The following is a 72,089-nucleotide window of genomic DNA, read 5'->3' as shown; positions in this document are numbered from 1 at the left end:
TTTTCAAACACACAGATGGATAGATCTTTTAGGTGTCCTGGTATACTGTGTGGAGGTGTTTTATTTTGTTTTGTTTTTGATATGGATGCCCTATTAGTTGTAAATTAATTGAAGGGTAGAGAAAAAATAAACCACTCATGCTTCCAAAGAACATTTTCTTAAATCTCATAAGATTTTTTTTGCATTGCAAAAGAGTTTGGTCAAATTTCTGGAGGGTGGGAGAGATAAGTGCATTTGTCAAGAGTTGAATGTTCTTGCTTTCTGTTGATATTGCTTATTTGTATTATGGAATAGGCTTTGAGAGTTTTTACACACCATTAAGCATTAGTGTACATGGCTAGTTTTGCTTTTTCTTTCTCTAATTGTTATAATTTTGAAATATATCAAGTATGGCAATGTTTCTAGTAAGGCAAAACGAATGGTAAAAAGAAAATTATAAACATGTGATGGTAAATGGTAAAGATAATCTATAAGTTTTTTTAAGTGTATTTGATATAAAATGCATCCCAAAACATGTACTTTGTAAGTTTTTGTAAATAGCAGCTTAGAAACCCTCTACTTCAACAAATTCAATAAAAATTGTAATATGCTGACAATTTTTTAGCATTTGTTTCATTTTTGATATGATACTCCAAGAAATTTTTCAGTCTATTTAGAGACTCTTATGTAATCCAAATCTTTAAAATGTTGTAAATAATTTTGAATTTTTTCAACAAAATGTATTGTTCTTATGTAATTTAAGATAAACTGGGTTTATCACTTGTTAAATGGAAAATAAACCATTTTTTAACCTCTTGTGCATCAGAATTGTTTTTGACTGCAGCTAACAGAACACACAACTTACTCTGATATTTGTTTCACATTTCAAGAAGGCTAGCAGCAGGGACTACTCTGAGTATCTCTTGGCTTTTTCTTGGCCTCCATATAGTGTAGCATATTGTAGAAGCTAAAGCATTACAATCTTACAGGATGCCATCCACGCACAGAAAAATGGCAGAGTTCTTAATCCCCTCTCTTTTATCGGGAAGGAAATGATGCCCATAAGACTTAAACAGATATCCCATGTGTCTCATTAACCAGAACTGTGTCATATGCCTGTCTCTAGAACAATCATTGGAAAAGGAAAATAAAGGCTAATTTTTGTTGCTTTTACCCTCCAAATTTGTATATTGCTATGGCCTGCTTGTTGGAATTATAAAAGTATGCTCCTCCTACAGTAATTTTTAAAGTAATTTTGTTAGCATATTGTCAAATTGTCAAACTTTCTTAATGCAAATTTTTAACATTTAGATAAAATAGTAGTCATATTTGGGGATAAACTTGTTAAAAAGCTAAAAGTAAAAATAAAGGTTTTTTTTTAGTTTTTTAACATTCTTCCTATAAAATTGGTTTATTGACCATATCCAAGCAAGCACATACATACATCATTTTATGTGAACGAAATACAATATTAATGTCTCAAACATAGTTGATACTCAGTAACTGATGGGCAAATGAACTTCTGAAAAACGTGGATTTTCATATCAATTAATTTCAATATACATTACCATATATAACTGAATACAATTCAATTGGATAAATGTATCATCATTAATTTCCCTAGTATTATGACTTGACAGATTACTTGTAATTTTACGAGTATGACTAAGGCTGTAATGAGTACCCTTGAGTTTATATACATGTTTGAACCCACTCTATTATATCCTATAGGTAAATTTCTAAAAATAAAATTGTTACTCAAAATATGTTAATTTCCATCTAATACATATTTTCCACTGTCTATTGGAAAGATTGTAACAAACAAGGAGTCGCAAATTCTCCACACTTTGGTAACAAATGTGCCTATTAATCTAACAGATGATAAAAGTAACTGTCGATTTATTTTATTATGTCTCTTTGTATCTGTATGTGTAAACACACACACATATATTTATTTCATTATATATTTATAACGATTGATAATTATTTAACATGTATTTATTTCATTATAAAGATTGATATGGTTGAGTATATTTTTATGTGTTTTTGGCCATTCACAATACTTTCCTTTTATGAATTGATCATTTATGTGTTTTCCCACTTTTGTACTGGAATGCTTGTCTTTTTCTAATTGATTTCTGCTAGTTTAAATTAAATTTGGGCTATTGCTTACTCTCAATCAATTGAAAATGTATCTGTATATTTACTTGAAACTCATATGACCAGTTTAGTGTTAATATTCTTTTTTTTATACATTTATTTATTTATTTATTTATTTATTTTTGGCTGCATTGGGTCTTTGTTGCTGCGCGCGGGCTTTCTCTACTTGCGGCAAGCGGGGGCTACTCTTCATCGCAGTGCATGGGCTTCTCATTGTGGTGGCTTCTCTTGTTGCAGAGCACAGGCTCTAGGTGCGTGGGCCTCAGTAGTTGTGGTTCACGGGCTCTAGAGCACAGGCTCAGTAGTTGTGGCACACGGGCTGAGTTGCTCCATGGCATGTGGGATGTTCCCGGACCAGGGCTCGAACCCGTGTCCCTTGCATTGGCAGGTGGATTCGTAACCACTGTGCCACCAGGGAAGTCCTAGTGTTAATATTCTATGAAAGGCTCACCCAAAAATAAGCCTTTAGAAAATGTAATTAGAACATGGTTTTTCAGAAGCAAATCTTCGTCATAAAAGGCACAGATCTGCAAAACACTAAATGTCAATTTATTGAATTCCTTCCAACAGTAGTTGCACCAATACTGGCTCATGAATTAATGTATTGCTGTGTGTATTATATATGGTAACACATATTGGATTTCCATCAACTTGTTTCTAAATGTTTTCCAAATATTTAATAATATTTGTATAAATAAATAAAGAAAATTTAACAAATAAATTCCTTAAAGACAACTGTTAATAATACAAAAATAATAGGACTCAGGAGACCCCAACACAGAGCTTTTCATATTTTAACCTATATACATTCAGGTATAGGTGCAAGATTCTGATTTATGTTGCATTTACCAGCTGGTACTTTCCCTCTTCAGTATGAAATTAAGCAATTTTCTCAACCTTGAGACTATAATAATAATTGCCTCCATCAGTCCCATTTTGTCAAAACTTCATTTGTAATTCAAATGATAAAAATAATTTGCTTTCAAAAAAAGTACTTTTCAAGGCCACTCAATATTTTGAAGAAAATTCTCCATTTTCACAGTCATCTCTCAGATTTTTTTTCTCTTATAACTTTAAAGTTTATTAATGATTTCTTCTTTAGTTTTGGCTCACTATTTCTGTTGTTTAGAGTATCATAATCATGATTTCAATCCACAGTGGGGCTTGTTGTTTTTACCTAGTAAAACAAATATTGTGATTGTCCTTCCCAAAATCATGTGCCTTGGTTAATGTGATGTTGCTATCAGTGTATACAAAGTCAGAGCTCCAAGGACCACGGACCTGAAGTTCAAGGGTATTTCCACTAGAAATCATCTTTGTATTTTTGCTAGCATAGCCTAATGACTTAAAAAGTTTGAAGGATTTGCAATGAAAAAAAGTTTTAGAAAATGACACCTTTGCTCAAATTTCTCCCAGACAATAATCACATAGATTCCAATAAGATCATGAGGTAGAGATTCTCTTTGAAGTAGGAATATAAGATCTACAAACTGTAGAAACCCAGCCCAACTTATGTTTTCTATATTTCTTAAATCGGTGTTTTTCAATCAAATACTGGAGTTGTAGTGTGAAAGTCCATTTCTCCCACATATATTAATGAAAGAAAACTATCACTATTGTTTGGTTATTTTCAGAACCACTAAGTTATTTGTCAGTTAACTTGCCACTAGGTCATGGGTTCTCACACTTGACTATTCATTAGTATCACCTGGGTTGCATTTAAAAATTCCCAAGCCTTGTTTACACTCTGAGATTCTGATTTAACTGATTTGATTGGAGACCTAGAAATCATGTTTTTAAAAGCTCCCCCAAGTGATTCTAATGTACATCCAGGGCTGAGAACCATCACCAAAGAGCTTAATGATTATTGATGAAAGATGCAACCCATGGAAAGAAATGTGAACCTCAGGTATCCTAACCTTTAATTTCAATATTGATAAAACTTAATACTGATCTCTCTAATTAATGGCTATTTATACCATTGCACAGCAAAATTTTCTATTGACTGTTTTGTTTTCTTTCTCAGAGTTCACTCAATCGGATCCTCAAGAGGGGCAAAGATATTATCCCAGTTTATTTTCTGCCTGGTCAAAATAATTCTTAACTTCTATTATGTGGATAGTAGGCCACTGTTATTGAAATTTGAGAATACTAGTATAACCTCTACAATTACAAGTTATTGAATAGGGCCCCTAATTAATATTTTATCCTCTGATCTGTCAGTTATATAGTTATACTGATCTAGTTTTCTGTATTGACTTTCTTTTTTTTTTAAGACAGAATAAGTTTGGGGAGTTTTTAGGGAATTCCTTTTTAAAGTAATGGCTGTACCATTACACAGTTTTAAACAAGAAGAACTCAAATTTATTGTAAATTTATTGTATTCCATTCAGATAATGGAGAATGTGATATGGATAATTATAATAATAGTCATGCCAGACATGTTTCAGCCTTGTTCTTTTTTTATATCATCTCTAATCCCTAAAACAATCCTGCAAGGAAGGTCTTATACTGTCTGCTTCATAGGTGAAGTAACAAAAAGTTGTCTAGGTTAGGTCCATAGAGTCAGAAAGTACCAGATTCATATAGCTTTTAGAAAGCAGTAGGGACAGACTTCTATTCATCCAAAACCTGTAATTCATTCATTATACCATGATCAACCAATATTCCTGGAAAATAAAAGGGGTCTGCTGTGTTATTAAAAGTGGTTAGTAGCATCAACTGGTACAACGTAGAAAAATAATAATAATATCTCTTCTAGTAAGAAAATATAGGTAATCAATGCAAATTTCTAACACCAGGTAATTCTCATACTTATTGAAACCTTAAAAATTTCTTAGAAGCTCTCGCTACCTTTTTCTTCCCATTTTCCCAGTCTCCAAAGTCCCCACACACAAAGCCCAGTGAAGGAAGCAGCTGGTTTAAAATCCAAATTCCCTCCCCTGGGAAGAGAAGGTAAAGAAAATAAGGTCAAATCTCCTCCTGATAATAATTACTAACAGAAAGATAAAAGGAAATCCTTACCTATGGAATATTTTTAGCATGATATACCTGGTGTCTAGGTTGTTTATAGTAAACAAACTTGGAATTTATGTATATATGAAGCATGGAACTCTGGAAAATGTTCATAATGTATATAATCATTGGAGTATAAAATTGATCTTTTATGACCTAAATAGCTTCCATTGGCTAAGTGATGCCCTGTATGATCCACCTAGGTACTCATACATAAAATATGGACCAGAGTACTGCTTAAATGAAGGAAGAAAGCACCCATAAAGATGTGTTGATATTAATTCTCCAAGTTTTACCTGTGTCTTTCAGTTTTCTGTATCCTACTTTTGGTGTCATTTGAATTAGTCAGTTATAATATTGTAAAAGATCAGATTATGAGACTGATTTGACAAGCACCCATTAAATGAAATAATAAAGAATAAATTTAACAATATATGCACATGGTCTTTATGAAGAAAACTATACAACTATGAAGAAATAAATCAAAGAAGATATAAGTAAATAATGTTCCACGTTTAATATTAAGAAGACAATATTGGTAAGATGTCAATTCTTTCTCACATGATCTACAGATTCAATATAATTCCAATGAACTCCCAGCAACTTATTCTGACAACATCAACAAACTGATTCTAATGATTATGTGCAAAAGCAAAAGACTCATTATAGCCAACATGTCACTGAAACAGAAGAACAAATTTGGAGGACCAACACTACAAAATTTCAAGACTTACTGTAAAGGGTACAGTAATCAAGTCACCATGATATTAATAAGAGACAAATAGATCAATGAAACAGAACAGAGAACATAGAAATAAGATCTACACAATATAGTCACCTGATATTTGAAAAAGGAGCAAAAGCAATTCAATGGAGAAAGTATAGATTTTGGAACAGATGGTACTGGAACAACTAACTGGACATCAAAACGCAAAAGCAACAAAAAAATAATGAATCTAGACACAGGTCTTACACCTTTCACAATAATTAACTCAAAGTGGATCGTAGACATAAATGTAAAACAAAAACCTATAGAATTTATAAAAGATAATATAGAAGAAAATCTAGGTGACAATGGGCTTGACAATGAGTTTTTAAAAACAGCACCAAAAGCATGATCCATGAAAGGAAAAAATTAGTAAGTTGCACTTCATTAATAGTAAAAACTTCTGCTAAGCAAAAGACACTATTAAGAGAATTTTTTTTTTTTTTTAGGCCACACTGTGCAGCATGCGGGATCTTGGTTCCCAACCAGGGATCAAACCCGTGCCCCCTGCATTTGGAGCACGGAGTCTTAATCACTGGACCACCAGGGAAGTCTCTATTAAGAGAATTTTTTAAAAACATAGAATGAAAGAAAATATTTGTAAATCACATATCTGATAAAGGACTTGTATCAAAGATATGCAAAGAACTCACATACGAAAAGATGCTAAAAAACAGATACCAATAAGGAATTATAAATTACAACAAAGAAATACCACTAAGCAACTTTTGCTTCAAGGGATCTAATCTAGCTCACTAGTTCAGGCTGAACATTCTCTGAAGTATTTCTTCAGGCATGCAAAAAACAGGGTTAACAGGTTTAATCTGTTCTCCCAAAAGTGACAATCCAGCAATTCCAAATAGAGTATGAAAAGGATCTAATTGGAGTATAATTGCTTTACAATGGTGTGTTAGTTTCTGCTTTATAACAAAGTGAATCAGTTATACATATACATATGTCTCCATATCTCTTCTCTCTTGCGTCTCCCTCCCTCCCACCCTCCCTATCCCACCCCTCTAGGTGGTCACAAAGCACCGAGCTGATCTTCCTGTGCTATGCGGCTGCTTCCCACTAGCTATCTATTTTACGTTTGGTAGTGTATATATGTCCTTGCCACTCTCTCACTTTGTCCCAGCTTACACTTCCCCCTCCCTGTATGCTCAAGTCCATTCCCTAATAAATTGGTCTTTGTCAATGAGAATGTTAACTGATAAAGAATTGATGAACCCCGCAGGAATTAAAAGTTGAAAAAAAATAAATGGCTGAAATTTGGGAAAAGAAAAAAGAAATACCACTGTATACATATTAGAATGGCTAAAATTCAATAATAGACAATAGCAAATTATGGTAAGGATGTGGAACAACAGGACCTCTCATTCAATGTTTATGGGAATGAAAAATGGTACAGTCATTTTGGAAGATAATCTGGAAGTTTCTTATAAAACTAAACAGTCTTAGCATAAAATCCACCAATTACACTACTAGGTAACTGAACTGAAAACTTATGGCCTCAAAACACCTATACATAAATGTTTATAGCAACTTTATTCATAAGTGCCAACACTGGAAGCTGACACTATGTCCTTCAATAAATAGGTGAATGTACCAACAAACAGTGGTAAGTCCATGCAATGGAATATTATTCAGCAATAAAAAGAAATGAGCTATGAAGGCATAAAAAGACACAAAGGAAACTTACAAGCATACTTCTAAGTGAAAGAAGCCATCCTGAAAAGAGTAGCTACTATAAAATTCCAACTATATGACTTCCTGGAAAAGGCAAAACTATAGAGAAAGTAAAGAGACAAGTGCTTAGCAGGGTTTAGCAATAACGGGTTGGCTTGAATAGGTGAAGAAGTGAAATTATTTTGTATGATACTACAATGGTGGATACATTACATTATGCATTTGTCAAAACCCGTAGAAATGTACAACAAGAGTAAACTTTAATGTAACTACAGATTTTGTTAATAATAATGTATTAATATTAGTTCATTAATTATAACAAATGTACCACACTAATGCAAAATGTTAACATTAGGGGAAATTGTGGGGATGGAAGGGAATATATTGGAACCCTGTACTATCTGCTCAATTTTTCTGTAGATCTAAAATCGTTCTAAAGATAAGATCTATTATTTAAAATAAATAAATTATAAAATTGGATGTAATATAGCCCTGGCAGAATGCCATTATTCTTTGCATACAACAGAGTCAAAGTAGGTCACCCAAACTAAAAAAGAAGACCTCATCATTATAAACATTTCCATGCCCTGGTTCCATGCCCTTTGTGTCATCCAGCTCCTTTCACTGCTGTCTAATCTTACCATTGCCATCTATCATCAGGAAAGTAAAGTGCTGCTTTCTGTGACAATGACAGGATAGTATGCGTTCCTCGAGAGGTACTGACATGTCTGCCTAGGTGGTGAAAGAATTGTATGCTGATGGCCACATGCACATATAAACAATAAAGTCTGTTTGTACAGGTCTTACCTTCTCTCATTGTTCCTTGAATTCAGTGTCCTGGGGACTCCATTCAGTTCCCATCTGACTTGGACTTCCTAGGAAGTGATTTAGCCACCATGTCTCCTGTTGCCTCTATAAAAATAATTACTTATATCACTAATATAGTGGATGCTATTGTTATGTTAATATATAATTAATTTCATGATTTATTATTATTATTATGGCATTCAGAAACATTAATGAGCACCTATCATATGGCAAGTAGTGTTGCATGTGCTTTTTACCAGTAACAACTTTTATCCTTACAGGAATTAAATGATAAACTTATAATGACTATTCCTTTTTTACAAGGGAATAAACCAAGGATTTGAAAGGCAAATAATCTGCCCAAGATCACACCTAATAAGTGGTGTAGCCAGGCTTTAAACTAAGGAAGTGTGACTTCAGAGCCTATGCTCTTATTGCCTCTGTTCTGCTGTATGCAGAGAGCTGCTCTCCGATATTCCAGATTGTGGAAATGAACCTGAAGTGCACTGTGGTGTAGTGAAGACTGTAATGGACAAGAAGCAAGGCATCCTGTATAATTTTACCGTCAGGTCACGTGAGTTTTTAGAAAATTCGGGGCGTTTTAATTTATAAAATATAACTAAGTCTATCTTCAAACCTGTGTGAATATCCCTTGAGAGGCTGTATATTAAAGAGTATATAAAATAGTCCTTAGGCTGGAAACCACTAAATGCATAAATTTTTTCTTGTGATATAATAAAGTAGAAACACAAATCTTAAGGGTACAGTGCAAAGTATTTTGATGAATATATACACCCTTGTAACCAAAACCCCAATGAAAATATAGAGTATAACCATTATCCTAGAAAGTCCCCTCATGCCTTTCCTCTCCATCCTCTTCCAGTGGTCTCCACATAGAAGTTCTTGAACTTCATTAAAATAGGATCATATTGTTTGTACTTTTAGGTCCGGCTTCTTTGCTGACTATAATGTTTCTGAGATTCACCTCAGTTTTGGCATATATTACTAGTTATTACCAGTTCGTTCCATCTAATTTCTAATTAGAATTCCATTGTATAAATTGACAAATTTGTTTACCTATTCTTCTAATGATGGATATTTTTGTTGCTTCCAATACTTTGCTATATTGAATAAAGCTAAAATGAACAATTGTGAAAATGCATCCTGTGGACATATGTTTTTTCTGTGTCTTTTTTGCAAATACCTAGGATTGGAACTCCTGAATCAAAAGGTAGGTGTATATTTAACATTATAAGAAATTGACAAATAGCTTTGCACAATGATTTGACGATTAGACACTTGTATGTCTAATCTTGTATGAAAGTTCCATGTGTCTTCTCATCCCCTCCAACATTTGGTGTTGGTAGTGACTTTATTTTAGCTGTTCTACTGGGTGTATCATGATATATCATTATGGCTTTAATTTACATTTTTCTGATGAAAACAATGTTGAGCATGTTTCCATGTTTACAAGTGCTAGTATAACCTCTTTTTGGAAATATTACAATCATAATCAAGACTTGGTAGCACTAGTATAAAGCTAAACAAACAAAGCAATAACACTGATATAAAGTCCAGAAAGAGACCCAAACATATATGGACACACAATTTTCAACTGTTACAAATGAAACATATATGTATATATATTTTCCCTTATATAAATGGTATAATGTAATCTATATTTTTCTTCCACTTGATTTCATACCTAGGGAGGATATTTTTCAAATAAATAGATAATTTTAATGACTATGTATTACTTGATTGTATGAATGTAACAATTACTATTCTATTCTCTTATTCACATACATTTAGATTTCTTTCTGATTTTGTATCATAAAATTGATCTAATGACTATTTTTGTAAAAATAGATTCATCAAATTATACCATAATTTTTAAAATTATGGTAGAAACATTAAACAAGATTTACTCTCTTAACAAAACTTTAAGGGTATAATACAGTATCGTTAGCTATAAGCACAATGTTATACTTCAGATATCTAGAAATTATCTTGTATAACTGAAAATTTATACCTGTTTAATAGCAAACCCCCATTTTCCCCTCCCCCAGGCTCCTGGAAAAAACCATTCTACTGTTTGTATGAGTTTGACTATTTTAGATACCTTGAGGAAGTGGAATCATGCAGCATTTGTCTGTCTGTGATGGGCTTATTTCACTTAGCATTCCATTATTCCATTGTATGTATATACCACATTTTCTTTATCCATTCTTCTGTTGATGAACATTTACATTGTTTCCACAACTTGCCTATTGTGAATAATGCTGCAATGACTGTAGAGGCAAATATCTCTTCAAGATCCAGATTTCAGTTTCTTACAGCTTTCTGCATACAGGTCTTTTGTCTCCTTAGGTAGGTTTATTCCTAGGTATTTCATTCTTTTCATTGCAATGGTAAATGGGAGTGTTTCCTTAATTTCTCTTTCAGACTTTTCATCATTAGTGTATAGGAATGCAAGAGATTTCTGGGCATTAATTTTGTATCCTGCTACTTTCCCAAATTCATTGATTTGCTCTAGTAGTTTTCTGGTAGCATCTTTAGGATTCTCTATGTATAGTATCATGTCATCTGCAAACAGTGACAGCTTTTTTCTTCTTTTCAGATTTGGATTTCTTTTCTTTCTTTTTCTTCTCTGATTGCTGCGGCTAAAACTTCCAAAAATGTGTTTAATAATAATGGTTAGAGTGGGCAACCTTGTCTTGATCCTGATCTTAGTGGAAATGGTTTCAGTTTCTCACAACTGAGAACGATGTTGGCTGTGGGTTTGTCATATATGGCCTTTACTATGTTGAGGTAAGTTCCCTCTGTGCCCATTTTCTAGAGGGTTTTTATTATAAATGGGTGTTGAATTTGTCGAAAGCTTTTCTGCATGTATTGAGATGATCATATGGTTTTTCTCCTTCAATTTGTTAATATGGTTTATTACATTGACTAATTTGCATATATTGAAGAATCCTTGCATTCCTGGGATAAACCCCACTTGATCATGGTGTATGATCCTTTTAATGTGCTGTTGGATTCTGTTTGCTAGTATTTTGTTGAGGATTTTTGCATCTATGTTCATCAGTGATATTGGCCTGTAGTTTTCTTTTTTGTGACAACTTTGTCTTGTTTTGGTATCAGGGTGATGGTGGCCTCGTAGAATGAGTTTGGGAATAGTTTGAGAAGGATAGATATTAGCTCTTCTCTAAATGTTTGATAGGTTTCGCGTGTGTAGCTATCTGGTTCTGGGCTTTCGTTTGTTGGAAGATTTTTAATCACAGTTTCAATTTCAGTGCTTGTGATTGGTCTGTTTCTATTTTCTATTTCTTCCTGGTTCAGTCTCGGAAGGTTGTGCTCTTCTGAGAATTTGTCCATTTCTTCCAGGTTGTCCATTTTATTGGCATATAGTTGCTTGTAGTAATCTCTCATGATCCTTTGTACTTCTGCAGCGTCAGTTGTTACTTCTCCTTTTTCATTTCTAATTCTGTTGATTTGAGTCTTCTCCCTTTTTTTCTTGATGAGTCTGGCTAATGGTTTATCAATTTTGTTTATCTTCTCAAAGAACCAGCTTTTAGTTTTATTGATCTTTGCTATCATTTCCTTCATTTCTTTTTCATTTATTTCTGATCTGAGTTTTATGATTTATTGCCTTCCACTAACTTTGGGGTTTTTTTGTTCTTTCTCCAACTGCTTTAGGGATAGGGTTAGGTTGTTTATTTGAGATGTTTCTTGCTTCTTGAGGTAGGATTGTATTGTTATAAACTTCCCTCTTAGAACTGCTATTGCTGCATCCCATAGGTTTTGGGTCATCGTGTTTTCATTGTCATTTGCTTCTAGGTATGTTTTGATGTCCTCTTTGATTTCTTCAGTGATCTCTTGGTTATATACTAGTGTATTGTTCAGCCTCCATGTATTTGTATTTTTTACAGATTTTTTCCTGTAATTGATATCTAGTCTCATAGCGTTGTGGTCGGAAAAGATACTTGATACGATTTCAAATTTCTTAAATTTACCAAGGCTTGATTTGTGACCCAAGATATAATCTATCCTAGAGAATGTTCCATGAGCACTTGAGAAGAAAGTGTATTCTGTTGTTTTTGGATGGAATGTCCTATAAATATCAATTAAGTCCATCTTGTTTAATGTATCATTTAAAGCTTGTGTTTCCTTATTTATTTTCATTTTGGATGATCTGTCCATTGGTGAAAGTGGAATGTTAAAGTCCCATACGATGATTGTGTTACATTTATTGTTGTTAACATTTGCCTTATGTATTGAGGTGCTCTTATGTTGAGTGCATAAATATTTACAATTGTTGTATCTTCTTCTTGGATTGATCCCTTGATCATTATGTAGTGTCCTTCTTTGACTCCTGTAATAGACTTTATTTTAAAGTCTATTTTGTCTGATATGAGAATTGCTACTCCAGCTTTCTTTTTTGCCAGTTTTTTTTAAATTAATTAATTTATTTATTTATTTTTGGCGGTGTTGGGTCTTCATTTCTGTGAGAGGGCTTTCTCTAGTTGTGGCAAGCGGGGGCCACCCTTCATCGTGGTGTGCAGGCCTCTCACTATCGTGTCCAGCTTTCTTTTGACTTCTATTTGCATGGAATATCTTTTTCCATCCCCTCAATTTCAGTCTGTATGTGTCCCTAGGTCTGAAGTGGGTCTCTTGTAGACAGCATATATACGGGTCTTGTTTTTGTATCCATTCAGCCAGTCTATGTCTTTTGGTTGGAGCATTTAGTTCATTTACATTTAAGGTAATTATCGATATGTATGTTCCTATTACTATTTTCTTAATTTTAGGGGGTTTGTTATTATAGGTCTTTTCTTTCTCTTGTGATTTCTGCCTAGAGAAGTTCCTTTAGCATTTGTTGTAAAGCTGGCTTAAGAATGAAATTAGAACACTCCCTAACACCATACACAAAATAACTCAAAATGGATTAAAGACCTAAATGTAAGGCCACACACTATAAAACTGTTAGAGGAAAACATAGGCAGAACACTCTATGACATAAATCACAGCAAGATCCTTTTTGACCCACCTCCTAGAGAAATGGAAATAAAAACAAAAATAAACAAATGGGACCTAATGAATGTTAAAAGCTTTTGCACAGCAAAGGAAACCTTAAACAAGATGAAAAGACAGCCCTCAGAATGGGAGAAAATATTTGCAAATGAAGCAGCTGACAAAGGATTAAAGTCCAAAATTTACAACAGCTCATGCAGCTCAGTATCAAAAACAACAAACAACCCTTTCCAAAAATGGGCAGAAGACCTAAAAAGACATTTCTCCAAAGAAGATATACAGATTGCCAACAAACACACGAAAGGATGCTCAACATCATTAATCATTAGAGAAGTGCAAATCAAAACTGCAATGAGGTATCACCTCACACCAGTCAGAATGGCCATCATCAAAAAGTCTACAAACAATAAATGCTGGAGAGGATGTGAAGAAAAGGGAACCCTTTTGCACTGTTGGTGGGAATGTAAATTGATACAGCCACTATGGAGAACAGTATGGAGGTTCCTTAAAACTAGAACTACCATATAACCCAGCAATCCCACTACTGGGCATATACCCTGAGAAAACCATAATTCAAAAAGAGTCATGTACCACAATGTTCATTGCAGCTCTGTTTACAATAGCCAGGACATGGAAGCAACCTAGGTGTCCATCAACAGATGAATGGATAAGGAAGATGTGGCACATATATACAATGGAATATTACTCAGCCATAAAAAGAAACAAAATTGAGTTATTTGTAGTGAGGTGGATGGACCTAGAGTCTGTCATACAGAGTGAAGTAAAGAGAAAAACAAATACCGTATGCTAACACATATATATGGAATCTAAAAAAAAAAAAAAAAAAAAAAAGGTTCTGAAGAACCTAGGGGCAGGACAGGAATAAAGACACAGATGTAGAGAGCGTACTTGAGGACACAGGGAGGGGGAAGGGTAAGCTGGGATGAAGTGAGAGAGTGGCATGGACATATATACACTACCAAAGGTAAAATAGATAGTTAGTGGGAAGCACCCACATAGCACAGGGAGATCAGCTCGGTGCTTTGTGTCCACCCAGAGAGGTGGAATAGGGAGGGTAGGAGGGAGATGCAAGAGGGAGGTGATATGGTGATATATGTATACGTATAGCTGATTCACTTTGTTATAAAGCAGAAACTAACACACCATTGTAAAGCAATCATACTCCAATAAAGTTGTTAAAAAAATAAAAAATAAATAAATAAAATGTTTAAAAGAAAGAAAAAAAGAAAGATCCATATTTCAGATTTTTGGATAAATACACACAGAAGTGGGATTACTGGATCATATTGTATTTTTATTTTTAATATTTTGCGGAATGTACGTACTCTTTTCCAAAAGGAATGTACAATTTTACATTCCCACCAACCATGTACAAGGTTTCTAGTTTCTCACACATTCACCAACATATCCAAATATTCATTCTTATCTTTTCTTTTTTGGTTAATAACCATTCTAATAAGTATGAGGTGATACATCATTGTGGTCTAATTTGCATTTCACTGACCATAAAAGAAAAATGTATTAACTTGTCTTCACCATATTTTAAAATTGCTGCTTTTCAAAAGGCATTGATAAGAAAATAAATAGGCAAGCCTCAGACTGGGAATAATATTTCTAGCACATGTCTGATAAAGGACTCATATCTAAGTTACATAAAAAACTCCAAAAAATGATTTATATATGCAGTTCTAATAATCATAGGAACACTTAAGCACTACATAGAATGAGATATTAGCATAGTTCACATGAAACATTGAATCCCATGCATTTTATCATCTCTCAGAGGTCTTTGAGGCATCTGTGTAATACCTCTATGGTTGAAAGCAAATGCTCAGATGTTGACATTTAAAGTAGCATTATAAATAAGACAACAACGTTTTTACTTGATTTGTTTCTTTTTTTCTCCCTTAGGAAGTCTTTCTGAGGAATCTCACTGTCAAAAGGAAAGTTCTGCCTACATCTAAGGATGCTCTCCAGCTGCCACAACGATTTAAGTTGTCCAAAGTTTACCAAAAGCAACGGTTTACCCTTGTTGCTGGCTGATAGTTCGGCTAAGAAAAAGAGGTTTAGTGATTTGTTCAAGGCTCCATTTGAATTGTTATAGATGTAGGACTATTCCAGTTTTCTGAACAAGTTTAACAAACTTCTACTTGTTCCCCTGAACAGCAAGATGATAAAAACATAAATACTTCAGGATCTCAGATCTCAATGAATATATGTTCTCTTGACTCCCAATAAGTTGTTTTATCTGCCTGATAGGGCAATCTAGTGAAAAGGAAACATATACACACATGCACACGCACACACACACACAAAGGGGAGGTAACTCTAAATACAGTGGGAGAATAACATCATTTCTGATGAAAAGATAATGGCAACAGTCTTCTGCAATTTACATCATGCCTTATCTTACACAGAGTGGTTGATCCAATAAGCACTCTACAATGTTCTCCCTCTGAACACCCAGATTTCTAGCACGGAGGGGCCAGTTTATCTACCATCTCTTTTTGGGACCCTGGTTCTTAACCACTTTTGCATCATTCCTACAATGCCTTGCTCATTAAATATTACCTGAATTAATTTCATTGTCTTAATTTACCATTCTTCTCACAAGTAGTACATTTCAATTAAAAATCTCTGCTGCTTTGTCTTTTTGTTCCAATAATATAATTATATCCAAACTTGATTTAATTAGATTTTTGTGGGTTCATCTGGTAGCTTAGCACTATAGCATTGCTTTGCTATAAAAGTATATTCCTAAAATATGAAAACTCATTTATAAACAACTTTGAAGCATAAATAATTAATAAGTTGGAAGCTTATGAAAAATAAAATATGATGCTTATGGTTATTCTAAGTCAACTGATATCACCAGCATTTTGTACTCCTCTGTTAACTGTGGTATGAATGTTTGTGTGTGTGTGTGTTTGTGTGTTTGGTCCATCCTTCTATCCTCCCACATGCCTAAATAATAATGATAATATAACCATATAGACTTAGTCTATGGATGTGTTCCTTAACATTTAAAAAACATGCTACGCTTGTATACAGAAAAATATATAAAGATGGTATGCGGTCTCTGGGTTCTCTATTATTAATTGATGCATCACTTAATTCACTATTCCTTTTAGGGCATTTTAGTTACTCATTAAGTAATACATTTTGGGAAAATTCTAAGTACTGAATATTCTATTTAAAAAAAGAAGCATCACACTGAATTAATAGAAAGCAATGATTTGATTAGAAATGTTAAGTTCTATACTTTCCAAATTATGTAAATAATAAACTAAACGTGGCATTCTGTAGTGAACAAAAGAGGAAATTAATTTCTACTTTTAAATTAGCCTTTTTATTTATATCATTAAGATGCAAATATGAACAAAGAGGGAACAAAAAGGAGGAACAAAGTGTATTCACTGAGGGAACAAAGAGGGGGGATTAGAAATTTCAATTCTCTTCACATAGTTCCTGACTCTGCTAGTACTTTCAAATAATCAGAGCATCATGGAGCTTAAATGGGCTTTAGAGACCATCTTGTCTAGCACCCTCATTTTGTAAATTTTTGAATCTCAGAGGGGTGCCAATTCTCTAAACAAATATATTCTAGCAAAGGAGATATCTTGATTATATGTTTATATGATGGTTGTTTAAAATTCTAATTAGTGTATTAAAGTAATTATTAAAGAGAAGTCTGTAAAATATTCCTCTCACAGTTCGGAAGAAACACAATAGAGCATTTCTCCCTCATGTGAATTGTATTTAAGAAAAAAAATACAAATGGTATGGTTTTTCCCATGATCAGTTATAAAATCCATTAATTCATGCTGACATTTAAGTGGTTCGTTTGAAAAATGAAAATCAGTTACCCAAATAGAGTATATCAAAAATAACATTAAATGTTTTACAGTTTAAATTCTGTTAACTTGCAAACTCAGTAATTTCTGTCAAGTCTTATATGAGAAGAGTTAATTATAGAAGCTAATAGGGCAAATTTATTTCTCTTAAATGCAAAAGATGAATTTATAAAAATTTTAGAATCCTATAGCTCTTGGAGGGTATATTCAAGAACATCTCCATTCAGTAATGAAAACCCTAAATCCATCACTGAAACATGCAAATTATATATATTTTAAGAACTCAGTTGAAGAGGGATTGTATAACTTCCCTCTGTAATTCATTCCAAGGTTTGAAAATCCTATTGTCAGGATTTTCTTCTTCTTATCTAACCTACGTCACTCACGCTTCAGTTAAGTCCATTACTTCTTGTTTTTTTTCCTCAGTATAAATTGAGAACTGCTGAGATAGAGCTGATTTACAGATTGAAACAGGTTGAATTGTTTCCTGATTACTATCTCTTAGAAGAGAACATTCTAAAAACAGCAATTTGGGTAACTTAAATAGAGTTAAATATACTGAATTACCAAAAACAAATAAATTTCACTGAAATAATCTGTAAAATTCTTGAGAAGTAGTAGAAGTGGTGGTAAATTTACTTTTAGGTGGTTTCATACGGCCAATGTCTTAGGTAAACAGAGGTAAATGCTCTGATTACATTAAGAACAACAGAAACAGAAAAATGTGTTGGCATATATTCAGAAATTTCAGAATATGTAGAACTCTACTATATATAGAGTTCTATATATTTTGAATTTTTTTATTTTTAAAATGACATAATGTACAACATGGGGAATATAGTCAATATTTTATAATAACTATAAATGGAGTACAACCTTTAAAAACTGTGATTCACTGTACTGTACACCAGCAATGTATACAATATTGTAAATCAGCTATACTTCAATAAAAAAATGCATTTCAAATTTCTTTGATTTATCTGAGATTATTCTTAAATGAATATTACAGTTCCTGTTTTAGTTGATCACCAAGTGATTACAACGACTTAGAGAAGATGGCAGAAGCACGGCTTGAAATGGAAACTTGTGTACTGAATTCTTGGGTATTTTTCAAACCAAGTTCACATACTTGACATTATTAGCACTCTATGGTTTGATCAGTAGTTCTATGCCTATGATTTTCAATCCTTTCAAGGTTAGAGAAACTATGAGAAATCCTTCTCTTTGGAAGAAATCCCATAGATGGACCCAGAGATCTGTCTTTGAGAGAAATGATACTTTATACTCTGCATAAATCTAGAGATTCCTGTAGTACCTGCAGTTGACCTGAATCTATGTACAACCACAGAGAAAAATTAACCAGGTCACACCAAACTTGGAACATTTTATCCATAAAAAAGAAAGCAGAACTTCAACAGAAAGGAAAAGTAATTTAAGAGATTACAATTCAGACAACCTGGGTTAATCAGGGAGCCGACATTCCACATCCGTTGTACTTGACACGACTTTGCAGGTTCAGTGCTGAAAAAAAACAAAACAAAAATTTTTTGGCTTCTACCACTGCCCTACTTGAAATTGTAAAACTTAGAGATTTTTCTCTGTAAATTTTTTCTTACTTTCACACTTTTCCAGCTACCACATCAGTATATTTTATGTAATCAAAACAGTATATTTTCAACTTCTCTTTTAGACAATTTTGTTGAACTTTAAAATAAGCCATGTGAAGAGAGAGAGAGAGGGAGAAAACAAAATTTGTACAGAAATATCAAATACCCAGACAAGAAACTTCCACAAGATAGAAATGTTCCAAATCCTGTAAAGGGGAAAAACAAACAACTAAAAATGCTTAAACTCAGAAATAGTTTTTTTTAACATCTTTATTGGAGTAGAATTGCTTTACAATGGTGTGTTAGTTTCTGCTGTATAACAAAGTGAATCAGCTATACATATACATATATCTCCATATCTCTTCCCTCTTGCGACTCTCTCCCACCCTCGCTATCCCACCCCTCTAGGTGGTCACAAAGCACCAAGCTGATCTCCCTGTGCTATGCAGTTGCTTCCCACTAAGCTATCTATTTTACATTTGGTACTGTATATATGTCCCTGCCACTCTCTCACTTCATCGCAGCTTACCCTTCCCCCTCCCCGTGTCCTCAAGTCCATTCTCTACATCTGAGTCTTTATTCCTGTCCTACCTCTAGGTTCTTCAGAACCATTTATTTTATTTTATTTTTAGATTCCATATATATGTGTTAGCATACGGTATTTGTTTTTCTCTTTCTGACTTACTCCATTCTGTATGACAGACTCTAGGCCCATCCACCTCACTACAAATAACTCAATTTCGTTTCTTTTTATGGCTGAGTTATATTCCATTGTATATATGTGCCGCACCTTCCTTATCCATTCAACTGTCGATGGACACTTAGGTTGCTTCCATGTCCTGGCTATTGTAAACAGAGCTGCAATGAACATTGTAGTACATGACTCTTTTCAAATTATGGTTTTCCCGGGGTATATGCCCAGTAGTGGGATTGCTGGGTCATATGGTAGTTCTAGTTTTAGATTTTTAAGGAACCTCCATACTCTTCTCCATAGTGGCTGTATCAATTTACATTCCCACCAACAGTGCAAGAGGGTTCCCTTTTCTCCACACCCTCTCCAGCATTTATTGTTTGTAGATTTTTGATGATGGCCATTCTGACTGGTGTGAGGTGATACCTGATTGTAGTTTTGATTTGCATTTCTCTAATGATTAGTGATGTTGAGAATCCTTTCAAGTGTTTGTTGGCAATCTGTATATCTTCTTTGGAGAAATGTCTATTTAGGTCTTCTGCCCATTTTTGGATTGGGTTGTTTGTTGTTTTGATATTGAGCTGCATAAGCTGCTTGTAAATTTTGGAGTTTAATCCTTTGTCAGTTGCTTCATTTGCAAATATTTTCTCCCATTCTGAGGGCTGTCTTTTCGTCTTGTTTATGGTTTCCTTTGCTGTGCAAAAGCTTTTAACTTTCATTAGGTCCCATTTGTTTATTTTTTGTTTTTATTTCCATTTCTCTAGGAGGTGGTCAAAAAGGATCTTGCTGTGATTTATTTCATAAAGTGTTCTGCCTATGTTTTCCTCTAAGAGTTTTAGAGTGTCTGGTCTTACATTTAAGTCCTTAATCCATTTTGAGTTTATTTTTGTGTATGGTGTTAGGGAGTGTTCTAATTTCATTCTTTTGCATGTAGCTGTCCAGTTTTCCCAGCACCACTTACTGAAGAGGCTGTCTTTTCTCCATTGTATATTCTTGCCTCCTTTATCAAAAATAAGGTAACTATAGGTGCATGGGTTTATCTCTAGGTTTTCTCTCCTGTTCCATTGATCTATATTTCTGTGTTTGTGCCAGTACTGTACTGTCTTAATTACTGCATCTTTGTAGTACAGTCTGAAGTCTGGGAGCCTGATTCCTCCAGCTCTGTTAAACTCAAAAATATTTTTAAAACCTACACAAACTCCATAATCTGAAATTAAGATTTTTTTCTAAAATATGGATTATACCTGAGGTACTAGTTAGTTAAAGGTCCAGGTTTCTGAGCATCAGCCTTGACTTACTAAATCAAAATCTCCAAAGGTGAGTCTTGGATATTTGCGTTTTTAACGTTTCCTATGTGATTACCCAAGCCACTAAAATTTGTAAGTACCCCTGTGGAGTTTCACAGATATGAAAACAAACAAACAAAAAAAACCTCTTCCAACAAGAAAAGCTGACATGATGCCAAAGTCTAAGTCCCTTTAGACTGATTAGCTTGGTTGAAACAGAGGATCCCTTCATCTGGCCAGAAAGCCATCTCATTAATGCTATAGGAGCAAGATAAAGCAAGTAATAGTCAGTAAAAGCAATCACCCCAATGCAGAAATTTCCTTGAGGACAGAAACACTGTGGTTCACAGTTGTGTCCTCAGCACAGAGTAGGAACAAAAATATTTGTCAAATGAATGGGTGAACATAATCAGAAAGTTTGCCCTCACAGTCAAAGGGTGATCTAATGCCTTATTCAATGCACAGCAGTCTTGTTCAGAATGTATGACCAGCTACAATACCTTGAATAACCCAGCTCTTAAGTATGCTGAAGGCAATGGTGTGTAGGGGAGACTAATGGAAAATTACCAGCCAAGAGTAAAAGCAAGCTGTGTTCTTGACCTTCTCCGTGCTTTTCCTTTTTACTATGCAATTGGCACTATTATTGTTTTCATCACTGCTGCTTGTGGTATTCTTTGTGAGCAATTTATTGACATACTATTCTTCTTTCTGCATTTTTCTATTGTATTTCTTCCCTCTAAACTTTCAGTAATTTTTTTCAGGTGAAACTTTATTTTATCGCAAAAATGGTAAGGAGACACTTAAAATGCTGAGAAAGTTTAAATTTTACCTGCATATCTTAATGCATTGATTTCAAAGCATTAAATTTTTGGCATAAATTGAGTGCTAGTAAAGGGAAAAATCAGTACCTAGAGAACAAGTGAAACACTCTAGCAAAGGCTGGTAATATTTGGTGGACTAAAGCAAACAGTGTTGTGAATAAGAATTTCACAGTCTGAAGAATCCATACATATTGAATGATAAAATTTGCATAAAAATGTTTATGAAATAAAAATTTCACAATCCAACAGTCAGACACAATTAGGGTAAGTCATTTCACCTATTTATTACAATTCTGACCTTCTGAAAACTTGGTAAAATAAAGTTCATGATTACTTAGATACAATATTTTTATTTAAAAAATGAGAAGTCAAAACCTAATGGGTAGTTTTAAAGTGGGATAAATTTTGTAATACCAGAAATGGTACAAAGATTATCTATTGTCATTTCCAATTTAAATTTACATATAGCATGCATTTAAAATATTACATATTATTTATAAGTAAGACACCATGGAAATCTAGTGTCATAAGTACCATTGCAAATGCAATACCTACTGTTATGTAAATAAAATGTTGAAATAAAAACAAACAAACAAAAATAGACATTGACCAGACGGAAATATAAATGGAAGAAGAGTATTATAGACAATTTCAAAAGCCCTGAGTTTTTCCAGTCAATTGTTATCAACCCAAAATAGCTGGAGTATAGGGGAGAAGAATTGTGGAAAGCGAACATATAAAATAACTGCTTTGTTGATGACATGTGAAAGCTTGAACCCTTTTTACTATCCACTTTGTTTCAAACCTGAATTCTCCATTATCCCACCAGCATGAACCTTTCCAAATCCGGGCATACCTGCCAGCAAACTGTCCTACTCATTCCTTTCACGTGTGAAAGAAAATAATGTAACTCTTTTGCATTAATAACTCTTTTCTCATGAATATCTCTGCTGAGAAAGTACAAACCAAGATTATTTCTAATGCCTAGGGGTAAAACAACATCATCGATGAAACTTAACTCCAGTTAGTTATCGGACCTAAGAAGAACTGGATCTGTTTCCTAGGCTTGATGGTCCCCTTCAACTTGTGGTTATGGTAGCAGTTAAACACCATGATCCATGCGTACTTTTGCTTGTGTGTGAGAATTCAAAAATATATTACATTTATGTGGAATGAGGCAAATATTTGCAAAGTTGGTAAAAAATAAACAGATTTTAGGAGTTTTAAAATGTACTAATATTTATACTTGAATATTCCATTTTCATAGAATTTGATATATCTGAATTCAAAATATGTTTGAAATCTCCATTTCTAAGTCTCCATCTGACACCTACATTCATAACAATGAGTGAAACATTCCTTTTGCTGAAAGAGTTTAAATGGAAAACCTACAGGCATAAGATAAAATATATAGCTAATAATACAATTTATAGAGTGCTCGAGTATATATTATTTTATATAATCCTCATATCATTTATGTGAGATTTCATTGTCACCACATGCATTTACTTAGAAAGAAATTGAAATCTTCAGATTATTCTTTAAATTATACTGTTAGTAAATTTCAAAACTCAGTCTTGAAATAAATCTTATTACTAATCCAAGTGTCTTTCCCAAAAGTTGTGCTCCAGGTGACAGCACACATGGATGATGAAGCCAAAGTCAAGGGTGACATCACACCAAAAGGTAATTAGACTTATTTTCTGATCCAATAATGTATCATTTAATATTAATTAAAAGTCATCCCTCTTGTAAATACTTATCACAGATACCTAAGAGACATTAGAAAAGAAATTCTGGATAGTTTAGGGGAAATCATAACCAGTAGTGGATAAAACACATCAACCTTCATATAATTCTGATGATTCATCAAAATAATTCCAAATGCACACCTGACTGTATATCTATCTAAAAGTCTATCTCTAATTATAGATAGGTAAGTATAGAAATATGAAATATCGATGTGTGTGTAGAAACATAACTATTTTTACTTTTATAACATTTGAGCTATAGTATGCTTTCATTAGTAGAAATACATTTTTTAAATTTATTTTTGTAATACTTCAACAATATCAAAATGTTTCATGATATTTTTTTGCTTCCCCCCCCCTTTGGTTTTACTTTGAATTTTTATTCTGATTTAACCTCCCTCCATCAAAGATGAAAACTCTCTCCTCATACTTTAACTGATTAGTTCTCTGTGGTTCTCCAAATCCCATCAATCAGTAAAATGGCTTATTATCAACATAGTTTTTTCTCTAAACCAGTATGGGTTGAGATATAAAAAGAGATATTTGGGTTTTCTACAACTTCTGTCTAAAACATTGCCAGTGATCCATGACATAGCACAGTGATTATCATGTAGTAGATATTCAATAAATGTTCGTAGAATTATGGCAGAATGTGGGAGAAGGATTCAGTTCATGGAGGAAAAGTGATATTAAGTAGAGTAATGGCTCTATAAATTTATAGGTAGTTGAATTCTCCCAGCATATGTGATTCACAACCCCAGGTGAATTATCCATTGCTCAGACAAAGAAAACAAAACAACAAAAAACTACCTAATCTTTGGTATCATTTTTCTTCCTCCATTTATAATGAAAACTGAAATAGGGAAGAAAAAATCAGAAGTAATAATGAGAAAAGATTAATTAAACTTTTAAACTTCATGAAAGTTAAAAGTTTGAAGAAATGGAAGTTTCTACTTTAGATGACCCAGAGCATCCATTTCTAATAACTCTATAATGACCATTTTCCTTTTAAGTGCATCCCTTCTTATGCATGCTGTTTTAGATTGATCACAGAATCCCTTGAAAGGTTGATAATTATTCATGCCTGGCTTTAATGAACTTGTATATTAGGAGAGGATTTTAGGAATGATTTGGTTCCTTTTTCCATCCGCCTGGGAAGTACTGTATGGTCGCAGCCATAGAAAAGGGTCAGAGAGAACCTTATCCAGTCTGTGTGGCTGTCCTCATTGATATCATATTGAGGACATGATCACAGAATAGTCCCAGAATATATCATATTTTCATGTTGGTAAGCCTTTAGATTGTGTTTCATTACCATGCAGGTTTTTTTTTTTTTCTCCCCGAAAGTGCAGGCATTCAATTCAAACAGCCAATAGAGCAACAAACTGTTGGCTTCTGTGGTTGATTGCTTCTCATCCTTAATTCTTTAAAATAAACGAATTCTTTTTTAGCAAGTTACTTATTCTTTCTTATAATATTTCAAAACATTTTTTGAATGTCTGCTAAGTGCATTGCACTGTGAGAGCTGAAATCATCTTAGCTCTGCCTTCAATCTAGTAGAGGATTCAGACGGGTAAACAAATCATTACTCAATATACTGGGATGGGAGCTTTAAGAGAAGCAAACTCAAAGCACACTAGTGGTGAAAAGACAATAGTGTTTTCACAGAAGGTCATACTTGTGCAGGATTTTTTAGAAAAAAAAGGGGGGGGCTTAAGAAGGTGCAAAAATGAGAGGAGAAATTATTTCAGTCAGAGAGAATAAGGGGTAGAAAGGCAAAACAGTATGAACAAGATAAAGTATTTTGGGACCAAATGTGATTAGACGTATACTCCCTTAGAAGAATAAGCATAACGTACTTTGTTCCTCTAGAATTCTGGAGTGGGAAAAAGATAATAAAGCCAACATATGTCAGTCAGTCAGAATCAATAGTAGTTAAATTAGAAATGGACAGAAGAAAATATTTGCAAAATGAAATTTGAGATATTGAAAGTGACAATGAATAGACATTTTCGACCCATAAAAGCACCAAGTGTTAGATATAATTTCTCCTGAACAACATTATGAAATTAATTTTGGAGTTACTATAGGCCAAATAAAACTTTGAGGTCAGTTTTTGTGTATGTGGAGTGAGTTGGAGGGTATTATCGTCGTAAGGCTGGGGAACCACTTTCATGATTGCGATAAAAGGAAAAGCTTTATTATGAGAGCTTATCAAGCTCCAAGTCTCATAAGATTTAAAAAATCATCTTTTTCTTTCTTTTTGCAGCAAATTCTAAATAAGTACTACTCTCAAAGAATCTACATCTTACTTTTAAAAATTTCAGACCCATTCTATAAAAAACATTTAATAAAATTATTTTTGTATAGTATTAATACATATCGCTAAATTTCAAATGAATCCAGCTTCTAAAAGATCTGGGATACAATGGTACATATTTATATCATATCAGCAGAAATAATGATGTAATTAATGTACCAAGGGATATTGAATAGTTTTTTCAAACATAGTTTTTCAATACTCAAAGACTAAGAGGAATATACCCATCTTGAAGGTTCAGATCAAGAAATAGTTGGCATTCAAGGAAAGGAAGGCATGGATATGAGTGCCGAAGAACACACAGCTTTCCCTAAACTTAAAGCCTCAGTTCTTTTTGCCTTATACCATTGCACTGCTCCCTCCTACAGCTGCTATCTGCTTAAGCGGGACAGGAGCTGTGAGCTGAGGAGTAAGCAATCTGTCCTCGCCGAGAGTGAAGAAAGACTCAGTCAAAAGTACGAACCATTCACTAACCTCATGCATCCGTTCTTATCCCTAAATATCATTATGATATAAACTTTTTTTCAAATTTCTCCCCAACGTCCAAATGAAAGAGTTAGGGGAAAATAACTGTCAAATGCCTTCAATATGCTGCCTCAAAAAATCTGCCTTTGTGGAGATATAAAACATTACCTGGAACGAGTAAATTAGAATTTCTGTTACACAACTAAAATTCACACAAGCACAAAAAATGTTGTTGGAGTGAAATCAAACAAAGAGAAGACAGACACTGTAAATTGCATATGGTAGCCATCATTTCACCTATCAAATCAAGAGATAGTAAGCAAAAGCACAGTGAGAATATGGATGATTTCAAAATACTTCACTCTAGGGAGAATTTTCTAATTCAAACAACATCAATACGAGCCTCAAGCTAGAGATAATTTAGATTCATTAATCATCAATAACCATATTATACTGAAGTGAGAGGTCCATGAAAGGAAAGACAGCTGCTAAGTGTTCAATTAATTGGCCATAGTGCCTTCAAAGTGAAATGCATGGTAACAATTTCTCAGAAAGAGAGGAGAAAAATTATATATATATATATATATCGCTTGGACACATTCAGTAGAAAACAATGCAACCACTATGGAAGGGCTCACTACTTCTTACCCTTCCTTTCTCTCCTTGCCAACAGATTACAGCTCTTGGGCACAGACATAACATGCAATATAGAAAAATGTGAAAGTTGGAACAAAGAATAAAGATGGACCTTCTTGATTCCTTTTTTTATATAACCCCTCACACATGTTTTATTCATCATTATGCCCGGGCACTCACCCTCCAAAGAATATCCTATATCAGTTCATTTCTCTACTTTTCATGGATTACTACCAATCCAAGTCTTGAACATCTCTGTCGCCACTGCTTAAATAGCCTCCCAACTGGTCTCCTGCTCCTCAGTTCTGCCACCATGCCCACCATTTCTTCATTCTCCACTTAATTTCCAAATAATCATTCTGAAATAAAAAACAGATAGGTCACCCCCTCATGAAAACACTCCAAAGACCTTCCAGCGTACTTTTTAATGTATATATGTATGCATAACTTAAATACAGTAAAATATACTGCTTGATGTGCACAGTGTATGGGTTTTGCCAAATACGTAGAGTCATATATCCACAATTATAATCAATTAGGAAGGAGGGGATTTTACAAAATTAAAATAAATAATACTAATTGCTCAGCCCCTGCTCAGCCTCTGAGGACTACTTTAACTAGGGTTCCCATGCAAATTCTCTAAACAGTAGACACGTATGTCTCAGTGGACATGTGAATGAAAACAGAGAGCCATGTGAAGATTTGGAGGCACAGCATAAGAAATCAAAACCCAAGTGAGGATAAATTTTAGTATGTCTGAACTACAGAAAGGTCAGAGTGATCATAGTACTGTGAACAAAGAGAAGAGAAGTAGAAGATGCGCTTGGAGAGGTGGTGGGTCCAGCTCCTTAGAGACTTAGAGGCATGACGAAGAGTTTGAATTTTTTTCTAATTGTGAAAACAGAAATGGTATACTTTAATTTATGCTTTAAAAATACTATAGCTGGCTGCTGAGTAAAGAATAAATTGAAAAGAAGAGGAGTAGAATCAGATCATTCAGCAGAAATATTGTCATGGCTCAGGTCAGGATCATGGCATTTTGAGCAGATATCTTTCAAGATGATGGAAATGGTTGAGTTGGAGATATATTCTGGAGACTGAAGAGATAAGATTTTCTTTGGGATTTGATAGGATGGTGGAGCATGGTAGGAAAGGGAAAAATAGTACGTATGGTTGTATCAGTTGCCAAAGCAACTGTAGAGGGAATAAACACATTCTTAAAGAGAAATTAAGGTCTATTTTAGACTTGTTAAATTCAAAATTCATTTATGACACCTAAGTATTGTACAAATGATGATAGTGTTTAATTATATTACTTTAAAAACATATTTTTGCAATTCTCAGCTGAAGTGACAACTCTTGTGGAACTTCTTGATGTCTTAGGTATGTACCTCTTCTCTGTTCTCATATTACTCTGTGCTCACCTCTAATATCCCAAATGAAAGCAAATATAGAGTTTCTTTCATCAGCCTTAAGAGAGTTCCTAGCCTAGAATGTATTCAATTAATAGATTTTAAATACACAGTTATCTCTTTCTCATATTTTAATTTTTTGAATCATATTTCCCACAAAGAACTTTCTACAAGTAATATTTTGAAAATATCAAAGTATCAGACAACGACAGTAGGTTAAAAGGAGCACATACAGCAAGGAACAGAAGAGAAAGAGAAACACTGAGAGACAGAGAAGGGTATAAGGGACAATTTGCCTAAATGGGATGGTCCAAATGCTCACAGTGCAGATGTTCATGTAATGCCAAGAGGGCTGCTTTGCTTTCAACTACTTCATGATATTTAATTAAATATGCCTCAGAATCCTTTCCTTTACATAATAATTTATTCTCATTTTTTGCCTTACGCTTTACATTTTTGACAGTTTAAAAGATGATCCTTTATTCTTTCTATACACCCATGTCACAAAGATTCATTTTTTCATGGCCCTCTTCCTTTGTTCACACTAGAAATTTTTTTCACCTCCCTGATATGAAATCTTGCAAGATTCCATTTGAATTAAGCTTTGGATGAACAGTCTTTAATTACCAGTTGTTGTTGAACTGACATAAATGTTGTAGATAAAACTATCATTTTCTACTGAACATAGTTTTGATCTTTTCTCTATTATATGACCATAACCAAAGTTGAAACTATTTTTTTCTACTCTCAATGTATATCAATAAAAGAAAATCCCAGGATTTTCTAATACTGATCTTTTCAGCTTAATAACTTTTACTAATATAATTGATACATTTAACTTTTTTCACAAGCTGTGGGTATTTAGGCATCCATACACAGAATAATGTTTTACTAAAATGTTATGTTTTTATAAAGACACACGGAGTTAAGACAGGCAGTATAAATTCTAAAATATTATGAGCATGGTAAAATAATACCATGTTGAAACAATATTTATGATTTATTTTACCTTTAAATGTTTATTGTCTATACAAAATTATCAAGGAATACAGCTACCCACAACCCATCTGTCTACCCCTACACATTTACAAACAGCTTAGCCACAGGAAAAGCCAAGTAGCTCCAGAGAGAGAAAGTTTACAAAAGTAAGAAGGATAGTCATCTGAACAGGCTTCATGTGTTGGTGAATTCAGAAAACAAATACCTACTAATATCTGTTCTCTAATGATTTTTTTAACATATGGGAACTCATGATCTCCTTTATTTGTAAAGCAGTAACATTTAACTAAAATTAATTATAGGACATTTCAGTTGAAGGCAAGGAGTGAATGGGAAAAACATGCAGTCTGATAACCACAAAGGACTTAAGAAAGGCAACTTACAGTAAACAGAATATTTATGGTCAATCAAATTGCAATGACTCCAAATATATTTTTACCCAGGTAAGCAAATTGATGCAGCAGAGGAAGAGGGGTGGGGAATGGGGAGTGGAGATGAGATTGCTTGAACTATTTGCTATATATATTACACCACATAGCAAATACTATTTCAAACACAGATTATAAATTAAACCATAAATTAGATACTATGATATAGAAGAGGCATGGCCACTTTCTTCAGGAATTTACAAATTTATTTGGAATAGAGGAAACTACACAATTAAAAATAAACTGATAACATAAATCATCATTCTTACACATTTTGGTATCTTCATTGAGGCCTCAAATAATAGTACTTTCCTTACTATTTTTTGATTGATTTGATTAACCATACCACTTATTCTCCATAAAGTTTAAATCAAAGTGGCAAAAGTTTAATGATAATTTTGTTTATTTAATGTGATAGAATTTTTGCATAATTTAATATATTATTACATGATTTCACATATAAAACTCTTGCTTTATTATAAGATATAGATTATTTCCATCATTTAGTTGTTAGAGATATTACTGTTTAAGTGGGCTAAAATAGTTTTATTGCCTTTAATCTCATCATTAAAATGTAAATCACTATCTCTCTAGTATATCATACTTGATAATATTTTCATGAATGCTTCAAATTTTAACCTGTTTCACATTCCTATTTTTTAACTGATATATCACATAGCAAATCTGTAGTTCCTTGAGTGTTAAAATCTCCTTATTTTTGAAGTTGTTTATTGAATCAGAACTGAATCCACTATTTTTGTATTACTTCCAAAGAAATGATCGTGACGAGGATATTATGCATGTACTATAGTCTTTTAAGTGCACACAATAGTGTTAAGAAATTATAATGTTCTCCTGATAACCTCTAGTTCTTTAACTGAAAGGTCAGTTTTTTCACTGATTCATTTATTAAAATAAACACATTTAACGGCAATAATGAGTCAAGCATGAGCTCCTATTATGAAAAATAAACAACTGACTGTTCAATAATAAAGTCTATATTAATACACATTCTAAGAAAATAATTTAATAGCACTTTTCTTAAAATTATTATCTGTTCTTCAACAATTTTACACAATGAGGCAATTGAAATAAATAACTGAAATAAAGTTATTAAGTTCAGTATATTGAGGGGCCTATGAGTAATTTCTATATTTTTTCTTTGTTTCATTGGAAGATTTAGATTAATGACTATATGATAATGTAGCTGAATTTTTAGCTCTTTATGCATTCGAAAATTCATTTTAGTTAAAATTGAGTGGGGCGGCATGTATTGCCTGTTTCTACCAGGGGATATTGTGTAAGCTGCTTATCTTTAAAAAAATTCAGTGAGCATTACCCACAGCAGGGACATCACGGGAATACAGAGGAGATGGAAGGAGCAATAGATAAAAATAACAGCTATGTTTCCTGACATGATGTACTAAACAATAGAAACAGTTCAGCCAATGAGAATCAGACTCTCAATTTTGGTGTGGTACCTTAGCAGTAAGTTAGTTCCAAGGAAAACACACCTGATCTGATCATGTGCCATTATAAAGCAGGCTCAACTCTTAATACTATGTCAAGGAAAAATGCTATTAAAACAATGAAATCTACACAGGTCAAAATATTCAACCTGCTTAATCAGATGATGCTGTGACAACATATTTGATTTCCTTGGTTTCCAGGAAGAAATAAGTGGGAACTTGGCAGCACAAAAGTCCTAGTCTAAGAAGCACCACCTGCATCACTACTACATTCGTCACCAGCCAGGCATCCAACAGGAACACTATACCTTGGGAGCCAGGATGAAATAATTGGGGTATAGGCAGTTAGTTTGCTAATGTGCTCTTTTTTCACTTTACCCCCAATAAATATCCTATTCCTCAAAAGTCTAGCAAAAATGCTTGCTTTTAATGGTGGGCCCCAGGGAAATGGGAAATGCTGGTAAAATCCCCACTCCCTTCCCCAGATTCCCCAGCTCATTCAGGGGCCATCTTAAATAAAGAAGTTGAACAAGTAGCTCAAGTTCCAACAACTTAGCTCTGCATGACCCAGACTTTACCCCTGAGTCTAACTTTTAAACTTGTACTAGTTGATGCTGCGTTATTAATTGAATATGACCTGATTGTTTCTTGCCAGCGAATTGGTGCAAGATCGACTAGAGGAGTGGAATTCTTATTGACTAGAAACTTGGAAGGGGAAAAAGTGTGTGTGTGTGTGTGTGTATACACACACACACACACACACACACACTCTCTCTCTCTCTCAGTTTCATTAATTCCTTCCCCTTGCAACAATCTGCCATCTAACTATGATACGTGGACATTATATAAATTTCCATTTTTTTTATAGTCAATAGCTAAAATCATCACAAAGCTTTATTTTACTCTAGTAAAATCAAAAGGTGGCCATGGAGACATTTCCCAACACATTCTGCAATCTGATATAAGAAAACACAAAAAAGAAAAAAGAAATTGTGATCCCATGCTTTCATTTTTCTATTGGAATTAATGCATGAAATTGGATGCCGATGATTATAACTACCATTAGTAGCCGTTAGAAACTGTTTCTCTGTAAGATATTCTATGGAGGAATTGCATTAGTTAGAAGGCCTAAAATGAATAGCACAAAGTAATTTGGGAAATTTTTATTAGTGAATTGGGAAAAGAGAGAATTTGGAATTAATTATTAAAGAAGAAAACAATATAATATTCAAAAATGATTAAAACTATGATGATAAAATAAACTTTGGAATTTTTCCAGACCCTTGGCTGGCCTTTCTAATTTACACAAAAGCCCCAAGCTCTCAGAGCTGACCCAAGCAGAACAGGCATACACTCATCATACTACTAAGAACTTCCTATGATTTTTTTAACATTCAAGGCTTACAAAAGAAAATAATCAGTAATCCTTATAGACAGGTTGTAAACCAATATGGAAAGTAGTTAAATATATTATTGTGAGCTAGGAAAATGTTTGAAAACTCACAAAAGCAGAAAGTGTTTACAGATTCCAAATATGTATCTGGCCATGAGATTTTTAAACCTGTTTTTAAAGCAAATCAAGGATCTCAGAATTGAGCTAAATACATGATTTGTGACCCCAAGAGGTCCTAGAGAGTTCTGAGTAAGGGTCTTCAGATCAAAGTTTTCTGCTAAGAAAAGAGTTTGGGAAAAGAAAAATGTTGTTTGAAAACATTATATTGTGAAAATAAAACTGCAAGATCTAGATGCTCTGTTTTAAGAGGAATAAAGCAAAGAAAAAAAAAGAGCTGGATCATGAATATATGTTTATTGTAAAGAAATATTGCCTGAGGAACATTAAATATGAATTCTAGATTTCAACCTAAAAATGTGCCTACACTATTCAGTCAGATACCAAAACTAGACCTTGAAAAAAATAAAATATTTATATACAAATAAAAATGCCCATAAAGGAATTTAAAGTTTATCCCTGAATCTGCCACTCTAACACTACAACACCAGAATGTTTTCAACATGGCATAAATTTACATCCTTGAAAGGAATCATGACTTGAAAACCACAAGAAATTCTCTGGTAGTAAAACAATACAGCACAGATAAAGTTTTTTGTGCTGTTGTTGTTAATTTAAAAACCTCTAAAACATTTATAGAGAATTTTAAATTATGACTCATAATAATTTATTTATTCATTCAACTATAATTTATTTAGAATTCTACAAGCTAGCAATCCAAGAGCTGGAAGATGTATAAAGTTTCTGTTCTTCTGAAGTTTGCATTCTAGTTGGTATAAAATTAAAATAGAGAAAAAAAATTAATGATTAAGAACATGCCAATTAGTGAGAAGTTACATGATAAAGTAAATAAAATTAAATGAGAGGAAGTTACTTGCATAAGCTACTTTAGAAATCATCTAAATGTGCTTTACATGGCAGGGATGGTGTGAAATATATAGATGCTATACAAAAAAAAATTTGATCTGAAATTTTAAGAGCAATTTCAGTGAAATACTGCACTCACAGCATTGATATAAATTTTCAAGTTAGCCTAGACTTCAGAGTACAAAAAACTAATTTTTTTTGTTATTATATAACTCAAGCTATAATTGGAACTTCACTGAACTAAGAGTCAGAAGACCTAGGTTCTAGTTATTTACTTATTTTATTCATTCATCTCTTAATGAATTTATTTTTCATTCGTTCAATATATATTTATTAAATGCTTGCTAAGTGCCATAAAGCCTTGCATGGAAGCCTTAATATACGGCAGTAAATACTATGCCTAAAGTCCTTATCCTTCTAATTTCCTTCATAGAACTTATAACAATTTATATTAAAAATCAAGGACTATGTCTGTGATGTTGACCACTATATAGCTAACACTCTCATGTAATAGATGCTTGGTAAATATCTACAAAAATAATAATGAAGGAAGGAAGGTAGGAAGGAGAGAAGAAAGAAGGAAGGGAAGAAAAGAAAGCAAGAAAAGAGGGAGAGAGGAAGGATGAAAAGACAGTAAGAGAAAAAGGAAGGTAAAGAATGAAGAAAGAGAGGGATGGAAGAGAGACAGAGGGAATTTAACAAATATTTTATTGAGTGTCTACTGTTTGTCTAACCCTATCAGATAAACTGTTTCTGTGATGAAAACAAATAACAACAAAAACCCTACCAGTTTAATGAAAGTAAATGGATATTTCAAGAGTAGAATAGCTATTGCTATGAAGGAGGAAAACACAAATGAGAGCCAATAATCCAGTTTAGGAAAGGAATCAGGGAATCAGAGTTGGGAAAGGTAATGGTAGATTCTGTCACAACGGTCTGTATTTAGATAAGTTATAAGTCTAACATAAGACTTTTTTGCTGAAGTTCAGGCAAACATTTCTAACTGCCTACTAGATCTTCACTAGGGTCCATTCCATAGTAATATAAATTCAATGTGTCCAAACTAATTTTCTCATCCTATTCTCTACATCATGATTTCTTCTTTTATGAATCATGTGATCATTCATCTCATTAATGCCCCGAAAATGAGAGAGCCTTCCTCTTCCTTATCTATTCTATCCAAGGGGTTTCTAAATTGTATCAATTTTCTTCCTAAATATGTCACAAGTTCTTTCTATCCATCCATATTTGCACTGCCTTGTTTCAGATCCGCCTTGTTTCTTTGCTAATTATAATGCCTACTTAACTAGGATTCCCTATCCCTGATGCTGGGGCTTTCATCCTACAGCATAAATGAAATTTTAAACATCCAGATATAAGGCTGTCATCTCCTGGATTGAAATACTTCAGTGACCCCCCTTTTAATAAAGATAAACTTAGCATAAATGAAAGTTCCTTCATGATTTGGTCCATAAATACCTTCCCTACCTCATGTTCCCTATGCTCCAGCCATACACAAATGCTGAATTTCCCAAACGTGTCCTCTTTTTCTCATCTCCATAATCTTACATGTGGTGTTTATTCTTCCTGAACTGATTACACCCCTTTGTGAATATAACTAATTCCTTCTCATCCTTCACTTTTCCCAAACTCCTCTTGGATAATATTACTCAGTCTTAGTACCCATGTTTACCTATTCATAGAACTCTTAACACAATGCTGTGCAGTAGGTGATCCATTTTGTCTTTGCTATTTAATTTTGAACTCCTAGAGAACAAAAAAGTGTTGTCTGATTCACTTATAACCATGAGTGGTACATAGTTAACTCCTGACAAATACTGAATAAATCAATGTAGAAACTAATTAGTAAATAAACCATCAAACAGTTTATTATCTCATACATATGTTTTCAGTAGATAATTTTATTTCTAAGTTACTCTCCAATGATCAAACTTCTTATTTTATTTAAAAGGAAAAAATATTCCAGGATCTTATATATTATTCTAAGAGGGAATTCATTCTTATTGTTTCTACAGAGAACGTGTGTGTGCATGCATGAACACCTGCCTATAGACTTTCTGTTCAGGATATTTTCTTATTAAGAAAATAATACTTAAAACTTATTAAGTTTTCTTATTAGGAGAAATCAGGATTAAATAAGAAGGATGTGGAAATATAAAATTGCACTGTTAATGCAAATTAGCATGCCAATGAATAGTTACCTCTGATTACCAGAGCTTTTAAAACTCCAATATATGTGAATAAAGCATTTTAAACTATACTGAATTTTCTTCCCACCATTTTCTTTTCTTAAGAGAATTCAAAAGTCTAAATTACTCCAGGTGTAAGTTTTAAAGAAGTAAATGCCACATATCACTTACCATTGGGGACACACACATACACACACACCTTAAAATTTGGAGATGAGCAATGAAATGGAAATTTAGTTAAGGTGGATTTTTTTAAAATATTGAATGCTAACATCAGCAAGAAAAATCAATCAGTACAATTCAGCATCTTTTTTGAAAGGAAAAATTACAAGACACAGTCCTAAGTAGGAAACAACAACAACAAAATCCTTGGACTGACAGTTTAAATCTATTCTTGCTTTCTAAATCTTGATTATTTCAAAACCAAAAATAATTCAGGAGATGTTACTGACACAATAAGCTAGACCCAAACATTGAGTAAGACAAACTATTCTATTATCAAACATACTCAAGGAGAACAAAATAAACAACACTTTGTAATATAAACCCTAATTATGAAAGGAGAAAGTTCTCAGACACAGTGTACCAAACAGATTTATCTTTATGAAGGGAAATATGAGATATCCTGACACCACTAATCACCGCCTACTCCCTTGGTGCCCCAAGGTTGAATCTGTGAGGATGCTGTTGGGAAGAGGAAATCAACTGCATATTTTAAAAGCTGAATTTAGTACTTCGGTATTTTTGTTTAGCCTTGTAACGTTCTTAATAACACTTGATAGACAATATTAGAAACTTTTCCTAAATGCTCTTATTAAGGCTTATATCATACTGTAGTGAAAGTGCTCATTTTCTTATTGTTCTCCTTCCTATACAACATTAAGTTTCTTGAGAATAGAGAGTGTCTTTCTTTTACAGCATCTTTAATGCCTAGTGTTGCCCAAATACATAAGTATTCATGATCTTCTGTTCCTGTTGAATAAAGTATCAGTGTCTTCTAGCCAAAGACCACCAGGAACACACCCATAGTTAAACAAGTTGTTTTATGACTCATGGCAGCCAGGAAAAGCACCCATCAATAAGGAGCAACAGGGAATCTCAGTAAGAGGGTGTTAGAAAAAAATTGATTATAGCATTTGATCCTGTGTTAGGTAACTTTGGGGCAGGTCTAAGGAAGGAAGGATTTGCTCTATATTTGATGCAATCAGGAAGTGGGGTTAATTCTATGACTGGTCATTTTAATACAACTTATCTAAGGGAAGAGAAGGCTAAACAGAGGCCAAAGCTATAATCAATAAGGTAGCCGCAGTGGACCTCTCAGCCTAGGGTAACCGCCAACTAAACACATGGGCATGACAAACTTAGGCAAGGCCAATAGAAGAATCATCCAGTCAACCCACAGAATTGAGAGAAAATAAAATGGTTGTTCTTTGGGATGACTGTTATGTAGCAATAAATATTTGTACTGTCCCAGAATAAAAGTTCATCAAACACTTTAGTAGGAGTCTACTTATCCAAAAGGAAGGTATATTTCTTGAAAGTTAGAATAATAAAAAGGACATAGAAAATTAAATCATTAATTTTAATGCAAACTTGCAAGTTTTTCAACAATTTTTTTAAAAATTTTTATTGGAGTATAGCTGCTTTACAATGTTAGTTTCTACTGTACAGCAAGGTGAATCAGCTCAACAATTATTTTTCTACTACTAAGTTCAAAGAAATATTAAGTAGGAAAACTTTAATGGATAACTTTGAGTTCCATTTGTGCCTATAAGGGAAATTTTACAGCAAATGTGGTAGTAATGTCCATCTGACTATTTCTATGATAATTCTCAATATAAGAGCATAATATTAAATAAAAACAAATGAAGAACTCTTAAAGAAACTTATTAATGTACCCTGAATGAACAACCTTCTGGTCTAACATTATGTAAGAAGGTAGAGTAGAAGTCTTACCTTCTAAGCTGGGGATCTGAATAACAGACCATTTGCAGCAATAGTTTTGGATGGAGATATTCTGTATAAGTGACTGAAGGGAAGATAAGATTAAGATTGTCATATCAACAGGGGATAGCACTGACTTTCTAACAGGAAGGTCAGAAAGTGCTGGCAGCATTGTTGTTCAACCAGAAAGAACACTTCAACTTTCAAAAAAAGATGTACCTTCAAAGACATCTGCAGATGTAGCTAGAATTTTCCTTAAGAAGGCCATTTGTATCCGATCTAGCACTTGAGTTGTAGTTACTTGAAAATCTAGAGTCTCAAACTATAGATTATATTATAGATGCTGTTTTTCCCAGAAATCTATTTGATTGGACTCTTGTTCAAAGAATGCATTAACAATTTCTCTCTAACTTGGTTAGAGAGAAACCTCACAAATGCTTCTGTGGAACATCTAATTTCAAGGAGCATAATCTCCAGTGCAACATTTATGTGCTCTATTACTTAGCAGTAATCATTTTTATTTTGATAACGATCTTCTAAAAGCAATCAATGATTCTATGAATATAATTATTGTTGAAACTTCTTTTCAGTGGTAGTTAGGAATTGGAGCCAATTATCTACAGGAATAGACCTCAAGGAAGCCTAAAGCCTGGAATAACAAAGAGATGGTATACCTGGGAAACTGACCTTTGTTTCACCTACTCCCACAATAAATGTCAAGGAATATACTTGAGTTGTTAGTAGTTATGTGCTTTTGATTGCAAACAGGGATAACACTTGAATCTAGGAACATATCCTGCCCCCATAATAATGGCAGAGCATGGCTCTGCAGAAAGGGTAGTGGGCTACTTACTCTACTCAGGTGTGGCACTGGGCACTGTTGTAGGAATTTGAAAATCAGAGAGGCTTGTCCTTTTGACTGAGACTACTATTGTTTTTCTGGCTTTGAGCAGCAATTTTGTGTATATCAAAGGACCTATGTCATTTGACTGAGTCTGGCCATCTTTCTGTCACCATCCTCATAATGGAAGACCTGGGACTGATGCCTAAAGAAATTTAATATAAAGCATCACATTCTGGTTTACTGATTTGTGGAGATATAAAAAAACTGGAAGGATATGATCCCAGAAAAAACAAAAATGATCATATTTGTAACCATTCTTGTACCAGACCACAAAAGCAGTATAGCTGAAAAACTGGGAAGAACAGTTGTAAAAGTGTGTTCTCGTCCCTTTTGACTCTAGGCTCTTTGGCACTTTGGCCAACTGGTTAAGAAAACAAAACAAAAAAACCAAACCAAACAAAAAACCAAACCAAACAAAAAACACCTAGAATATGAAGCAAGCAAAATGTATAATTCCCCTGTGGCTTCTGTTGGCTCAGTAGAAGAGGCACCTGAGGTTACAAAAGAGAAGGAAACAGGAAACCACGAGATTAGGTGTCTGGCTGGCAAGGCAGCAGATACTAAAACTGTGGTCCATGTGGCTGGAAAGAAGACAGCTCTAACGGTACTGCTCTGAATGGCTGAGGTCCTGTGGGCCTTGCAAGCCCCAGCCTGGCATGTAGCAGCTTTTGGGCATGCGTTTGCAAACTGCTGAGGTACTAGATATGGGAAAGGGTAAGAAAGGAGCTGAGAAGTGTTTTCCCTTGTACTGATGCAGTTCTAACTGCAGAAAAAGAAAAGAGGATGAGGAGGTCAGATCACAGAAAGGAGACAAAATAAGTTAAAGCTTTGGTATCACTTTTAAATGTGAGTAACTCTGTTTTAAGATATGTGAGTTAATCTTGCTGCTTTTACAGACAGGCCGAAATGAGAGCAGTGACCTTGGAGCACTGTGATTTGTGCAAGCTAATTGGGTTACAAATAATGGTATTCAGAAGACTGAGTATTAGAAATAATTTTCTAATTAGAGCAGGTGGCCTCCAAGTACAAATGTAAAGTACTTAATTGAGACAGAAAACTTTAATTGGTAAGAGTAGGCAAAAGCAATTTCTTTCTGAACCTTCTGACTTAAAATATGGTACATAATATGTATGGGAGCTGGCCAGGAATAAGGTGTTTTTCAACTATGGCATTGTTGCCATTCTGAGTACTGCAATTCATTATTGTTCAGAAGCATCCCACACATTAGAGGACGATTAGGATCTCTGCCCCCTGCTCGCTGAAAAAAGGGCATTATCTTAAGAGTCCTCAGTCATTGAGCAAAAGCACTTCCACATAATTGAAAAAAAAAAAAAAAAAGCTAGGGGCATGCCACCTAAATGTGAATTTAATAAATACACACTGACAAATTTTGATCTGTCCAAGACTCCTAGTATATGGAATTAATATGATCTTATGATCATGCTGATATGTATTTCTGACAGAATTTTGTTGAGGGGGAAAAATGACTTCTCTGGGCTGAAGCTAACGGAGAGATAAGGGGGGCGTGGTGGTGAGTAGGGGAGGAAGGATTGACAGTGCATATGAACACTTTCCCAGCTCCCAAGTCTTAATTTTTAAAAGTTTTCTTCCTATTTTTAGAGATTTTAAAAGTTATGGTTTGAAACTACTATTTCTATACTGGGAGGGGTCAATGTGGGTAAATGTGTATACCTTCTTTCAATATAAGATGGTTCAAATTTAGGTGAACTGTCTCAAAAATGAACTGAGTGGGAGCTGACAAAAGTGTCTGTCTGTAGACCCAGGTGAAAAGAATTCAAGTGACATGAGAGAAGATGCAGACTTGCTACAAATGCTGAGAGCTTGAAAGAGGTCTTCAGCTGGGTCTCATTCCTAACGCAGCTCAAGGGTGCCTTCTATGCAAGAAGCTCATGCATTTAATGGAAGTGACTCCAGTTTCACTGCTATGACACACAAATGCTTTCTGGTATAGTAAGTCTCCTGAGAGAGGGCAGATACTAATTTGATAAGCGAAACAAAAACTATGGTATTATAAGCCATCAAGAAGATAGTGAATGTGAAGTAGCTAATCCATGAGAGGTTTTTGTCAGTGCACACTTGTAACCCCATGCAGTTACTCTGTCTACACCAGGGGCAAAATAAGACAACCAATGACTTTTGAAATTTGGCAAAACCATAACTACCTTTACTCCACCAATTTACCCAGATAAAGTGACTGTGTGTTCCTTCTCTGTTGAAGTCATGCAACTGGCTCCCACAAAATACAAAATCAAGCATGCAGAAGATGGTATGCCTTAATTCATGCAAAATGTTGAACACTTGCAATTGATCTTCTCATAAAAATAATTTACTGAATATGTTGTTTCTATGTGTATATTAAAATCTCTGGAGATGAGTCTAAAATGACATAAAGTTACATATAAAGACTTTGAGAGATATGTAAATGGAACATGAACATAAATATGAGAAAAATTTATTAGTGCCCTTTATGAATTAAATCTCATGAAACATCACAGTAATGTAAAAATGTGGATTTAAGACATTATTCCACTTAAACTTTGGAGTATTGTTTTTAAAATCTATGATGTTCCTAGATATTATTTTTAAAATTTATCTATCTATTTATCTGTTTATTTATTTGGCTGTACTGGGTCTTAGTTGCAGCATGTGGGATCTATTTCCCTGACCAGGGTTCGAACCTGGGTCCCCCACATTGGGAGCATGGAGTCTTAACCACTGAACCACCAGGGAAGTCCCCCTAGATATTAATTTAATTGTACTTTCTAGCATTCTATAGATTTTTTGGTTAGACAAAGGCAGGAAATATATTACATTGTTAAAGGTTCTTAGCAATTTGAGTTCAGTATTAAGGTTACCCATGATAAAAATTGAATAATGACACAAGCAAAAATGAAGAAAAAAGAGATAAAGGAGTTTTAGACTCAGCTCTAAAGATTTGTATTTGTCTGTATTGTCCCTTTTGCCTGTCTGGTACTTATTAACTGTAGGTGATTCTAATTGAGAATGATACATAATACATAATATTTACATACTAAATATTATGTATTTAGAAGTGTTAAATAAATTGAATACATTGATGTGAATCCATAGTCTTCTGAAAAAGGTTATTTTTCTGTTCTGTCACTTTAAGACCTGTTATTCTATGCCACTCTGCTCTTTTTTTTATAACCATAACTGAGTAGTTCAAGTACTTATTGTGTTAATACTGCTTGTAATTTGTTTAATTTCATATATATATATGAAATACATACACACATACATATATGGCATACATATCTTAGATTGCAAAATTCAATTATTAAGACATCAATTCTTCCAAACTCAATCTGTAGATTCAACACAATCTCAATCAAAATTCCATCAAGCTCTTTTGAAGATATCAACAAAATCATTCTAAAGTTTATATGGAAGCAGATGATTTAGAATACCCAACACAATACTAAATAAGAAGAACAAAGCTGGAAAACTCATATTACTCAATTCCAATACCTACTATAAAGCAACAGTAGTGAAGACAGCATATATTAGCAAAAGGAGAGAAACAGAGAGCAATGCAACAGAATATAGAGCCCAGAAACAGATTCTCACAAATCTCATAAGTCGATCTTTTACAAAGGAGAAAAGGTAACACAATAAAGAAAAGATAGTCCTTTCAACAAATGGTGCTGGAACAACTGGATTTCTTGTGCAGAAATATAAACTAACTCACAAACCTTATACTTTTCATGAAAATCAATTTAAAATTGATCACAGACCTAATGTAAACACAAAATGATAAAACCTCTAGAAGATAACATAGGAGGAAATCTAAATTACCTTGGCTTTGATGACTTAGATCCAATACCAAAAGCACAACCCATTAATTAAAAATATATTAAGTTGCACCCTATTAAAGTTAAAAACTTCTTTTGTTTGTTTTGTTTTGTTTTGTAACATCTCTATTGGAGTATAATTGCTTTACAATGGTGTGTTAGTTTCTGCTTTATAACAAAGTGAATCAGTTATGCATATACATATGTTCCCATATCTCTTCCCTCTTGTGTCTCCCTCCCTACCACCCTCCCTATTCCACCCCTCTAGGTGGTCACAAAGCACCGAGCTGATCTCCCTGTGCTATGTGGCTGCTTCCCACTAGCTATCTATTTTACGTTTGGTAGTGTATATATGCCCATGCCACTCTCTCACTTTGTCCCAGCTTAACCTTCCCCCTCCCCATGTCCTCAAGTCCATTCTCTAGTAGGTCTGCGTCTTTATTCTTTATTCCCGTCTTGCCCCTAGGTTCTTCATGACCTTTTTTTTTTTTTTTTTTTTAGATTCCATATATATGTGTTAGCATATGGTATTTGTTTTTCTCTTTCTGACTACTTCACTCTGTATAACAGACTCTAGGTCCATCCACCTCACTACAAACAACAATTTTGTTTCTTTTTATGGCTGAGTAATATTCCATTGTATATATGTGCCACATCTTCTTTATCCATTCATCTGTTGATGGACACTTAGGTTGCTTCCATGTCCTGGCTATTGTAAATAGAGCTGCAATGAACATTTTGGTACATGATTCTTTTTGAATTATGGTTTTCTCAGGGTATATGCCCAGTAGCAGGATTGCTGCGTCGTATGGTAGTTCTAGTTTTAGTTTTTTAAGGAACCTCTATACTGTTCTCCATAGTGGCTGTATCAATTTACATTCCCACCAACAGTGCAAGAGGGTTCCCTTTTCTCCACACCCTCTCCAGCATTTATTGTTTGTAGATTTTTTTGATGATGGCCATTCTGACTGGTGTGAGATGATATCTCACTGTAGTTTTGATTTGCATTTCTCTAATGATTAATGATGTTGAACATCCTTTCATGTGTTTGTTGGCAATCTGTATATCTTCTTTGGAGAAATGTCTATTTAGGTCTTCTGCCCATTTTTGGATTGGGTTGTTTGTTTTTTGATATCGAGCTGCTTGTAAATTTTGGAGATTAATCCTCTGTCAGTTGCTTCATTTGCAAATATTTTCTCCCATTCTGAGGGTTGTCTTTCCGTCTTGTTTATGGTTTCCTTTGCTGTGCAAAAGCTTTTAAGTTTCATTAGGTCCCATTTGTTTAGTTTTGTTTTCATTTCCATTTCTCTAGGAGGTGGGTCACAAAGGATCTTGCTGTGATTTATGTCATAGAAGGTTCTGCCTATGTTTTCCTCTAAGAGTTTGATAGTGTGTGGCCTTACATTTAGGTCTTTACTCCATTTTGAGTTTATTTTTGTGTATGGTGTTAGGGAGTGTTCTAATTTCGTACTTTTAAAACATCTGCTCTGTGAAAGATCCTGTTAAGAGAATTAAAACACAAGTCAAAGGCTCAGAGAAAATATTTGCAAAACGTATATATGATAAAAGATTTGTATCCAAAATATAAAAGGAACACTTAACTTTCAAAAATAAGAAACAATCCATGGAGACCTTCAAGATGGCAGATGAGTAAGACGTGGAGATCACCTTCCTCCCCACAAATACATCAGAAATACATCTACATGTGGAACAACTCCTACAGAACACCCACTGAACGCTGGCAGAAGACCTCAGACTTCCCAAAAGGCAAGAAACTCCCCATGTACCTGGGTAGGGCAAAAGAAAAAAGAAAAAACAGAGACAAAAGAATAGGGACAGGACCTGCACGTCTGGGAGGGAGCTGTGAAGGAGGAAAAGTTTCCAAACACTAGGAAACCCCTTCACTGGTGGATAGGGTGGGTGGGCAGGGGGAAGCTTCAGAGCAGTGGAGGAGAGCACAGCAACAGGGGTTCAGACAGCAAAGTGGAGAGATGCCCGCATAGAGGAACGATGCTGACCAGCACTCACCAGCCTGAGAGACTTGTCTGCTCACCCGCCAGGACGGGTGGGGGCTAGGAGCTGAGGCTCAGGCTTTGGAGGTCAGATCTCAGGGAGAGGACTGGGGTTGGCTGCATGAACACAGCCTGAAGGGGGCTAGTGGGCCACAGGTAGCCAGGAGGGAGTCCGGGAGAAAGTCTGGACCTGTCTAAGAGGCAAGAGACCATTGTTTTGGGGTGCGTGAGGAGAGGGGATTCAGAGCACCGCCTAAACGGGCTTCAAAGTAGGGCGCGAGCCAGGGCTATCAGCCCGGACACCAGAGACAGGCATGCAATGCTGAGGCTGCTGCAGCCACCAAGAAGTCTCTGTGAAAGCACAGGTCACTATCCACACCTCCCCTCCTGGGAGCCTGTGCAGCCAGCCACTGACAGGGTCCCATGACCCAGGGACAACTTCCCCAGAAGAACACACGGCACAACTCAGGCTGTTGCTATGTCACTCCGGCCTCTGCCGCCTCAGGCTTGCCCCGCATTCCGTATCCCTCCCTCTCCCCAGCCTGAGTGAGCCAGAGCCACCTAATCAGCTGCTACTTTAACTCCGTCCTGTCTGGGCAGGAACAGACACCCTCAGGTGACCTACACGCAGAGGCAGACACAATCCAAAACTGAACCCCAGGAGCTGTGCGAACAAAGAAGAGAAAGGGAAGACTCTCCCAGCAGCCTCAGGAGCAGCAGATTAAATATCCACAATCAACTTGATGTGCCCTGCATCTCTGGAACACCTGAACAGACAACGAATCATCCCAAAATGGAGGCAGTGGACTTCGGGAGCAACTGTAGACTTGGGGTTTGCTTTCTGTATCTAATTTGTTTCTGGTTTTGTTTATCTTAGATTAGTAATTACAGTTTATTCTCACTGGTAGATTTGTTTATTGATTTCATTGCTCTCTTCCTTTTCTTTTTTTATATATAGATATATATATTTCTTGCCTTTTTCTTTTTTGTGAGTGTGTATGTGTATGCTTCTTTGTGTGATTTTGTCCGTATAACTTTGATTTTACCACTTGTCCTAGGGTTCTGTATGTCCGGTTTTTTGTTTTTTTTTTTTTTTTTTTGGTACAGTTTTTAGCACTTGTTATCATTGGTTGATTTGTTTTTTGGTTTCTTTGCTGTATTCTTTCATTCTTTCTTTTTTTTATTTCTAATAATATAATTTTTATTTTTTGTTTTAATAACTTTATTCTATTTTATTTTATTTTTTCTTTCTTTCTTTCTTTTTTCCTCACTTTTCTTCTGAGCCATGTGGCTGACAGGGTCTTGGTGCTCTGGCCAGGTGTCAGGCCTGTGCCTCTGAGGTGGGAGAGCTGAGTTCAGGACATGGTCCACCAGAGACCTCCTGGCTCCACGTAATATCAAATGGCGAAAGCTCTCACAGAGATCTCCATCTTAACACTAAGACCCAGATCCACAAAATGACCAACAAGCTACAGTACTGGACACCCTATGCCAAACAACTAGCAAGACTGGAACACAATGCCACCCATTAGCAGACAGGCTGCCTAAAATCATAATAAGGTCACAGACACCCCAAAACACACCACCAGACGTGGTCCTGCCCACCAGAAAAACAAAATCCAGCCTCATCCACCAAAACACAGGCACCAGTCCCCTCCACCAGGAAGCCTACACAACCCGCTGAACCAACCTTACCCACTGGGGGTAGACACCAAAACAACAGGAATTACAAACCAGCAGCCTGTGAAAAGGAGACCCCAAACACAGTAAGTAAAGCAAAATGAGAAGACAGAGAAAACACAGCAGATGAAGGAGCAAGGTAAAAACCCACCAGACTAAATAAATGAAGAGGAAATAGGCAGTCTACCTGAAAAAGAATTCGGAGTAAAGATGATCCAAAATCTTGGAAAAAGAACGGAGAAAATACAAGAAATGTTTAACAAGGACCTAGAAGTACTAAAGAGCAAACAAACAATGATGAACAACACAATAAATGAAATTAAAAATTCTCTAGAAGGACTCAATAGCAGAATAAGTGAGGGAGAAGAACGAAAAAGTGACCGGGAAGACAAAATAGTGGAAATCACTACCACAGAGCAGAATGAAGAAAAAAGAATGAAAAGAATTGAGGACAGTCTCAGAGACTTCTGGGACAACATTAAACACACCAACATTCGAATTATAGGGGTCCCAGAAGAAGAAGAGAAAAAGAAAGGGACTGAGAAAATATTTGAAGAGATTATAGTTGAAACTTCACTAGTATGGGAAAGGAAATAGTTAATCAAGTCCAGGAAGCACAGAGAGTCCCATACAGGATAAATCCAAGGAGAAACACGCCAAGACACATGTTAATCAAACCATCAAAAATTAAATACAAACAAAAAATATTAAAAGCAGCAAGGGAAAAACAACAAATAACATACAAAGGAATCCCCATAAGATTAACAGCCAATCTTTCAGCAGAACCTCTGCAACCCAGAAGGGAGTGGCAGGACATATTTACAGTGATGAAGGAGAAAAACCTACAACCAAGATTACTCTAAACAAAAAGGATCTCATTCAGATTCAACAGAGAAATTAAAACCTTTACAGACAAGCAAAAGCTAAGAGAATTCAGCACCAGCAAACCAGCTTTATAACAAATGCTTAAAGGAACTTCTCTAGGCAGGAAACACAAGAGAAGGAAAAGCCTACAATAACAAACACAAAACAATTAAGGAAATGGTAATAGGAACATACATATCGATAATTACCTTAAATGTAAATGTATTAAATGCTCCAACCAAAAAACATAGACTGCCTGAATGGATACAAAAACAAGACACGTATATATGCTGTCTACAAGAGATGCACGACAGACCGAGGGACACATACAGACTGAAAGTGAGGGGATGGAAAAAAATATTCCATGCAAATGGAAATAAAAAGAAGCTGTAGTAGCAATTCTCATATCAGACAATATAGACTTTAAAGACTATTACAAGAGACAAAGAAGGACACTACATAATGATCAAGGGATCAATCCAAGAAAAGGATATAACAATCGTAAATATTTATTCACCCAGTATAAGAGAACCTCAATACCTAAGGCAAATGCTAACAGGAATAAAAGGGGAAATCGACAGTAACACAATCAGTAGGGGACTTTAACATGCCACTTTCACCAATGGACAGATCATCCAAAATGAAAATAAATAAGGAAACACAAGCTTTAAATGATACATTAAACAAAATGGACTTAATTGATATTTATAGGACATTCCATCCAAAGCCAACAGAATACACTTCCTTCTCAAGTGCTCATGGAACGTTCTCCAGGATAAATCATATCTTGGGTCACAAATCAAGCCTTGGTAAATTTAAGAAAATTGAAATCGTATCAAGGACCTTTCTGACCACAACGCTATGAGACTACATATCAATTACAGGAAAAAATCTGTAAAAAATACAAACACATGGAGGCTAAACAATACACTAATTAATAACCAAGAGATCACTGAGGAAATTAAAAAATACCTAGAAACAAATGACAATGAAAACACGATGACCCAAAACATATGGGATGTAGCAAAAGCAGTTCCAAGAGAGAAGTATATAGCAATGCAATCCTACATCAAGAAACAAGAAACACCTCAAATAAACAACCTAACTTTACACCTAAAGCAATTAGAGAAAGAAGAACAAAAAAACCCCAAAGTTAGCAGTAGGAAAGAAATCATAAAGATCAGATCAGAAATAAATGAAAAACAAATGAAGGAAATGATAGCAAAGATCAATAAAACTAAAAGCTGGTTCTTTGAGAAGATAAAAAAAATTGATAAAACATTAGCCAGACTCATCAAGAAAAAAAGAGAGAAGATTCAAATCAACAGAATTAGAAATGAAAAAGGAGAAGTAACCACTGACACTGCAGAAATACAAAGGGTCATGAGAGATTACTACAAGCAACTATATGCCAATAACATGGACAACCTGGAAGAAATGGACAAATTCTTAGAAAGGCACAACCTTCCGAGACTGAACCAGGAAGAAATAGAAAATAGAAACAGACCAAACAAAAGCACTGAAATTGAAGCTGTGATTAAAAATCCTCCAACAAACAAAAGCCCAGAACCAGATGGCTTCACAGGTGAATTCTATCAAACATTTAGAGAAGAGCTAACACCTATCGTTCTCAACCTCTTCCAAAATATAGCAGAGGGAGGAACACTCCCAAACTCATCCTATGAAGCCACCATCACCCTGATAGCAAACCCAGACAAAGATGTCACAAAGAAAGAAAACTACAGGTCAATACCACTGATGAAAATAGATGCAAAAATCCTTAACAAAATACTAACAAACATGATCCAATAGTACATTAAGAGGATCATATAACATGATCAAGTGGGGTTTATCCCAGGAATGCAAGGATTCTTCAATATACGCAAATCAATCAATGTGATACACGATATTAACAAACTGAAGGAGAAAAACCAAATGATCATCTCAATAGATTCAGAAAAACTTTTGACAAAATTCAACAGCAATTTGTGATAAGAACCCTCCGGAAAGTAGGCATAGAGGGGACTTACCTCAGTATAATAAAGGCCATATATGACAAAACCACAGCCAACATCATTCTCAATGGTGAAAAATTGAAACCATTTCCTCTAAGATCAGGAACAAGACAAGGTGGTCCACTCTCACCACTATTATTCGACATAGTTTTGGAGTTTTAGCCACAGCAATCAGACAAGAAAAAGAAATTAAAGGAATCCAAATCAGAAAAGAAGAAGTAAACCTGTTTCTGTTTGCAGATGACATGATATTATGTATAGAGAATCCTAAAGATGCTACCAGAAAACTACTAAAGCTAATCAATGAATTTCATAAAGTAACAGGATACAAAATTAATGCACAGAAATCTCTTGCATTTCTATACACTAATGATGAAAAATCTGAAAGAGAAATTATGGAAACATTCCATTTACCATTGTAATAAAAAGAATAAAATACCTAGGAATAAACCTACCTAAGGAGACAAAAGAACTGTATGCAGAAAACTATTAGACAGTGTTGAAAGAAATTAAAGATCATACAAACAGATGGAGAGATATACCATGTTGTTGGATTCGAAGAATCAACATTGTTAAAATAACTATATTACCCAAAGCAATCTACAGATTCAATGCAATCCCTATCAAACTACCACTGGCATTTTTCACAGAACTAGAACAAAAAATTTCACAATTTGTATGGAAACACAAAAGACCCCGAATAGCCAAAGCAATCTTGAGAAAGAAAAACGGAGCTGGAGGAATCAGCCTCCCGGACTTCAGACTATACTCCAAAGCTACAGTAATCAAGACAGTATGGTACTGGCAAAAACCAGAAATGTAGATCAATGGAATAGGAGGGAAAGCCCAGAGATAAACCCACACACATATGGTCACCTTATTTTTGACAAAGGAGGCAAGAATATACAATGGAGAAAAGACAGCCTCTTCAATAAGTGATGCTGGGAAAACTGGACAGCTATATGTAAAAGAATGAAATTAGAACACTCCCTAACACCATACACAAAAATAAACTCAAAATGGTTTAAAGACCTAAATGTAAGGCCAGACAGTATAAAACTCTTAGCAGAAAACATAGGCAGAACACTCTATGACATAAATCACAGCAAGATCCTTTTTGACCCACCTCCTAGAGAAATGGAAATGAAAACAAAAATAAACTAATGGGACCTAATGAAACTTAAAAGCTTTTGCACAGCAAAGGAAACCATAAACAAGACGAAAAGACAACCCTCAGACTAGGAGAAAATACTTGCCAATGAAGCAACTGACAAAGGATCAATCTCCAAAATTTACAAGCAGCTCATGCAGCTCAATATCAAAAATACAAACAACCCAATCCAAAAATGGGCAGAAGACCTAAATAGACATTTCTCCAAAGAAGATATACAGATTGCCAACAAACACACGAAAGAATGCTCAACATCATTAATCATTAGAGAAATGCAAATCAAAACTACAGTGAGATATCACCTCACACTAGTCACAATAGCCATCTTCAAAAAATCTACAAACAATAAATGTGGGAGAGGGTGTGGAGAAAAGGGAAATCTCTTGCACTATTGGTTGGAATATAAATTGATATAACCACTATGGAGAACAGTATGGAGTTTCCTTAAAAAACTAAAACTAGAACTGCCATACGACCGAGCAATCCCACTACTGGGCATATACCCTTAGAAAACCATAATTCAAAATGAGTCATGTACCACAATATTCATTGCAGCTCTATTTACGATAGCCAGGACATGGAAGCAACCTAAGTGTCCATCAACAGGTGAATGGATAAAGAAGATGTGGCACATGTATACAATGGAATATTACTCAGCCATAAAAAGAAACAAAATTGAGTTACTTGTAGTGAGGTGGATGGACCTAGAGTCTGTCATACAGAGTGAAGTAAGTCAAAAAGGGAAAAACAATTACCATATGCTAACACATATGTATGGAATCTAAAAAAAAAAAAAAGGTTCTGAAGAACCTAGGGGCAGGACAGGAATAAAGACTCAGATGTAGAGAATGGACTTGTGGACACGGGAAGGGGGAAGTGTAAGCTGCAATGAAGTGAGAGAGTGGCATGGACGTATATACACTACCAAATGTAAAATAGATAGTTAGTGGGAAGCAGCCACATAGCACAGGGAGATCAGGTAGGTGCTCTGTGACCACCTAGAGGGGTGGGATAGGGAGGGTTGGAGGGAGACCCAAGAGGGAGGAGATATGGGGATATATGTATATGTATAGCTGATTCACTTTTTTATCCAGCAGAAACTGACACACCATTTTAAAGCAATTATACTCCAATAAAGATGTTCAAAAAAAAAATAGTAGGAATTGAAACTATCAATACCATGTAAAATAAAACAAAACACAAAAGCTCAGTCCGTCAAAACTTATTAAATACCATCAAAGTTGTAATCAGAGAATATTCTCATATTTAAATGTTTCCTTTAATAATCAGAGAAGGTATGATAATGAAATAAAGAATTTAACTAATTTTTTGAAAAATAAGTAAAAGTGGTCATCAATAATTGATAAACAAAGTATGATGATGAAAGTCCACTGAAATTACAGAAAATCCACAGATATTTTCTGGTAACTGCATTCCAGAGTTGGCTCATTCACAAATGCAGTATAATCCCTAATCAAATCAAGAAAAATAAAAATAAATATTATAAATACACATAATTTGTGTGAGAATGGACATAATCTTAGAAACTGAGTAAATATCTTGTAAAAATTTACTCTGAGATATTTGACAAGATTCAATAAAAACTGCCAAATTGACTTAATGGAAAAAATTAAGAAAAATTGTTTAAGGAATGAATTTCAAAATCAAAATGTACCAAGATGACTTTATAGATTTGGTTTTCAAATTTACAAAGAAATATAAAAATCTCATGGTAAATGTATTATTATACATGTATAATATACAAATGTGCCCCAGTTAATATTTCAAATCTCATTTGACCATCATATCAAAATATTTTAGCTTAATAACTTTTTTTCAAACACTAAATAACAACCTTAGGTAAGCATGCATTTAAAAGGTCAATATATCATTATGACATCTAGAAATACACTAAAAGCATGACTAAAATGTATTTTGAGAAAGTAAGTACATTTTGATACTGGGATTTTTCTCCTATATAATTTAATATTTTATTGAATCAAAAGAAAAAAAATATAGACTGTTATTAAATGCTGCAATGTCATCTGAGGAAATTATACAATGTCATTTGAGGACATGATAAAATATCTTATTAAATTTAAAAAAGATATTTCCTTTACATGATAATGAATATGTTTCAAGTTAATAGTGATACATTAGAAGTGTATGTCTTGAAGTTGTGAACAAAACATGGATGGACTCTATTACCTTGATGTTCTAGCTAATGCAATAATTCAAGAAGGAAATATGATGAATACATAGTTGCAAGAAGAATTCAACATTAAATTATTAGAGATGATGCCATCTACCTAGAAAAACTCAGAACACATAAACTTACAAAGAAATTCAAATGGTCATAAAATAACCTTGGTCTCTTGTATGCCCATATGATAGGGGCAAAGCCTAGGAAAGCCATTCTATTGTATGGTAAAACTAGCAAGTGCAAGTTTTACCATATGACAGAATATTGCTTTCCACTGGTAAAAGATTTTCTAGGGGTACTCCACTGATCTGAACCTGATCCACTCTCACCTCCAGCACATGACTGAACAAATCAATATTATTTATAGAGTTTGACCATATCTTGTTTATTTACTTTGCTATCACTTTGTTCTTGTAAGAATGGGAGTTTTGTGTCAGCCTTCAATACCAACCCTGTCTTCTCTGCCCTGCATCTCGTACATATTCCTTCAAGGTTCGGGCTGACAGTATCACTTCCTAGTTTTCACTCGAGGAAGACATTTTTTAATTTTACATTTCTCCAGCCATTTCAATTTGTATTTGGAGGAGAGAGGTTGGGAGATCATGTTTATTTTATGTACATTTTAAATGACCCTTTCAAGGAAAAAAATAAATTTTCTTGGCTCAAATAGTTTTTGCCTTGAACTTTTAAAATTCACATGAAAATCTTAGCTTATTGCAGCAGTATTTTTCCTGGTATTACTTCTTCATTTTTTGTCATCATGAATATTTCTAAATAACGTTTTAGCATTGTCTGTTTAACAGAAAAAGAAATGGACTGTAGTGTATGCACACATGTATGCAAGTGTGTTTCACCCAATATCAGTATGCATTTTAAAAGTAACTTTAAGCCATTTATACTTATTTTTATAACATTTTAATCTAAACTTTGTCATATTTTTATGCTTTTTCCTTGTAGAAATTTACTTTCTTTTTGTTTGTTTTGCTAACTTACTACATTTCTTTCCTCTTTTGTTCCTTTTTCTAACTTTACAGGCTAACTACCATTAGGCTTAAACATACTGTAATCTTTATATTTCTCTAATATCACTAAAAATAATCTCTTTAGTCTTTTCCCATCCCACATATGAAGTCATTTACTTTTTCTTAACTTTCTTGCACCTTGTATAATCTCTTATGTTCCATTTATATTATTTTAAAATATTTAACCTCATTTAAAAAATAAATTTGGCATTTTCATGTAGTATTTTTTGATATACAAAAGACAAATGGATACCTACTAAAAATATAAAACCCAAAATAAAGGAAGCTGCAACAACACCAAATGTGTTTTTTAATGCATTAAATTAGAAGCATTAATAAAAATCATTAATATAAACAATTGTCTAAATATTTTTATAAATATGTCTGTAACACTATATACAACAGGAGATAGTTAGATGATTGATAGATATATAGAACTATCCCCTGTTGGCTCTGATAAATTGATAGATATATCTATGTCAATCTATATAGATATTGATATATAGATATAATCTATCTCTTATTGGTTCTGTTTCTTTGGAGAACCTTTCCATATATATATGATATATGACATATGTTTAGGGTTTACCATGTACATATTAACTTATCAGAATCAGCTTTAGCTTCATACAAGCTTAATTCCAGTAATATATACAAATGTTAGTCCGAAATAACTCTATTCTTTTTCCCCAATTTTTGTGGCATTACATAATATACAGTATGTTTACTAATCTTACATACCCAATAATATACTGACATAATTATGACTTAACTGTCATAATTTCATTACCACACCCACTTTGATCCCATCCATTTCCTTTGTTCTGTTGTATTAATTTCTATATTGCTGGGTTATAGGTCCACCCACCCAATTACAATTGTTTTCTTTATCAGATAAGAGAAGAAATGAGGAAATTGTGCATTAATAGTGTCTGTTACAATTACATAATTACCATTCCTTTTGCTCCATGTTTGCATGTATTGCAAGGTCACTTGCTTTCAGCCTGAAGAACTTCCTTTAATATTTCTTGTAAGGTGGGTCTGCTAGCAATGAATTCCCTGTTTTTATTTATATGGGAAAGTCTAAGTTTCACCTTTAATCCTGAAAGATAGCTTTGATTGTTAGATGGATAGATAGATAGATAGATAGATAGATAGATAGATAGATAGATAGATAAAAGATATATAAGGTCTATTTATCATCTATCTACAGTTCTATCTATATCTCTATTTATTTCTTATGTCTATACCTATCTATCTCTCTGGAGATAAACAGTCTTGAAACTATTGATAAAGAATTGGCTCTTATGATTATGGAGGCTGAGAAGATCTGCAGCCATAATCTGGAGACCCAGTCTAGGTCGGAGGCCTGAGAACCAGGACAGCCAAGAGTGGAACTTCCAGTCAGAGTCAGAGGCAGAAGGCAGAAGGCAGAAGACTGACGTCTCAGCCTGAAGAGATCAGAGAGAGAGCAAATTGTCCCTTACTCAGCCTCTTTGTTCTATTGAGATCTTCCACCAATTTGATGAATCCCACTGACAATGGGGATGGCAAACTGCTTTACTCAGTCTACTGATTCAAATGTTAATCACATCAAGAAACACTTTCACATATACACCCACAACAATGCTTAACCAAATCTATGGGCACCCCATGGCCCAGTCAAGTTGACATAAGAAATTAACCATCACAATATCTATGAAATTAAAATGCTATGTTAAAAATATTCATTTAATGCAAAAGAAAGCAATAAAGGAGAAATAGCAGAACACAAAAGGCAAGAGACCTGTGGAAAACAAAATATGAATTGGCAAACATAAATCTAAATATATCAATAATAACATTAAATGTGAATGAATTACACAATCCAATCAAAAGGCAGAGATTGTTAGACTGGATGAAAAAAATGACAACTATATATTGCGTACAGGAGACAGTTTAGATTCAAGACACAAATAGGTTGAAAGTAAAAGAATGGAAAAAGATATATCATTCAAACAGCAACCACAGGGGAGCCAGAATGGCTATACTAATATTAGAAAAATAGACTTTAAAACAAAAAAAATGTTAAATGAAAATCAAAACCACAATGAGATACCATTTCACACTCACTAGAATGTCTAAAGTTTAAAAATCACATACAATGAGTTGCTAAGGATGTGGAGAAATTGGAACCTTCATTCACTGCTGGTGAGATTGTAAAATGGTTCAGCCACTTTGGAAAACAATCTGGCCGTCCCTCAAAAGTCTAAACAGAGTTACAGTATGACTCAGCAATCCCACTCCTTGGTATATATGCAAGAGAAATGAAAACATACATCCAAATAAAAGTTTGTACACAAATGTTTATAGCATCATTATTCATATTAGCCAAAATGTAGAAACAACCCAAATGTCCAGGAATGGATGAAATGATAAAATGTGGTATATACATACAATGGAATATTATTTGGTCACAAAAGGAATAAAATATGAACACATGCTACAACTTGTGTATGAAGCTTGAAAACATTATGCTAAGTGAAAGAAGCCAGTCACAAAAGATCACATAACATATGATTCCATTCATATGAAAGCTTAGGATAGGAAAATCTGTATAGATGGAAAGTAGATTGATGGTTGCTTAGGGTTGGGAGGATAGGGCAGGGGAATAGGGTGGAAATAGCTAAAGGATACAGGAGTTCTTCAGGTGAATAAAATGTTCTGAAATTGACTGGTGATGATGGTTGCACATATTTTTAATGTACTGAAATACACTGTAACATTTAAATGGGTAGATTGTATTGTATGTGAGTTATAGCTCAACAAGTCTGCTTAAAAATTCTGTTCTTTGAAATTATTTAAATCAAAGGAAAGAAACAAACTATAGTAATAAAATATTCAATCCCCCTTTCACACAAATTTCTTTTCTAAAGAATACAAAATTCAAAGTGACATTTCACTATTTTTCATTTCTATACTGTCTCCTGCTTGTGATACCTTTCTTCACTCCAACAACAAAAAAATCTAATTCTCATTATTCTATAAGCAGTTCCAATGTCACTTCACCTGACTCTTCCATAGGCAACATAGTCACTAATGTGATCTGTGTTTTTATAGGACTGTGTTCATACCACAATTACAAAGATTACCCTTGATCATAATTGCACATTATCATTTCAGTTTCCTTCTCTACACCATGAGATTTTAAAAGACGGGTCTTTAGTAACATTTTCTTTTTATGCTCAGTATTCAACACTGTAGACTTAGAAGCGAATTTCACTTGAAGAAGCATATATAACTCCACTTTTGTGCAATATCCATTTCAAGGCACCAAGGGGAGAATACAAATATATTAGATAAGATTATTTATTTTTTCTAAGTTTCTCTCGTTGTCATAATTTCTCTTTATAGTCAAGGACAAAGCATCTGCCTATTCATATTATAATGGAAAAAAGCTTTCTCCAGGTTATCTAAAAGTAAGGAAATATGTACTGCAACTATAATATGCTAGTACAATTTATTAAGTATGTTAATTCAACTTAATAATTAGTTCAGGGGAACTAGTATTTTTAATAAAAATGATTGTTTTGTCTTATAAATCCATATATAAGCTGAACATATATTTTCATATTTCACATTTTATATATGTATATTTCAATTTATCTTAGAGATTGCACTTCTTGGTTTTATGGTTATTCTCATTATGTTGAAAGATTTTCCTCTCTCAAAAGAAATAAATTTGTTCAATAATGTCAGTTTAAATAAGGCATTTTGAGAAGTCGTGACATATTCATAAAATTAGAATATGCCTTCTAATGACATAGGTATTTAGATGAATATGTGTAAATCTTTAAAGATAAATTTAAAAATTGACATTCTATACCCAACCAAATTTGGAAATGAAGAAAACGCTTTATGATTTTGCTGTATTTAGCATTGCTAGGAATACTTTTGATGGTGCCCATCTTTTAGAAGCATCTTCAAATGAAAAAGCAGAAGACAAACATTGGCAGGATGAAGCTTGAGGCTCTTTAAGCTGTCAACTTGTCATTTTTAGAGAATTATGTTTAACTTATAATGGTTTTACATTACTTCTAATGCTTCTTTTAATGTTATTTCCCATGAGTTGATTTCACTATATGTACCAGAGGTAAAATATTTCTTATATTATTTATTTTCCCAGGATGTTAGATATAATAAATATTAGCTCTGTCCTTCCCTCTTCCTCACTATCCTACTTCGCTCCTCCCCATTTTATAAGTAGCTCAATCTTCAACATTTATTACCTTTGAAGAGAGATGATACAGTGCTGGAGGAGGTCACGGAGAGGACGTGACCACAGGTTGACCACCGAGCAGGACCCGGGCAAAAGGAGGCTCCTCACTCCCTCCTTTGTCTTTGGAATGCACACTTTTCCCACCATATCCACAGTGAGAGTAATTTTCAGTGATGCGACCTTGAGAGAGCAACCTGTTGTAGAGACCATCTGGACCGTACACTTGACTGAACGCAGTTAAGTCCTGTATATAAACTTTTACGATTCTGGCAGACGCAGAGATCTACTTGGCATTCGGCCATCCGACACAAGCCTCGTATGTAAGTTCCCTTGCTTATTAAAACAGCCAGCTAACAATTTGAAGTGGTCTGCTTCTTTCTTTGGTCTCTCCTTGCCCTCCATGTATAGAGGTCAGTTTGCAAACCAACATACAGCAAAAAGGAGAAATCAGTTCTTCTAAGTTTAAAAACAGTTTCCTTAGAGGAATAATTTAGACGAACAAGTGAAATAGTTGAAACACCAGGCTAGTCTCCAGATAGGAGAAAAAGAAGTTAGATGAAATACAGGTGGTCCTTAACTATGCCTCCCACGTGAAATCACTTGGATGCCCAGCTCTGTGTGAGAGAAGTCTGTAGCGCTCCACCCAGATTTTCAGCCTTCAGGAGCAGAGATGCACCATGCTCCTATTTCCAGGAAAACACCGTGTGAGGCAAGAAGCCAGGGTTGTTTGTAACTAGCATAGGGCAGAAGCAATAGGATAAAAGTGGTTAAGAACTTTTTTTCCCCTAGGCAAAATCCTGATGTGGTCTCAGAATTCCCACCACTCAGCTAGGATCAGGATGATTAAAACGTTTACTTTCTCATAAAAATGGCATATAATGGTGAAGGGCTTTGAACATAAGTTACCCATGGTCACACAGGGAAACTTACAGAGTAGAATGTTTTCTCTGCCCCTTAGAGGGGTATATATGAAGCCGAGAGTGAACCAAATAAGGAGAAACTTTCGGTTAAGGGTCAAGAATGGCACAGAGGCAACTAACAGGAATAAATATCCTGATGTCAAACTGGAAGGCAGAAACACAGGTGTGAATAAGAATCATGATGCTCATGAAAGAAAAGCCACCACTTCTCTCTCTCCCATGGTTTTGCACTTCCTAAATCCTCCAGAACTTACACAAAGCCTCAGAAAAGCAAGAAAATCCTAAACTGATAGCGATCACACAAATAATATGTGGTAGAACAAGGACTCATACTTGATATGGATTATAGAAAATTAAATTACATTTCTTACACACCTGAGTTTCTGGACTGAGATTCATATGTTCTAAGAAACAATTTAGAATATTGAAATCTTTATTTTTAGGAATTTGTTTGAAGTTATCTAAAAGGAACACCGATGTGTTTAAAAATAAGTTCAAAGTACTGCAAACACAAGACTACGTGATAAATAGCATCTACGAGGAGAGATGTGGTTTAACAGGATATCAGAATTGAAGGCACCTGGATTATCAATATTTTGAAAATAAATATCAGGGTGAAATTAAAAATTGACTGAAATGATTTCTTGACTGATTTTTTTTTAATGCTGCTAATTTCTGCCAATAGGGATTTTCCTAAACCTCTCATAGACTGGAATAATTACATGTTCTTTAATTGAGAGATAATGAATTAATTAATTTTAAACCTTTTGTCTTTTTTCTACTGCATAAAAATAGTAATATTACAATCCTCAAGATATTTTATATTAAGCCTCCAAGTATTCTCTTTCCAAATCTTTTTCTCAAGATTGAAAAATGTATATATATGAATACCAGAGGTATAAATCTCAGAACTAAACTCAACTAAAATCTATCATTTAATAAACACTTGATAGTATATGAAGGATGTGGTAGGTGTTGCAGAAAATGCAAATATATGTATATATGTATATATATGTACAATACGGTGGCTAGAGAGCTTATACTCTAGTGGATAAATAAGACATGTAAACAAATATCTGTAATGCAAGATATAAAGTGATAAATGTTAAAGGCAGACTGATAAATTATGAAAATTAAGTAATTAAAACATCACTTCTGGGCACAGGGATCAGGGAAAATTTCATGGAGGGGAAAGCTGGCAAAAATGGATCTTGAAAAATGAATGTCATTTAAGCAAAGAGAAATGGAAGAAAAGTAACAGGGAGCAAAATCATATAGGTGAGAAAGTGAGTTATGTAGAACAAAAAAATGTACCTCAATTTTGTGAGAAATTAGAGCAGCACCATATAATAGAACTTTCTGAGAGTGAAAATGTCCCCTGTATGTGCTATACAATACAACAGCAACTAGCCACATGGTTATTGAGCACTTGAAATGTAGCTAGTGTGACTAAGGAACTAAATTTATAATTATATTTAATTTTAATTACTTTAACTTGAAAGTCCAATGGCCACACATGTCTGGTGAATATCATATTGGACAGAGCAACCTTTGAGTGAATTGTGGCAAATAAGGTGTTGAGCCCCGTTTGTGGATTGAGTAATAAACTAGTAAGCAATAGGAAACATTTCAGGTTTTCTAGGAGGAGAATATCAAGAGCACAAATATAGATAATACCAAACTGACCAACAACTGACAGCCTTGTGAAAGAGTAGATGAGAATAAAACAGAAACGAGAGGAAAGAAATCTTTTATGAACACTTTTGCAACAGTGTAATGAGAGCCTCAGTTAGAATAGTCTCATTTAAATGGTGAAATGCATAACAGAAGCAAGGAATCTTCCAGACATGCAACTGCCAGTGCTTGGCACTACCTTATCTGGGAAACCTTCTCTGACTTCTGCTAAATCTCTTCTTGACTCTCCTCATTTCCTCCAACATCCATTATGAGTTTCTGGAATATGCTATCAAAGTGGATATTTCTATAGTATTATTTTACAGGACTGTGACTTTCTGGTTATCTCTCACTCCTAGTAGATTGAAAATTACAAAATGACAGAATGTGGTTTATAAGTCATGGCATCTGCCAGTGCTGGGAACATGAAAGTTATTCACTATGTCAATGGCTAAGACTGAATCGGTAAGAAGGAAGGTACTAATAACAAACACACTGGTAGTCAAGTCTGAATTATTGGAAAGATGGTGATGCCATGAACAAAATGGAGAATGCAGAAAAATGTATTTAGCAGAAACTGGTGAATCATTTTAGGCATGCTAAACTTATGATTTCTGGCAACATTCAAGTAGTCAGAAAGGTAAGAAAGAACTTAGCTGTGGGGAGAGCAGTTAAGAAGAAAGGTGTAAGTATAGGAGCAACCCACAAAAGTGGTAACTAAAACTGCAGATATCTAGGAGACTGTAAAAATGTGTGCACATAAAAAGGACATTGGATTAATTAGCACAAGGTAATTTTATGTTTCTTTAAACATAAAAGCAGTAGATTTGCCTATTTAATCAAAGTAATAGGGAAAAATAATTGAGGACTTAGCTCTCTATGTACTATATTTTGTTCTCCCAAACAAGAATAAATTGTTTTTTTACCTTCATTCTATTTTTCTAGGTGTTAGTGTCACCAATTCTGAGTTCAGGTAAATGGATGAGGCATTAACAGCTCAATATCCTTAGGCTTGCTCATGGCATGTGAGATACACACACAGGTCTATTTCACAAGGCAAGGTAAAAAAAATGTATGAATTATCATTGTTTTTCTAAGGTTAATTAATTATATCTTTATACTCTTTAATGTAGTAGTTCCTAATATTATTCTTTAAACTTGTTCAGAAATATATGTAATTTAATAGAAATAAAATAAATACTGGGATGAAAGTCAGAAGGTCTGAGTTCTAGACCTGACATAAAATAATTGACCATTTGAATGTTGGCAAATAACTAAATATTTGTCAGCATTGGGGTCATTACCGACTAATGCCTGAATTGAAATACATGAGCTTAAGTTTTTAAGTGGTCAAAATAAATGAATTTAGACAAAGAATTTACTTTTGAGAAATAATGTTTCAATAGTGAAAAAAAATTTGACTCTAAACTCTTTTTTTAATTTATTCACAAATATTGTCAAATTTCTTTGGTTATGTTGTTGAATCACAGTAACTTATATTTTTGCGTTAGTATTTGCACCACACTCTGGAAGACAATATCTACTGAGATAACCGATAAATGCACACCACCATCATTGACTGCTATCATAATGTTGATTTATTTTGTAAAGGATGCATGTGCTATAATTAGAATCTTTAAACATGAAGAGAAACATATCCTTCCTGTTTCATATCCTTTCCTATTCATATCCTGTTTCAGATAGTATGCTTTCTATCCACATCCCAGTGAAAATAGTTGGTCTCTATTCTACAATATAGAAGATCAATGACTTATTATAATAATAACTGTGTTATTTGCTAAAATGTTATGTTCACTTACTTTTCTATCACTTAAATGGTGTAGGGAGAACAACAAAGGCAGAAAGATATGATTCATTTTTATGTATAACATGTGGTAATAATCAATAATGAATACTAATAACTAAAGTGGGAAACCTAAATTAAATAATGAATTTACAGACATGAATTTCATCTTAGTGATGATTTTTCCTTGCCTAGTCACAGAATCTTTACCACAGTTTAATTAGGTATATTACTCTTAACAGAACTAATATGTTCAAGAGGGAAACACTTTAAAAAAAATTTGTTCTAACATTAAGTTATGAATCTAAGAGCCTTATATTGTAACATCTGACACATGAATATGTTCTTGTAAATTTTTCATATAATAGAGAATTATATTCTATAAAAAGTGAAAACTTACTATTGAGGCAAACACATAATAGTTTGATGCACATGCCTCCATCATTTTCCTAAATGCACTTAGAAAAGATTTAATTTGCATAAAGGGATTATACTGTATATATTCTTATTTTACCTAATAATGTGTCTTGGCAATCTCTTCATACCCACTTATAGACATCTACCTATTTTTTTTTATTATGACATAGTATGCTATTGTAAAAATTTGTCATATTTTATTTAACCCTTCAATAATGATGAATATTTAGTTGTTTTCATGACCTAATAATTTCCCAAAGACCCAACCTCCAAATACCATCACATTGGACATTAAGATTTAACATATGAATTAAGGGAGGGGGACACAAACATTCAGTCTATAGCACCCATAATATCTTAGTCCCATTATATTTTTCTCCTCAATGTAGTGGCTTAATACATTCTATTTCTATTAACAATCCTGATACGTTTCTTTCCTTCAATAAAGCAAATCATTTTTCTGATCAATACTGTCCAGTATTATCCACTATGCTATGCTCTTTAATTTCATTATTCAAACTAATCCTCATGAAAAACTTACGAGTTAAGAATTTTGATATTTCTGTTCCATATGAACAAATAAGCCACGCTTAACAGTCTTATCAAGTGGTATATATCAAATCCTATTTGCTGAATAAATCAATACTTTAAAAACCTCAAATATTTGGATTTGGATGTACTAAAATCAAATTACATTTCAAAAGCTTAATACAGTCACGTAATTAAAATATGAATATACCTCATGGTAAGTCTATGAAACCTTCCGAGATTGAAAGCATTTCCTCCACTACAGATTCCTCATAGATGGTACTTCAGTATCAGCTAGTACTTCAGAAAACAGCCATGATCATATCTTCTAACTTCATCATATCTTCCATAACATTCATTACCTCTCCAAGCTCCTGTCAAAAGTCTTGCTGTTTTGTGGATGGTAGGCACCATAGGCATATATCACCTCAGTATTCACATTTGTTAAATTGCTCTCAACTATTCTCAACTTTTTTTTTTTTACATAAAAGCCATCTTCTCTGCTTCATGTTCTCCATATTTCTGGATGACTCAATGTCTGTGTGGACAATCCTTCCAACATCCTGGTTACTCTGTTTGTAACTTCATCTCTAGGAAAAGCCTTTATTTTCCTTTCACTTCCACTGACTGCATCCATGGCCACAGGTTAGACATTATCATCATCCACTGAACTGCTGCATCTTTAACCATCTTAGTTCTCCAACCATTTTATCCCAGTACATCACACCTTTTTATCTAATATAATTAAGGCTCTCAGTCTCATTATTTCTCTTCATTGTCTTCTCTACCCTTGACTTTCCTTTCCCATCCAATATTGTGGCCCTTCATCTCAAATCTGTATTTGCCAATACCCACAATTCCATTGTGTGTGCCAAATTTAAGGAGAGTAATTAAGAAGTTATTTCAACAATCTAATTATAATTGAAGATAAAATCTGAAAAATTCAATGATTGTTTGAATAAATGCTATGAGTGATACCACTATGTCAAAAACATAAAATACACAGAGATCTCCATTTTCCCCTCATTATATTTCTATGCTCCAACCATGTAGAATTTTTATTTTCATCAAATATTACCTCTCCCCCCATTCACCCACCCAACTTGACATGGCTATATTCTATTCATACTTTAGATGTCAGATTAATGATACTTTTCTGACCTTGAGAAACTAATAAAATGCTCTTGAATACGCTGCATTGAACCCTATAGTCTCCTATAATAGCAGTGATAATGGTCTATTGTAATCTTCTGGATTCTGTTTCATTTTGTTTTTTTCCACAGAACTGTAAATTCTCTGAAGGCAAAAACTTTGTCTAACTTTATTTGTTAGTCTCTCAGGTAATAGTACAGTGTCTAGCAAAAGTCATGCAATAAATCTTTATTAAGTGAATAAATAAGTAGATTGGTTAATCAGTAATGGCTCAGTATTAGATTAATAAATAAAAGACAACTGAACTAATTTGAGAGTCAGTCAGTTAAGTGTCCCAAGGTAAAAAATTACTGAAAGCCTTAGTTAATGGTATAAAAAAGCTTAACAGATTAAGCTTTAGAAGATTCAGACAATTTCCAGTAAAGTTTTCCTGGCTGGTGTGGTTTTGCATATGGCAAGTCCCATGGTATCACATTCAAATACTGAAACTCCCCCTAGTGGGCTTGATGAAGCACCCTGCGCTTTGCAAACTGTGTACTTTGGCTTCCTTTTGGACATCTGAAAACTGCAATCCTCCCATTTGCGCATGAGTGAATGATATGGAAAGCTCATGGGGTCTTTTGAGTTTAAAGTGTATAACTTAATCTGGTATTTCATCTGTGCAAAATATTTAAAATTAACTTACACTGATTATTTGGTGTCATATGACTATAAAACTAAAATGCCTTACACATTTTACTTTATTCTGTCAAGCTCATTATATGAATAGACATAGCTTTGAAAAGTATCTCAAGTTCTTCTAGAGTTAGCATTTTGGTTTGTTCTTATTTAGTGGCACAAAATCTAAACTACATTATCTCTTGATTTGGTATGGTGGGTTTCATTTTTATCTAGTTAGTATAAAAGAATTTGTCTTTTTAATGTACCTTGATTTTTACATTGAAATAAAGTATCATAATTTAACTAACGGCAAACGTTTGCTTGTTTTTGTTTCTAATACTACCTAATGTGGTTAGGATTATAGAACAGCAAATATTTATTTATAGTGAGATGGACTGATCTAGAAATATAAATAATAAAATGTAAAATAGTCATGCATTCGATCATATATAACTAATGGTGTTCATGGGGACAAAAATACAAGTACTGAGTTCTATGTAAAGCAAATGCAGTTAATGTAATTTTATAAAAAGATGAATTTATTTCTTGTAAGACATAACCAGATGTATGAATTTAAGGCAACTTTAAACAGCAGAAGTATTATTTACCAGGGCATATTCTAGTGTCATTGAAAAAATACTGGCTAAAAGTCCACATATGATATCACTTATATGTGGACTCTAAAAAAAGGGTACAAATGAACTTATCTGCAAAACAGAAATAGAGTTACAGATGTAGAAAACAAACTTATGGTTACCAGGGGGTAAGGGCGGGGGGAGGGATAAACTGGAAGATTGGGATTGACATATACTCACTACTATATATAAAATAGATAACTAACAAGGACCTACTGTAGAGCACAGGGAACTCTACTCAATGCTCTTTAATGGCCTATATGGGAAAATAATCTAAAAAAAGTGGATATGTGGATATGTATAACTGGTTCACTTTGCTATATACCTGAAACTAACACAACATTGTAAATCAACTATACTCCAATAAATTTTTTTAAAAATCATATTTTAATGAAATATTATTTATAAATCAAAATTAATACAAAAAGTCTGTGATGAATAAAATGTCCATTTTTAAACAAAGGCATGCTGCTGTTCTGCTCTCTGTTTGTTCTGTAACCCTGTGCTATTTGCACAACAAGAACAGACCTTTTCAATCAGCCCAGGGATCCCAGCTCTCCTGTCAAGTAAGCTTGTGACAATAGCATGCGAAGAGATTGAACAACTCAGGACTTTATATTGTCATTTTTAAATCATAAAACTTATAGTAACTAATTCCACTTGGTTTGAAATATGGGAGACTATTTTGGTAAGTATACATATGGGTACGCATTTTTCCTTTTACAGCCAACTCCAATATGGGTCAGCATGATACAACAAGCAAAGAAAAGAAGCTAGGCAAGGTGACTTTAGGTGAAGTTTCAAACCCAGCCTAATCCCTTGAGAAAAACTGGAATATAAATTACAGTTGGGTCTCACTATCCACACATACCCCATTCACAGATTCAACCGACCACCATCAAACTCGACCCTGAGGGTATAGAGGGTCCAACTGCACTACAGGGACTTGAGCATCCTCAGAATCTGGTGTCCACTGGGGAGTCCTGGAAGCAATACCTTGCGGTTTCTGAGAGGTGGCTGTACAAATTAAAGTTTGTCTATCTTGAGACAAAGGGCCTGGGATTTTATCCTCCCATACCAGCAAAGCACTGGCAATCAGCCACCTCCAGGAGAAGGTGGAACAGACTCCCAGGCACTTCAGCTTTTCCACAGAGATGCCAAAGGACAATCGTCTCAAGAAGGTTGCAGGTGCAAGCCTGAACAGCAAACCTCACAGACACTGTGAAGAAAAAGGATCTGGCCAGGGCGACAATTTCATTCATTTTAGGTGTCCACTGAATTTATTTTGTGACTGTCGGCAAGCAATTTAAACTCCCTGAAGATAATATCCATCTTGATCACCTCATAGATCTGTTATAAATAAAAAATGTAAGGTAGTAAGTTAACCTATCATTCTCAAATTCAGTCCGTTAATAGAGAACACAGACATAGGAGTCAGCAAGTGAGCCTAAAAGAGGTCTGAGTAATGAAATAATATTACAAATTATACACGTTGAAACTCACACGCTAGTCACAGTAGTGGTACTCATATTCTCTCTGGGACCCTATTTCTTATTATACTGAAATAATATTACAGGATTTAGTTGTGTGGTTTCCAGGCTCCTACATAATAAAGAAGTAAACAAAGCAGAAGGTGAGAGACTGCTCCAGATAGATCTGCGGACAAACAAATAGCTGGAAGGGACAGAAATGAGATGTGACCATCTGCCAAAAACACTGTCAGTTACAAAGATGATAAAAATCGTATAAATGCCCCCAACTAGCAAATCAGTTTATATTCATTTACCATAGCTATACACACACAAGTACATATGTGTATATGTATACTCATCATCTACTTTATTTCAGAAAATATTTATGAAACTTACAAGAAATTATTTTAGATGACATAGAGAATTCTAAAGAAAGGAAGAAGAGAAGAATTGTCCAGCCAGAGGGTAAGAAGTAGTGATGATCGGGAGATGGGGCTTGCACAGTAGAGTCAGAACTGAGGGAGTCTTCCCATCCACATCTGCAGGCATTCATAGCACCATGTTCTCAGGCCACCTGGTCACCTCCCTCATCACCAGATCTAGCTGGGTATAAGCTCCTGGGACTAGGAGCTGGAGGATGTATACTAGATCCATACCAATGGAGGGTGCCTTTTTGGTTGCAAAAGCAATAGAAGTTGTGGGTTGTGTTAGTGATAGCATGTTCCAGTAATAACTAGTGACCATGAGACTGCTATTGGATAATGGAGATGATATTGAGGAAAATACTACACACTTGTAGAAAAAGGAAGACTGCTTCACTGAGGCACAGGTTATTTTCCCTTAATCTGTTCAAGACCTCTGGGGAATACCTAACTTAAGGAAGGGTTTTAATGCAAGTGGAAAGAGTTTTAAGCAAACTCAAACAGATAACTCAAACATTTGGCATTCATTCATTCATTCATTTATATCTTGCTATCTTAACCTGATATGCATTATGAGACTGTTACTATTTGTGGGGCTACGTAATAGAAATTAATTCTGGCTAGCAGATGCAAAGTGAGAATTCATTATAGAGACCTTGAGATCCTGGGGTCACTCACAAAATTGAAAAAGATGAAAAAATAAACTTAGAAAAGTGAGGAACCAGGGCAAATTGGAAATTCAATGTAGTTGGAAGTAATTTACAGCAGTATTTGGTTATCACCACTATGCTAAATCAGCTCAAATAATTTTTCAGCCTTTGTGACACTGTTAAATATTCAAAGGATCCAAAGTAAATCACAATGAACAAAGCTAGGTCATGTGCCCATATATGGCTAGGGATCTTTAGGAACCTTGACAGACAGCTCTATAAAGACTGCAGACAAGGAGAGTGAGGTAATAACCAGAAAGGAAATCACAGCATGATAACCAGAAAAAAGTTAAGATTATGTTGTACAAACAGAAAAACGAAAGCAAGAACAAAGAATGAAAATATCATTTAAGTCTCTCAAAAGCTATCAAGTGCACATTGGTTGGACAGGAGTCATATGCAGTCCAGAGCACAGAAGAAAAATCCCCAATAACATCATATCAGAACCAGGGACAAAATGAGAGTAAAAGATACGCAAGTCAGAAGCCCCTGAACTGTTATGAGAACTGAGATGCAATTTGAATTCAGTCTTCTTGTCAACCAAAGCATGAGTCACATCAAACAGAGATCTATCTTCCACCATACAGAAATGGATGTTACACTGAAATTTAATATAAAGAAAACAGAAAAAAATTGATGTAAATACCTGCTGTTTGAGTCATCAACACAATTTTTTAAATATAGAAAGTGTGTGCTACATTTTGGAGCAGTTTCTATTCAAAATAATTGGTCTCAACAATACATAAATAATGATACCCTCAGATAATTGGAAAATTCTGTGATTCAGAAAAAGTTTTCTCCCAGAGTTATGAATACCTGGAAAAAATAATTGCATTATTGACATGATATGTGTACAATATTGAAAAGTCATCATGTCAAAATTGCATACATGATCTATAAAATACTAGAAATTGATAGAGCTGTGCAACTGCACAACATTTAAATTCAATGTTTAGAAGTCAGTGTACTTCTAGCATCCTACATGCATTAATTTTCTAATAAATTAATACATTGAGATATTTCCAAATGATGTAAATATCAATAGGTTTTGAATTAAAACTCCTGAATTAAAAATTGGTTTGCTCTGCAAAGGGAAAAGAAAATAAACATTTACAGCTGTATTAAATATTCACCTTTTCTATGTGTATGAAGACTGTCAATTTCAGGATTCTTCTGCATGCAATTTATATAAATATCACCAAATAATTGATGCAAAACTGTTTATTTGAGCAGCAGCTTAACTTACTTATCAACAAGTTAACAGCGTGCTCTTTCCCTCTGCCCCTTCCTGCTTCAGCTCTCCCAGGGCCTCAATGTGTTAGCTGATTAGTGCGATTTCCAGATATTATAACATCAGTCAAGGATACAATTTTATAATTTATATTGAGGAAAAATTAGCTTTTCTGTATAAATCGCACAATTAAAGTAATTATAACAGTAGGTATGTTTTTCTTGTGTTTAATTTTTTTTCACCAGTTTTCCCATTTACTAAACAGCCTATGGCACCCAAAAGCTTGCTTGGCTAGACTTAGGTGGGGTGCCTATTCTCTTTCCTGGGAAAACTGACCCATGTGAAATTCACTATCCTCTTTTAACCTCTACTATAAAAAAGCGTGTTGAAAATGGAGGGGCCTGTTATATCCCTTTTGATTCAGTAGAGCGTCAGGTCATTTTCATGGACACTAAAATCTTAAAAATTCACCTGCTCATGGCACAGAAAAATCCAGTTGCTACTTCCAGAGAGAAAACTGTTCAACGTTATCAGAATTTGATTAACACAAAATCATGATCTGCTAGGAAACAGTGATACTGTCATAACATCATTCTCTAGTATTTTGCAGAGTGACCAGCAAGCATCTCAAAAAGCCATAAATAGGAAGGTTCTCAACATGAATTCCACAATACCAGAAAACTTGCTGTATTTCCCTGCATATTTTCTCCTTACATGTTCTATGTTTTAAATACTTAGAATAGACACCTGTACAATTTAGTGCCCTGATCAAGCCTCCTCATATTTTTTTTTCTGCATTTGGACAGGATGCCCTAAGCATAGTGTATCTTATCCATGCCAGATCGGACAAATGTCAGACTAAAGGAAAAGCCAGTTGCTTGCCTCTGTGCAGAGTAGCAAGTAAAAAGAACCAATCAGCATGAGTTCTGTCAATACTAAACTAAATTTAGACCGAAGCAGCCCAAGTAGCTGCCTTGGCTGCCCTGATTTCCACTGATTAAATGTGCTAAAGACCTTTAATCAATTAGGGTCAAATTACTTGAGAATAACTTCAAGACAAAATGAGAACAAAGGTATTTTTAATATGTGTTCATGTGTATATTAACAGATAAAATTTACTTTCTCACGTTCATATAAGGGACCTCTACTTACCCACTATGAATTGAATTCTTTCCTGCGAATTTCACTACAGATCTTGTTTTTCAATCATTCATTCATCCAATCAATAATTTATCAAATGTCTAATACTGAAGGGCACTGGACTAGTATTTGAAGTTTTGGAGGAAAAAAAAAAAAGACACTGTTCATTAGGACCACAAACTTGAATACAAAGACTAAATAGGTAAAAATGGTGATACATTATGATAAATATTCCAACAGGATTATGCACAAGTTCCTACCAGAACACAGAAGGTCATTTTGCTCAAACCAAGGAGAATAATAAATTAATTCTGCAAAAAGGAAAAAAAAAAATCACCTGATTTAGTTTGAAGCCTATCCTGGAGTTTTCCATGCAAAATGGGAACAAAAATGAGGGAGCAAATGTCAGGAAAAGGGAGCAGCAGTAACTGGTAGAAATGCACATATTTTTCAAATAATTTGAAGGACATACGTAGACATTGAGGAATTTTAAGTAAGAGAGTATAAAATGAACTGAATTATGTATCAGAAAGATCAATCTAAGTCCTCAGTAGAGAATGCATTGAACTGGGCTGGGATGTGAAGTGTTGAGGGCCTGCAGAAAATCAGTGATGATGAAATTCATAGGAAGACACTGATTTTAGAGGTATTAAGAACACAGAATAAGAAAGAAGTGAGGAAAAGAGAGGAAACAGGCACAAATTCTAGGTTTCTGATTTTGTCTACCGGCTAGGAAATTATGATTCAAAAGTTCTAGACTTCAGTTGTGAAATAAGTGAGAAAACAAATTAAAGGAAAATGGTACAGGGCTTCCCTGGTGGTGCAGTGGTTAAGAATCTGCCTGCCAATACAGAGGACACGGGTTTGAGCCCTGGTCCTGGAAGATACCACGTGCCGCAGAGCAACAAGACGCATGTGCCACAACTACTGAGCCTGCGCTCTAGAGCCCGCAAGCCACAACTACTGAGCACATGTGCTGCAACTACTGAAGCCCGTGCGCCTAGAGCCCGTGCTCTGCAACAAGAGAAGCCACCGCAATGAGAAGCCCGTGCACCGCAACGAAGAGTAGCCCCAGCTCGCTGCAACTAGAGAAAGCCCGCATGCAGCAATGAAGACCCAATGCAGCCAAAAATAAATAAATAAAATAAATAATTTATTTAAAAAAAAGAAAAATGGTACAAAATAGGAAAAGTATTTGAAACATTATCATCATGATATATAATCTTAAGAAATTATTCTACTTGACTACCTAAAACCAACCTTGGTTTTAAATCAAATCCAGTCTAGTCATCAGTAAAGCTAGGTAGATACTTAGTGATATTGATCAACCAGAGTCTACTATAGTTTACTGAGAACCAGCAATACATCCCTTAAACAATATTAAGACCCCATAGGTCTTCCTCATCCTCCATAAATGAATTATGAATAAAACAAAACCAAAAGCTGTTTAAGAGATAACAAGAATTAAAGAATTTGCAGCAGATGGTACCAGCTGTGCACATTTAATTCCAGCTCAAACAATCTGCCAAACAGACAGAACTGCTTTTGCATGGGAAATTGGAGTGTCTCGGAGCCAAGGAGGAAATCAGAGAGTAGAATTTCTGGCATTAGTTATCAAACCTTTTAT

The sequence above is a fragment of the Eschrichtius robustus genome, chromosome 17, assembly GCF_028021215.1.
Source record: "Eschrichtius robustus isolate mEscRob2 chromosome 17, mEscRob2.pri, whole genome shotgun sequence".
In the NCBI taxonomy this organism is placed as follows: domain Eukaryota; kingdom Metazoa; phylum Chordata; class Mammalia; order Artiodactyla; family Eschrichtiidae; genus Eschrichtius; species Eschrichtius robustus.
The sequence above is the reverse complement of the archived record's forward strand: the minus strand, read 5'-3'. Positions refer to the sequence as shown.